This window comes from Nuphar pumila, chromosome 3 (assembly GCF_984573655.1).
Source record: "Nuphar pumila chromosome 3, dmNupPumi1.hap1.1, whole genome shotgun sequence".
NCBI lineage: Eukaryota > Viridiplantae > Streptophyta > Magnoliopsida > Nymphaeales > Nymphaeaceae > Nuphar > Nuphar pumila.
This window is the reverse complement of record NC_143251.1, coordinates 20,141,210-20,213,298: the sequence shown is the minus strand read 5'-3', so window position 1 is coordinate 20,213,298 and position 72,089 is coordinate 20,141,210. Positions and strand designations below refer to the sequence as shown.

Sequence of the window (72,089 nt, the reverse complement as noted above, 5' to 3'; positions counted from 1 at the left end):
ACCTAGCTTTTGGATGCGCTCATACTCGTAGCTCTTGCCTATAACGTGCATAATCCAACCCGTTTACGAGACCCGATCCATATTTCTTTTATGTCAACATTGGGAGCGCAATCATTGTGCCCTAATTTTATTGTGGGGCCCATCTCTTGCATTTTGTTCGTACAGCCACGAACACCTCCACACGTGGAAGAAGACGTTGGCGTTTGGTTACTGGTTGTACGCCACGTCATCAGCGTGCTGCTCGTTGAACGCAAAATTGGCAACTGGCCGATGGGACCTGCATGATGGCGATATGAATAATTACAGGAATTTCCTCAGAATGTTGGTCAAGGACAAATGTAAACTCCTCAAGAGAATGTTGGATCAACGTTTTCTCATGGATTTGTATTTAGGTCCAAATTAAGTCCCATCCATCTGTGACTATGTCAAGATATGGAACCAATTGTAGGCGAAAGCAGAGCAGCCCACATCCTTATTTATGTATAGGTTTATGTAGCTTTTTGGACCCCAATTGGATATTGAATAAGATCCAGACCTAGGTCACACAAGTCGTCTTTACCACATTAAGGGTAATTCCTGTCACTTTCTGTACCTCCTCTCTATAAAGGTGAGGTAGCAGGATTTTTTAGAAATTCATGTAAAGCCTTTTTTAATATAAGAAAATCTTTGTGAGATTTTTTACATAATTTGAAGTGGTTTGAGAGAAAGAAAGTAAATAATTTTAAATCCCACTTTATTCCAATTAATATCTCTAATGAGCAAAGTTAGCAAACAGCCCACCTTAATGGGATATTGGGTTGGAATGTTGGGGCTTTTCCTATTCTTTATCTTGGCCCCCCACTTTTCCATGGTCAACTTACTAGAGAGATGTTCAACCCAATCTTGTTAGTATCGGTATCGGTATCGGCCCTGAATCCAACGATTCAGGTGAGTGTGATTGATACCGATTCTCAATTGAATCATTCTAAATCAACTAAAAAATAAATTAAAAATTATTTTGTGTCAATCAGAACATGACACTTTTTAAAACCATTAGTATAATATTAAAAAGTTATTTTTAAGTATTTTTTACATTTTATTCTAAAATAGCTGATTTAGGTTAGTATCGTTTCGATTTTCTGTCGATAGAATTATGTATGGGACAACATTGGTTCAACCCTATGTCATCAGTATGGGTATCGGCCCTGAATCGTTTGGCCAACGATTCAGGTGAATTGGCGGATACCAAATCTCAAGTGAATTGTTCTGAATGGGCTAAAAATATTTTTAAAAAAAATGGGTCAATCAAAACATGACAGGTGTTAAAACTATTAAAATAATATTAAAAATTTAATTGTAAGCAATTTTTTACAATTATTAAAAAATAACTCATTCAGGTTAGTATCATATCGATTTTCTGCTAATATATAACATTGGTTCAACCCAATTTTGGAAAATTTTGACAAGACAATGTGAAAATCATAGTTGCTTTCTTATGCAGGTCTGATACGTCTCATAAAGTCTGATCTCTATTCTCTACTTCTTCATTGGCTATAGATTTTTAGATCCTTATGTCGATTCTCATAGAGGTTTATATCGTTTTGTTTAGTTTCTTATGAGATGACTGCACTACAAGAAAATACGTTGTTAGCGACGGACATTAGCGACGGAAAGATTCCGTCGCTAGTTAGCGACGGATTGGCGAGCGACAAATATTCGTCGCTATTATTACTGAATCTTATGAAAGTAGCGACGGAAGATAGTATGTCGCCTGGTCCGTCGCTAATTAGCGACGGATGTTGCGACAGATTGTTTTGTCGGTACGATCGCACCATTTACCGACGACGTTAGCGACGGAAACTAGTCTGTCGCTAAATAGCGACGGATGTGGCCACAAAATATAATCCGTCGCTATTTTCGCGAATTTGATTTTATGTTGGCTTAGCGACGGAATTAATCCGTCGCTAACTTTCGAATAACCCTAATCCCAACCAGCTTTTCCTTTTCTTCTTTCGCTGCTCCTGCGCCGGTCCCGCTCCCGCCATTCGCCGGTCCCACCGGTCCCACCGTTCGCCGCCCGAAGAAAGGTAACGCCCTCCCCCTCCCGTTTCCGGCAGGGGGTTAACCCCCGTTTTCACGCAGAGGGTTAACCCCCTGCCGTTTCTGGCAGGGGGTTAACCCCCTCCCGGTTCACACAGGGGGTTAACCCCCTGCCGTTTCCGGCAGGGGGTTAACCCCCGTTTCCGGCAGGGGGTTAACCCTCGTTTTCACGCAGGGGGTTAACCCCCGCAAGGGGTTAACCCCCTGCCGTTAACCCCCTTCCGGTTCACGCAGGGGGTTAACCCCCTCCCGGTTCACACGGGGTTAACCCCCTGTCGTTTCTTGCAGAGGGCTAACCCCCTGCATTTTTCGGCAGAGGACCCTTGCCCCTTGCCTTTCCGGTAGGGGGTCGACCCGGGCAGGGGGTCGACCCCGGGCAGGGGGTCGACCCCCTGTCGGAACAGCAGGGGAGTCGACCCCTTGTCAGAACAGTTTTTTTTCCGTGGTGACTTCATTTTAAAAAATTGTTTTTTTGTGCAGATTTCTCAACGGAACTCGCTTGTGCCCCGCCACCCGTGGTAAGTAAGTGACAAAAATAATGCAAATCGGGTAAATACCCGTGGTGAGTAAGTGAGGCAAGCGCATCACATGTTATTTAATTTATTGAATGTAACACTTTATTGTTCACACACTCACTTAGTTGTTGATATCTAGGACTACTTTGTTGGAGTTCGGAGATCATGTTGAGCATGATTTTAATGTATGAATATGGAAGTGTTCTTATTTTTGGAGTACAGAGTTCATGCTATGCATGGTAGTAGTTAGTGGGATATTGAAGTGTGTTTGCTGCAGGTACATGTTTGACATTTGTTTGATATGAATTATTTCGATGTATTGCAATGTTTGATGTGATTGTATCCATGCTTACATGTAGTTACTTTCAATTTGATTATGTCTTCCATGTGAAATTATATACTGAAAGCATGCTTCAAATGAATATATCGTGTCATGAATAGTTTGCACATGAAAATATTAAGTTATCAATGCATGCATCATAATTCTTGTGATTGTATGACATCATATATTGCATGATAAATTTGATATTTTCTTCATCATAGCATTCTGATGGTTCTCTTTTAACTGATTAGGATACTATTCGTAACATCATACGACAGAATGACTGCAAACCGTGAATGAATGTACCGTAGGATAGTGGACATTGAGTTATCGCATGAATATATGGATGGTGTCGACAGTTTTATTGAATTTGCAACGGCAAGTGTCAGTACGGTAGATCCCACAGGTCGGATTAGGTGTCCCTGCAAGATTTGTAAGAATAATCGATTTGTAGAACCTCATGGCGTTAGACATCACCTATACAGGAAGGGTTTTGTGAGTGATTATCAGAACTGGACGTTTCATGGAGAAGAATTTAGAAACGATTTTGATGCACGGGTGAATGTGGTGCACGATAATCCATATACGGATTTAATATTTGATGCTGCAGGAACAGAACTGGGTTCTGCTATGAGTTCTAGTGATGTAAGAACTGTCGTAGATGAAGAATCACCAAACGATGCAGCTAGTAGATTTTATGATTTACTTAGAGATGCTGATGAGCCACTTTGGAACGGTTGTAAGAGTCACACTATCTTGTCTGCAGTTCTTCAACTAATGAATTTGAAGTCCGAGTATAATTTGAGTCAATCATGTTTTGACCGTTTGTGCATGATTGTGAAGAGTATGTTGCCTAAAGATGAGAAATTGCCACAAAATTTCTATCGTGCGAAAGTTATGGTCAACGCTCTAGGTATGGGTTACAAAAAGATTGATGCTTGTCCAAATCACTGCATGTTGTATTTCAAGGAGCAGGAAAACGACATATCATGCCCGTCATGTGGGCATCCTCGGTTCAAGCCAAAGACAAGAGGCAATGGTAGCATGAGATCAAAGGAAGTTTCATACAAGTCGCTCTGCTACTTTCCTATCACTCCTAGATTGTAGCGATTGTATATGTCTTCAAAGACAGCTAAACACATGAGATGGCATGCAAATAAAGTTCGACACGATGAAAACAAGATCACGCATCCTGTTGACACTGAAGCTTGGAAGCACTTTGATCGTATTCATCAGAACTTCGCAATGGAAGTGCGAAATGTTAGACTCGGTCTATGTACAGTTGGATTTAATCCATTTGGGGGTAGATCAACTCCATACTCATGCTGGCCAGTATTTGTAACTCCATACAACCTTCCATCAAGCTTGTGTATGAAACGTCCAAATCTTTTCTTGTCTCTGTTAATCCCTGGTCCGACCTCACCTGGCCAAAATCTTGATGTATATCTAAGGCCATTGATTGATGAATTAAAAGTACTGTGGGATAACGGTGTTACCACGTATGATGCCCACAAAAAACAAAATTTCAACATGAAGGCCGTTGTTCTATGGACAATCAGTGACTTCCCTGCATATGGTATGTTATCTGGTTGGAGCACACATGGGAGGTTGGCTTGTCCGTACTGCATGGAGGATTTCAAAGCTTTTAGATTGAGGCATGGAAGGAAGCCTTGCTGGTTTGATTGTCATCGTCGATTTCTACCCAGCGATCATCCGTTCCGACGTCAAAAGAATGCATTTAAAGCAGGCACAACTGAAACGGAAGGTCTATCCTCAAGATTGTCTGGCATAGAGATTCTAAGAAGATTGCGATACTTTCCAGATGTATTAACAAATGCCCGCAGTCCTACACCCTTTCGTGGATTTGGGAAGGATCACAATTGGACGAAAAAATCTATTTTTTGGGAACTACCGTATTGGCCGACCCTATTGATACGACATAATTTGGATGTGATGCATATAGAGAAAAATGTGTTTGATAATGTGTTCAATACAATAATGAATATTAAAGGAAAAACGAAGGATAATCTGAAGGCCTGTATGGATTTAAAATTAATATGTAAAAGACCAGAATTGAAACTCAAAGAGTATAATGGCAAAGTACTGAAACCAAAGGTGAAGTACGTGCTCAGACCTGATCAAATAAAACATGTATGTCAATGGTTGAGACAACTGAGATTTTCAGATGGATATGTCTCTAACATTGCTCGGGCTGTGAAGATTGACGATGGACAGTTATATGGGTTGAAGAGCTATGATTGTCATATCTTTATGCAACGATTGATACCCCTAGCATTCCATGATATGTTAGACAAACCTATATGGGGGGTATTGTCTGAGTTGAGCGGATTTTTCAAAACATTGTGCGCACGGGAGGTCGTTATATCAGATGTAAAGAATCTCGAGGACTCTGTCATCACCACTGTTTGTCTGTTAGAAAATATATTTCCGCCAGCATTTTTCGATATTATGGAACATTTGATCATACATCTGCCATATGAACTAAGGGTTGGTGGCGCTGTGCAATATCAATGGATGTACCCATTTGAAAGGTATATGTTTTTTTATATTTGTCTCTTTAGTGACAGATATTTAAAATTTGAAATGTATATTCTTGTCAGATGCATGTTCGACCTAAAAAAAAAGGTTCGTAATAAAGCAAGAGTAGAAGGCTCTATTTGTGAGGCGTACACTTTAGAAGAGATTTCAAATTTCTCATCTATGTACTTCGAACCTCATATTCCAACACGTTACACATGCCTGCCCCGTAACGATGATGGAGAACAAGTAACTGTAGCTGACAAGCTGTCGATATTTCAACGACTTGGGCATGCATTTGGTAGTTGCCGATCAAGGCTATTGACAGATCGAGAGCAAGATGCAGCACACATCTATATTCTTTTTAATTGCTCAGCGATCGACCCATACATCGAGTAAGTATATGTATATACAACTCAATTATAAATCCTTTTATGTTCTATATGTGGATACATGGCTCGGTAATATAAGTATTTATGGTTTGCAGACGATTTGATCTGGAGTTGCAAAACGAAGTTTCACATCTCACTGATGCAGAAGTACAAAAAGAACGTGAAACTAAGTTTGTGGAGTAGTTGAAACAGTTTGTAAAGAAGCTAACATAAATTTTGTACTTATAAACAACACTAAGTTACTTAATTGATCGTGATCACAATCATTGTTTATGTTTGTGCGTAGGTTCGCAATGGTGATGTTAAAGATCAAGGAATATGTGATTTAGAAAATGGTCCGACCAAAGTTGTGCAATGCTACAACGGGTATATCGTAAATGGTTATTAATTCCATACAAAAAACTACGGTATAAACAAATCAATGATAAATAGTGGCGTGTGTGTCAAGGGTAGCAGCTACGGTGAAAATGAACATGATTACTATGGTGTTATAGAGGAAATAATGGAGTTGACTTACTTAGGCATGAATAACAGGGTTACGATATTCAAGTGTCATTGGTTTGATCCAACTGCAACAAGACTCGACAAAACTTCAGGCATTGTGGAGGTGAATCATAAATCCAGGTTTGGAACATATGAACCATTCATATTAGCCTCGTAGGCTCAACAAGTTTATTATACTTCATATCCGAGTATAAAAAAGTCAGATAGAAATGAATGGTGGGAAGTTTGCAAGGTGAAATCCAAACTATACCCCGAGTATGATCAGTTACAGGAAGATGAGTTAGCTGAAGACAGTGATTACTATCAATCAGATGATGTCTATGACTTCGCTTATGGTCATGATGTTGCGCATGATATGCATGTCATATCTCCATTGGCCGATGAAACATTCATAAAGGAATGTGATCCAAATGATGTACCAAGTGGATGGGCAAACAATGAAGAAGAAGAAGAAGAAGAAAGTCAAACTAGTGACGAGGAAGAATTCTCAAGCTAGTGAGCAAATTCTTATACTACAAACCTCTATTTAAATGCATTGTAATACTTGATGTGAGTTGTATTGCAATACTTGGTGTGAATGATCATAAATTTTATTTGAATGTATTGTAATACTTGATACGAATGATTCGAATGCATTGTAATACTTGATGTGAATGATTTCAATTATTTGAATGTATTATAATTTATGCAATTAACGAATGATTTGAATTAGTGCAATACTTGATGCCAATGATTTGAATTATTTGAATGCATTGCAATGCTTGATGTGAATGATTTGATTGCATTGTAATACTTGATGTGAATGATTTCAATTATCTGAATGTATTATAATTTATGCAATTAACGAATGATTTGAATTAGTGCAATACTTGATGCCAATAATTTGAATTATTTGAATGCATTGCAATGATTGATACGAATAATTTGAATGCATTATAATACTTGATGTGAATTATTTGAATTATCTGAATGTATTATAATTTATGCAATTAACGAATGATTTGAATTAGTGCAATACTTGATGCCAATGATTTGAATTATTTGAATGCATTGCAATGCTTGATGTGAATGACTTGATTGCATTGTAATACTTGATGTGAATTATTTGAATGTATTTTATAACATATGTTATTTGTTAGAATATGGTTCGTGGAGGTTATAGTGGTCGCTCATCCAGTAGTAGCCAGGCTAAGCCTTCATCTTCACGGGCTCCTGTGATAGGTATATCATATAACTAATTAGATGCTTGATTAGTTCAAATGCACATTCTGAGAATTTCTGATGTATTTTTTTACAGATGATGTTGCGCCTGTACACGACCCACCTACACCAGTTGATCACACAAGTCAACAGCCAACAAAGAAAACAGGGTCTTCTCAGGCAGGCACAAGAAGACTCATTCGAATAGTGTATATCGATAATCGACCGTAAGTATTTTGTTTTAAATTATTGCATATCTTTTAAATATTTTATATTGATATTTACTGTGTAACAATTCATGTGCAGCACGAGGTTTGAGCCACAAGAAGTAGTACGGGAGATTAAGAATTCACTTCTTCAACATCTACCAGGACCAGTTGCTCAATGGAAAGAGTACCCAAAGGAGGTGTTAGACAGATTGTGGCCCTCATTCATGGTATACAGTTGTTCCTTATAGTTAATGTGTTTCATATTTAATTTATTTAAGCAATGTCTACTAACTTTCTGAAAATATTTGTAGGCTTCGAATCGCTTCGCAACTACGGTGGAAGAAAATGATGCAAGGAAGGTGTGGCAGAAGGTGACTGCCAATCGATTTCCAGACATGCTGCACACTATGAAGACTGCAACAAAAAAAGCATCTGGCGTAGTAGATGATCCATTACTCTAGAAGGGCCATGGTCCTATTACTATCAGGAGAGATTACTGGGATGAAATGTGCGATAAGTGGGTGAGAGATGCATTTAAAAATCGCTCTACGAAGGCTTCACAAAATTGATCGAAGATGCCCGGAGCCCATCTACACACAGGTGGATCTAAGACATTTGGGAGCCACCTAAAGAAAATGGTAACTCATCAATATATAATATTAATTTTATAAGTATTGTTGCAAACTTGTGTACTAAATCTTTTATCATTTAACTTCGCAGGAATCAGAAAAAGGAGGCAGTGTACCATATAAGGATGTGTTTGTAGAAACACATAAATGGAAGACCACGGGAGTCTTCGTATCAGAGAAGGCGAGAACGACAACGGTATGTATTAATTCTATTAATAATCATTGCAATATATATATGCAAGTTATCATAATGTTATCATTAATTATTAATGAATACTTTAAACATTATTTTGTAGGAGGCATATGCGCAACAGATGGTAGAGCGATATGGCGAAGACGCTACTCAGCATCCATCATTTGATCCTACAGCATGGGTGACTACAGCAGGTGAACCAAAAAAAGGTCGCGTGTTCGGGTTTGGGAGTAATATGAACACTTCACCAGTTATTGGTTCTTCCAGTTACGGCTCACCGACTTCTTGCGCCGACATAAGCTCCAAGCAGCCGACTATTCTTTCTGGTGATGACGTACGCGAGATCATTAATGAATCACTGAATAACTACTTTCAATACACCGTCGCCCCCTTTCTCCGAAATGAGATCAAGGCCGCTGTTCAGGATAGGGGATCTTCGATTCCAGGTCCCTCTCAGGTATAATCACATATTCAGTTTTTTAACTGCCTTAGAGCACATATGAGCATGCTATATTCACATATTCAATTTTTTTACTGCCTTAACACACATATGAGCATGATAGAATCACACACATATATATATATATAACTTTTTGTCTGCCTTAGAGCACATATGAGCATGATAGAATCACATATAAAGTTTTTTTGACTGCATTATAACACATATGAGCATGCTATAATCACATATTCAGTTTTTTGACTGCCTAAGAACACATATGAGCATATTATAATCACATATTCAGTTTTTTGACTGCCTTAGCACACATATGAGCATGCTATAATAACATATAGAGTTTTTTTACTGCCTTAGAACGTATATGAACATGTTATATATAATTTATGACAGAATCACATATAAAATTTTTGGCTTTGCCTGCCTTAGAGCACATATGAGCATGCTATATCCACATATTCAATTTTTTTACTGCCTTAGCACACATACGAGCATGATCGAATCACATATATAGTTTTTTGCCTGCCTTAAAGCACATCTGAGCATGGTAGAATCACATATAGAGTTTTTTTAGATGCCTTAGAACACATATGAACATGCTATAATCACATATTCAATTTTTTGACTGCCTTAGAGCACATATGAGCATGATAGAATCACATATAGAGTTTTTTTATTGCCTTAGATCACACATGAGCACATGATAGAATCACATATAGTGTATAATTTATTTATTATATTTTGTTTATCAATACTGACTGTTCTTTTCTTGTGTAGGCTGCTAGCGATAATCAGGGTAGTGGAGCTAAAGGGACAGATAAAGACAATGAACAAGAAGACGCACAAAATCTTGGCGATGATTAGAGGACTGTGTTGAAGAAGTTCTATTTTTTTTATTTTTCCTAATTGTAATTGTTGAATTGTAAATAATTAAACTTCTTAATTTTAAGGTGGAACGATTAATTGTTGTAGATTCTTGTTATATGAATTTTTTTGTGTGGTTTGTTTTTTATTTACAGGAAATATAAATTGTACAGGAAATAGAAATTGTACAGTTCTCGGTAATTAATTTTTAAATAATTTTTTTTAAATTTTTTTTCGTGTTTGCGACGGATTAGCGACGGAACCATCCGTCGCTATTCATATTAATATAGCGACGGCATAGCGACGGAAGTAAATCCGTCGCCAAGCGGTGGTCGACGTTGAGTACCGGCGGATTGGCGACGGAATATAGCGCTCGTTATTCCGTCGCAATTAGCGACGGACCTGGCGACGGAATAATTCCGTCGCCAGTTAGCGTCGAAATATTCGCGACGTAAGCATACTGTCGCCTCGCTGTCGCTAATCCGTCGCTAACCATGTTAGCAACGGATTAGCGACGGAATGTGGTCGTCGCTAATCTACTGCTTTGTTGTAGTGCTGTGACACTCTATCCTGACATTTTTCTCTGTACTTCCTGGCTCATGCGCAGACCCAGCTTGGTAGGTAGGACGACATATAGTTTGTTTTAAATGTAAGGAGAAAGTGGATTTGAGGCACTGTATATCTTATGCATGCTTAGCACATCAAAATATCTTGACTAATAGAGTCGAACGACTCGATAATATGAGATGATGCCAAAGTCTTTGGCATATCACCATCCAACCCAATCAAGGATGGGTGCATCACCTTCTTGTGATGAGCACATGAGCAATTGAGGGTCGTAGAGCCAACTATGCATATGAATAAGTATCATGGACATTGGAGTGAGCATCGAGTTTTTGAGATGTACCAAACGATGAGCATATTATATTTTGAGACATGAGACACAATGAGCATATTATATTTTGAGACATGCGACCCTCCGAAGCACAAAGCATGCCCCATAGAGAATCGTCCTGCTGTGATAGAGATGGTCTTTTGACCTCTAACTAAAGTCAGTTACTAGTATGACATAGTGAAATTTCCTAATCAAGAGGAATCATCGTCGCTTGAGATGCACTCGTCGAGTCTCTCGTATGCCTCAAATGCTTATAGGGATTTTGCATACTTGTGAACACTCTCGTGCACTTTGATGTGCTACTCATGAGATATATGAGTTGCTCACTCTAGACCATACAATAGTGTACAAATGCAAGTCAAGAAGAAGGTTACCTATATAAGTGTTATAGACGCTGACTCTCAATAAGAGGAACCCTAATATCCATTGGGAACACAACACTTTTGTCCCCAATGGTGTTCCCGAACGTAGACTTCATATTTCACTAGAACGACCACATCATGATCTTACTCACATATGAATGTGATGGTGAGATTTCGATCTTGGCTTCGCAATTCTCAATGTGCATAGAGATATGTGAACACCAGCGTGACACCTCTGGATGAATAACTCATTTCTGTGTTCTGACTTTATGGATGTATTTTTTACATATGATTGTGCGAAAAAATACTCGATTGTAGACAATAAACTCTGCATGAAAGTCTTCTATTTAGAGACACGAAGTTGAGATAGGCCATGAGTGGCGTAGCACTCCTGGATCATAACATATGACCGTGGGTGGCGTAACACCCCAAATCATGATACATGACCATGGGTGACTAGAGATATTCACGAGACATGAAGCATCAAGTTGAGCAAATGTACTTGAGATTAGTCACACACACTAATGTTTGCCTATAAAGTTGCTAATGAGCAATGTTGTGTTGCCTTGTACCGCCACTGCATGCCATAAGTAAGGCATGAACTTTTCACTTAGCAACACATGTGTCACCATGGCCCTACCGCAATGCACACACGTGTGTCACTTTCCACTGATGATGAATAAAGTTCAGCACAACTCAGCACCACCTTCACCTTATAGGATGTAACTTAATTGGCCAACGTGGCATAGGCCTTCGTCAATTAGGAGACATTAATCAAGCCAACTTAGCCCATTGAGTACTTTTTTTTTTAAGGCAAGCTGGGGTTAGGCAGACCCCTACAAGTCATACAACTATACCATTGGGTTTTGAACCTGCAACATCCCAACACAAGGTGACCTGTACTAGCTGCTCCTAGCAGACAAGCAGAGCGCCTATTGGACTATTGCTAAATTGATGTAAAGGAGAGGTTCTCAATTCCCTCAGTTCTGTTATGGAAAACACAAAAAAATGAGGCCTTATTGTCCAATGCCTGAATTTTTTTTAAGGGCGTGCCTTTTATACGTAAGGCACATCCTTCCTTGCCTTGCCCTATAAAATGAACGGGCCCTAAACTTTTTTGCAGAGAATGGAATCCCTCAGCAATCATCAAGTTTTGCATCCGAATCTGACTAAATTCTGAATTATACATGTAAATGTCAAGTTTTAAATAAGTCGAATATGGATTCTGTTTTGGCTGATTCCATCCAACTTTGAATTCAAGTCCTGATCCAATTCTACTAGATTTGTCGGACTCAATAATTAATACCTAGATCCAACCCGACCATAAAGACATTTTATCCTTGGGTGATGATAAACCTTTAACATCGATGCAAGTCTTGACAAAATTTTAGCAAGACCAAGAACAAGTGCTCATTACGTACAAATCATGAAAGCAAAGACCAAGATCCAATTAGTCTCTCCTTAACACCTTACCCGGTGCAAACAAGCGATAGATGAGTTTAGTTTTCAATGTCACATGTGATTTCTACTTAATCCAATTAGTAGATGCATAAATAAAACATGCTTTGAATCCAAAATTTTCAATGACAAGAAAATGTATTTTTTATTTTACAGAGTTGGGTGCAATATGAAGTGTTGATTTTTTAGATTTCTTTTATGAATATATGTAAAACATCAAACTTTCTCTATTCTAATACATAGTTTCCACTACATACCCTATAAAGATCACATTTTATAGTGTATGTGATAAAACATTAAGTAAAACTGTCGGTTATGGGTTCACATCATACACCCTGTTAAGTGGGACTAACTACTAAAGCACACACGCGTGTGTATGTGTCAATATATTTGCTACAGTCAATTCTAAATACAATTGACTTAGCAAAGTGGCGGAACCTTTTTAATTTTTTTTTTCTCACATTCTAACACCATAGATGTGATCTACGTGTGAACTGACTTTTGGGTCATCAGAATCTAACCTGTATGTAGGCTTTTTGGAAGATCTAAAAATAGGGTTATGAGTGTTTCTATTTTTTTTTAACTCATAAAACATATTTTTTCTCAAAAAAAATATTATTCAATAGTCGATTCCTACTAAATCAACTTGCATTATGAGATTACAACAAGTGTAGTTACAATCAATTGTAGTAAATCCTCTCTTTCTCTTTCTCTTTCTCTTTCTCTCTCTCTCTTCATAGTAGTAGTGTAGTTACAATCAACTTCATCAACTTGCTTAGTCATGACCTTGAGAAACTTAATTGTCTTGCACTACAAGAAAATTGTTAATTAGCGACGGAAATTAGCGACAGATTTTTTCCGTCGCTACTTATCGACAGATTAGCTAGAGATAGAATCTGTCGCTAATTCACGACGGATTAGCGAGGAAACGACTTTTATCGCTAATCTGTCGCTACTTAGCGACGGATTAGCGACTGCATGTTTTTGTCGCTACTTTTTATTACAAGAACACCATTTTAGCGACGAATTTAGAGAGGGAACTCTGTCGTCGTTAATCCGTTGCTAATTAGCGACGGCGTAGCGGCAGAATATATTCCGTCGCTTTTTGGTATTTTGGTTTAGCGACGGCTTAGCGACGGAATGTTTCCGTCGCTAATCCGTCGCTAAATGTCGCGTAAATCCCTAATCCCATCCCTCTTTCTCTTTTCCCTGTTTCGCTGTATTGCTCCCTCCCGCCGCCCGTCGGCTCTCGCCACCGTCCGGCCGCCGCCGCTCGCCAGCCGCCGCTCCCCGTCCACCACTCGCCAGCCGGCGCTCGTCAGCTGTCGCTCCCCGTCAACCTCCCGCCACCGTCCGGCGACGCGCAGGTAATCTTCTTCTTCTTCTTCTTCTAAACGCAGGGGGTACGCCCCTTCCCTGCCGGAAACGCAGGGGGTTTAACCCCCTGCCGTGCTTTCCGGCAGGGGGGGTCGACCCCCTGCGTTTCCGGCAGGGGGGGTCGACCCCCTGCCGTAAAGGCACGGCAGGGGGTCAACCCCCCATGCCGGAACTGCCTTTTCGGCAGGGGGTTTAACCCCCTTCCCTGCCGGAAAGGCAGGGGGTTTAACCCCCTGCCGTGCTTTCCGACAGGGGGGGTCGACCCCCTGCGTTTCCGGCAGGGGGGGTCGACCCCCTGCGTTTAGCTGACTATGTGGCTTGTCAAAAAAAAAAAGTTTTCTGTAATTCAGGCTATGCGGCCTATGTGACTTGTCAAAAAAAAAACTGTAATGAAGCTATGCTGCCTATGTGACTTGTCAAAAAAATATATATGCAATGAAGCTATGCTGCCTATGTGACTTGTCAAAAAAAAATCTGTAATGAAGTTATGCTGCCTAAGTGACTTGTCAAAAAAAAAAGTTTTCTGTTTTTGAATGCCTATGCTGCCTATATGAATCGTTTCAAAAATAAAATCTGTAGTAGGAATAACATGCTGCCGATGTGTATTGCTTTTGAAAAAAATAATCTGTTATGAGATATATTATGCTGTCTATGTGAATTGGTTTCAAAAAAATCTGTTTTTTAATGCATATGCTGCCTATGTAAATCAGTTTGAAAAAAAAAATCTTTAGTAGGAATACTATGTTGCCTATGTGTTTGTTTGAAGAAAAAAAATTTGTTATGAGATACCTACGTTGCCTATGTGATCTGTTTTGAAAAGAATTTTTGTTATGGATACCTATGCTGCCCATGTGATCTCTTTTAAAAAAAAAAAAAAGTTATTATGTGATCCCTATGTTGTCCATGTGATTAGCTTGAAAAAAATTTTGTAATATGTGTATATAAGATGTCCATATGGTTTTAAGTGTAGTTTGCATATATGTTGTCCATATGGATTTTAAGTTGAATTTTTTTTTGTAATGTATATATACAAGTTGTCCATGTTGTTCAATTTGTTAGTTTGTTAATGTCTACTGGTAGTTAGTTTTACTTCAATTTGTTTTCTTGAAATCTGGTTAGTTAGAGTATTTCAATCTATTAGTCTTTTATAATTATATTTTTCTTAGATAGATTGGTATTTAATGTTCTCACAATCAGTTAGTTAGATTAGGGCTATTTGAATTCTTTATGATAGTGGTGGTTAAACGGAGTTCACATCTTTTCTAGTAAACTAATTGATTGATTTACTATTCCTTTGCTAAGTAGTTCAGATTAGAAATTGTCTATGACTTTATGTTAGTCGACTGGTTCAACATGTTATAGCTGGTTTGTTAAATTAGCATCTTCTAGTTAGATTTGGCTTAACATATATACTATTTTTCTTTTCTCTTCTTTCAATTAGTTAGAGTTGTTTTAATTTGTTTTAATTTGTTTTAATTTTTTTAGTTAGTGTTTCATCTTGTTTCATGATTAGTTAGTTTGTTACTTAATTTGTTTTGTTTTTGTGCAGATTTTTCAACGGAACCAACTCGTGCTCGGCCACCTGTGGTAAGTAAATGACAAAAACAATGCAAATCGGGTAAATACCCGTGGTGAGTAAGTGATGCAAACGTATCACATGTTATTTAATTTATTGAATGCAACACTTTATTGTTCACACACTCACTTAGTTGTTGATATCTAGGACTGCTTTGTTGGAGTTCGGAGATCATGCTGAGCATGATTTTAATGTAGAAATATGGAAGTGTTCTTATTTTTGGAGTACGGAGTCCATGCTAAGCATGGTAGTAGTTAGTGAGATATTGAAGTGTGTTTGCTGCAGGTACATGTTTGCCATTTATTTGATATGAATGATTATGATGTATTGCAATGTTTAATGTAATTGTATCCATGCTTGCATGTAGTTACTTTCAATTTGATTTTGACTTCCATGTGAAATTTTATAATAAAAGCATGCTTCAAATGATTGTATCGTGTCATTAATAGTTTGCACATGAAAATATTAAGTTATCAATGCATGCATCAAAAGTCTTGTTATTGTTTGACATAGTATATTGCATGATAAATTTGATATTTTCTTCATCGTAGCATTCTGATTGTTTTTTTCTTAATTCGTTAGGATACTATTCGTAACATCATACAACAGAATGACTGCAAACCGTGAATGGATGTACCGTAGGATAGTGGACAATGAGTTATCGCATGAATATATGGATGGTGTCGATAGTTTTATTGAATTTGCAACGGCGAGTGTCAGTACGGTAGATCCCACAGGTCGGATTAGGTGTCCCTGCAAGATTTGTAAGAATAATCGATTTGTAGAACCTCATGGCGTTAGACATCACCTATACAGGAAGGGTTTTGTGAGTAATTATCAGAACTGGACGTTTCATGGAGAAGTTAAAGATCAAGGAATATGTGATTTAGAAAATGGTCCGACCAAAGTTGTGCAATGCTACAACGGGTATATCGTAAATGGTTATCGATTCCATACAAAAGACTACGGTATAAACAAATCAACGATAAATAGTGGCGTGTGTGTCAAGGGTAGCAGCTACGGTGAAAATGAACATGATTACTATGGTGTTATAGAGGAAATAATGGAGTTGACTTACTTAGGCATGAATAACAGGGTTACGGTATTCAAGTGTCATTGGTTTGATCCAACTGCAACAAGACTCGACAAAGCTTCAGGCATTGTGGAGGTGAATCATAAATCCAGGTTTGGAACATATGAACCATTCATATTAGCCTCGCAAGCTCAACAAGTTTATTATACTTCATATCCGAGTATAAAAAAGTCAGATAGAAATGAATGGTGGGCAGTTTGCAAGGTGAAATCCAAACTATACCCCGAGTATGATCAGTTACAGGAAGATGAGTTAGCTGAAGACAGTGATTACTATCAATCAGATGATGTCTGTGACTTCGCTTATGGTCACGATGTTGCGCATGATATGCATGTCATATCTCCATTGGCTGATGAAACATTCATAGAGGAATGTGATCCAAATGATGTACCAAGTGGATGGGCAAACAATGAAGAAGAAGAAGAAGAAGAACAAGAAGAAGAAGAACAAGAAAGTCAAACTAGTGACGAGGAAGAATTCTCAAGCTAGTGAGCAAAATCTTATACTACAAACCTCTATTTAAATGCATTGTAATACTTGATGTGAGTTGTATTGCAATACTTGGTGTGAATGATTATAATTTTATTTGAATGTATTGTAATACTTGATACGAATGATTCGAATGCATTGTAATACTTGATGTGAATGATTTCAATTATCTGAATGTATTATAATTTATGCAATTAACGAATGATTTGAATTAGTGCAATACTTGATGTCAATGATTTGAATTATTTGAATGCATTGCAATGCTTGATGTGAATGACTTGAATGCATTGTAATACTTGATGTGAATTATTTGAATGTATTGTATGACATATGTTATTTGTTAGAATATGGTTCGTGGAGGTTATAGTGGTCGCTCATCCAGTAGTAGCCAGGCTCAACCTTCATCTTCACGGGCTCCTGTGATAGCTATATCATATAACTAATTAGATGCTTGATTAGTTCAAATGCACATTCTGAGAATTTCTAATGTATTTTTTTACAGATGATGTTGCACCTGTACACGACCCACCTACACCAGTTGATCACACAAGTCAACAGCCAACACAGGAAACAGAGTCTTCTCAGGCTGGCACAAGAAGACTCATTCGAATAGTGTATATCGATAATCGACCGTAAGTATTTTGTTTTAAATTATTGCATATCTTTTAAATATTTTATATTGATATTTACTGTGTAACAATTCATGTGCAGCACGAGGTTTGAGCCACAAGAAGTAGTACGGGAGATTAAGAATTCACTTCTTCAACATCTACCAGGACCAGTTGCTCAATGGAAAGAGTATCCAAAGGAGGTGTTAGACAGATTGTGGTCCTCATTCATGGTATACAGTTGTTCCTCATAGTTAATGTGTTTCATATTTAATTTATTTAAGCAATGTCTACTAACTTTCTGAAAATATTTGTAGGCTTCGAATCGCTTTGCAACTACGGTGGAAGAAAATGATGCAAGGAAGGTGTGGCAGAAGGTGGCTGTCAATCGATTTGCAGACATGCTGCACACTATGAAGACTGCAACAAAAAAAGCATCTGGCGTAGTAGATGATCCATTACTGTGGAAGGGCCATGGTTCTATTACTATCAGGAGAGATTACTGGGATGAAATGTGCGATAAGTGGGCGGGAGATGCATTTAAAAATCGCTCTGCGAAGGCTTCACAAAATCGATCGAAGATGCCCGAAGCCCATCTACACACAAGTGGATCTAAGACATTTGGGAGCCACCTAAAGAAAATGGTAACTCATCAATATATAATATTAATTTTATAAGTATTGTTGCAAACTTGTGTACTAAATCTTTTGTCATTTAACTTCGCAGGAAGCAGAAAAAGGAGGCAGTGTACCATATAAGGATGTGTTTGTAGAAACACATAAACGGAAGACCACGGGAGTCTTCGTTTCAGAGAAGGCGAGAACGACAACGGTATGTATTAATTCTATTAATAATCATTGCAATATATATGCAAGTTATCATAATGTTATCATTAATTATTAATGAATACCTTAAACATTATTTTGTAGGAGGCATATGAGCAACAGATGGTAGAGCGATATGGCGAAGACGCTACTCAGCATCCATCATTTGATCCTACAACATGGGTGACTGCAGCAGGTGAACCCAAAAAAGGTCGCGTGTTCGGGTTTGGGAGTAATATGAACACTTCACCAGTTATTGGTTCTTCCAGTTACGGCTCACCGACTTCTTGCGCCGACATAAGCTCCAAGCAGCCGACTATTCTTTCCGGTGATGATGTACGCGAGATCATTAATGAATCACTGAATAACTACTTCCAATACACCGTCGCCCCCTTTCTCCGAAATGAGATCAAGGCCGCTGTTCAGGATAGGGGATCTTCGATTCCAGGTCCCTCTCAGGTATAATCACATATATAGTTTTTTTGACTGTCTTAAAGCACATCTGAGCATGGTAGAATCACATATAGAGTTTTTCTAGATGCCTTAGAACACATATGAACATGCTATAATCACATATTCAATTTTTTTACTGCCTTAGCACACATATGAGCATGATAGAATCACATATAAAGTTGCTTTGCCTGCCTTAGAGCACATATGAGTATGCTATATTCACATATTCATTTTTTTTACTGCCTTAGCACACATACGAGCATGATCGAATCACATATATAGTTTTTTGCCTGCCTTAAAGCACATCTGAGCATGGTAGAATCACATATAGAGTTTTTTTATATGCCTTAGAACACATATGAACATGCTATAATCACATATTCAATTTTTTGACTGCCTTAACACACATATGAGCATGATAGAATCACATATATATATATATATATATATATATATATATATATATATATATATATATATAACTTTTTGTCTGTCTTAGAGCACATATGAGCATGATAGAATCACATATAAAGTTTTTTTGATTGCATTAGAACACATATGAGCATGCTATAATCACATATTCAGTTTTTTGACTGCCTAAGAACACATATGAGCATATTATAATCACATATTCTGTTTTTTGACTGCCTTAGCACACATATGAGCATGCTATAATAACATATAGAGTTTTTTAACTGCCTTAGAACACATATGAACATGTTATATATCATTTATGATAGAATCACATATAAAATTTTTGGCTTTGCCTGCCTTAGAGCACATATGAGCATGCTATATTCACATATTCAATTTTTTTACTGCCTTAGCACACATACGAGCATGATCGAATCACATATATAGTTTTTTGCATGCCTTAAAGCACATCTGAGTATGGTAGAATCACATATAGAGTTTTTTTATATGCCTTAGAACACATATGAACATGCTATAATCACATATTCAATTTTTTGACTGCCTTAGAGCACATATGAGCATGATAGAATCACATATAGAGTTTTTTTATTGCCTTAGATCACACATGAGCACATGATAGAATCACATATAGTGTGTAATTTATTTCATTATATTTTGTTTATCAATACTGACTGTTCTTTTCTTGTGTAGGCTGCTAGCGATAATCAGGGTAGTGGAGCTGAAGGGACAGATAAAGACAATGAACAAGAAGACGCACAAAATCTTGGCGATGATTAGAGGACTGTGTTGAAGAAGTTCTATTTTTTTTATTTTTCCTAATTGTAATTGTTGAATTATAAATAATTAAACTTCTTAATTTTAAGGTGGAATGATTAATTATTATAGATACTTGTTATATGAATTTTTTTGTGTGGTTTGTTTTTTATTTACAGGAAATATAAATTATACAGGAAATAGAAATTGTACAGTTCTCGGTACTTAATTTTTAAATAATTTTTTTTTTATTTTTTTTCGTTTTTTGCGATGGATTAGCGACGGATGATTCCGTCGCTATTCATATTAATCTAGCGACGGCTTAGCGACGGAACCATCCGTCGCTATTCATATTAATCTAGCGACGGAATTAAATCCGTCGCCAAGCCGTGATCGTCGTTTAGTACCGGCGGATTGGCGACGGAATATAGCGCTCGTTATTCCGTCGCAATTAGCGACGGAATTATTCCGTCGCCAGTTAGCGTCGAAATATTCGCGACGTAAGCATATTGTCGCCGCGTTGTCGCTAATCCGTCGCTAACATGGTTAGCGACGGAATGTGGTCGTCGCTAATCTACTGCTTTGTTGTAGTGTTGATGGGTCAAACTTTAAACTATAGCAATCGAAGGTTTCTTTATTGTTCGAGCTGCATCTCGACTATGTCTTCAAGAAGCCTTATCCAACTGCTCTTACTAGAGAAGTTACCCCACAGGAACCCTTTTCGCTGAAAGTGGGGGTTCTCTTGGATTTTGGGTTCCTTTATTGCGAGAAAAAAAAAGTGACCAATTTTTTTGGTCACGGTGGGGCCTGCAGAAACGCATGCCCGTCGATGCATTTTTACGAAAATGCCCTTTTCTGTGACACAAAAAAGGCCCCTTAAGGTGTGCATCCTTTACTGCAAGGCTGAAGTTAGGAGATCTAAACCTCAAAAGTTTTATCGATGGAGGCTTGTATTAAGGCCATCGGGCCGAGGACAATGATAACCGGGTTCTCTCTTGTCGGTGAGGCAAAAAAAAAATTATACACTTGCTTGAGAACCTTTAAAATTATGGATTTTAAGTCAAATCTTGATAGACCGATATCTAAATCCAAGTCTTTGTGGGGAACCGGTCCCAAGCCCGCACCCAACTAAGAATAAATAAAAGTCGCAACGTAGGTGGGGTTGAAGCTGGTTAGAGACTGGATGTTAGTGGAGTATAATGCAATGTTGTAATAATCGTATTGGATCCTGAATTGATTTTTAAAACGATTCAGAGATCAGCTGATTCAGATCCTGAAACGAATCGAGCATATCTGTAAAAATAATACAAGAATATTAAAAAAATTATTTGAAAAATTTACAAAAACTCGGCTCACCTATTTACAAATACACGCCCAAGTTTTGAAATGATACTTGAGAACAATGTTATAATGTTTCACTTGAAAAAATCAAAGAAAGTGAGTTGCTTTTCCACATTTCATAGCTGGCCTGCTTTCGTAGGCAACGCTTAAAATCCAACCTGTGTCACATATATCACCTATGTTTCAAGAATTACATGATTTTATTGCGGATGGTTTCAAAAGCCGATATGATACTGAAAAACTGTGATATTTTAAAAAATATAATATGTTTTGAATATATTGTGTTTTTGACACGATGATGCAAAGAAAACATTTTTGTGGCATATATTTTTCTTTGGAGATTTATATATTTTTTATATATCTCCTATATTTTTTATATATAACGATATTTTATTGAGACAAGCCAAAATATTTCATGTATCGCCAGAGTTTTTTCCCATTGAGATTTTCTAGAGAAAGAGGTTGGTATCGTTTGATCCCCCAACCTAGATTGGGTGGCCGTGGCAAGGATTCAATTGACACCACTCTCAGTTGCAATGGCCACTTTGGTCATTCTAAAGAGGGAAAAGCAGCATGGGATCTAACCATTCAAGGGCGTTTTCACTGGAAAAGGACAATTCATTGAGACCATAACCCAATAATTTTTATTTTCATGCATTTTTTTTATATAGAACTACCTTTTACCTGACATTTTATGTCAGGGAAAACTCTTTCCGAAATTCCTGTTAGAGACCTTGTTTTTACTTAAAATGGTCAAATAGGGGCTTCGAGTTTTTTTTTTTTAAATTACTACTAGGAACACTCACCAAGGCAAGAAAATCCTCAGGTGAGGCTGCCACAACCACTCTACTTTAGATAGCCCACCTTTGAAAGCTTCAAACACACCAGTGCACCAGTTGATCATCCAAGCACACTCACAATTACCCAGTTGACCAATATAATATAAAAACCTTGGTTTGTTTTATGGATTTATAACCTTCTGGCTAAAAAACATGATTGCCCTTGAAACACATAAAAATAACCTAACTACCTTTATTGAGTTCAATAAAAAAAAAAAAAGAGTGATGCAGATAAAGAAAAACAGTGAAGGGCATTTTGAGCATTTTAAGGTATGAACTCCGTTAGTTATGTGATTGAGTTTAACACTAAGGGTACTTTTGGATGTATTTTTGAAAAGTGAAAATATTGTTCAAAAGTGATTCACTTTTAAAATCTCATCAAAACTCGTGAGAAAGTGAGAGATTTATTTTCTAAATCTCACTTTTAGGTTCATATATATATAGTTAGCACATTCGTCAAGATCTTTGGTCTCCACCTCGACCCGATGAAAAAAATTGGATCACTTCTTATGGAATCATTGAGAATGATTTTGATCTAGTTCATGGCCTATTAGAAAGCGCTTTGGTGGGATACTCACGGACAGAATGCAGTCAGTTTGATAATGATCGAGTGACAATGCTTCTTCAGACTGAACCATAGAATCAGTTAGATATGATGCAAAAATAGATCTTGTTCTATCATTGATCAGAGATTTCTATATGAAAAATACAAATCAGGGTTGAAGAAGGGGAAAATGAAGGAACCCTCGACCTGCAACAGATAGAGGAGGATGAGGATTTATTCAATCACATAGTTTGAGATCCTAGACTATGGCGCCCGCCAACTCATTTTTTATCAGGCTTTTTTTGAGGTTTTGTGCTAAATTTTTTTTTTATGGTTAGCTGCTTTTAGAGTAGTGTTTAAATGAGATTCACTTTCTAAAGTATATTAAGAAATGAATCTTAATGAAACCAAACTTACCCTATGTTATAACAAACAGCTATTTGACCATTCTTATAAAAGGTTTAGTCTCTATGAGGAATTTCAGAAAAGTGGTACCTGACAATCTGGCAAGCAATATTGTGTATCAGGAATACCCTTTGTTTAATTTGGTCCCTCGAGGTTCGCAAGATATCATTGAAGAAGATTGCCACGTGCAACATTAGGCCTGGCTTAATGTAAACTGGATTGGATCCCGTAGGAACCAAATTCTTTAATGATGAAATCAGTCTAATTCGTTATTCGGATCAGACCCACAATACCTGAGCAGTATACGGATTCAGGTATGGATTATAAAATTTCATATCAGACTCGAATCTGACCCAATTTTGCATTAAAGGACAATTCATAAAGACCGTAACCCTATATTTCATGCACTTTGTTTAAATAAAACGTTAAACACCAATATTGTTACTGTGGTCTGTCAAGATTCACAAGATATTATTGAAGACGATTAATCACATGTGCAAGATACTCATGTACAATTAAGCCTGTGAAAGGGCTCCGACCCGAACGATACAGTAGGTCTCAAGTTCAATAACAACGAAATAGGTCCGATTAGCTATTCAGGTCAAGCAGGCCCTCTGATCAGAGTTTGAGTACCATATGGGTCCGAGTGCAATTTATGCAATTTCATAGCAGACCCGGGTTTAAGATCAATATTTTTTAATGTAAAAAGTATAATTTTTTTTTTAAGGTATGGTTTACATTTCCATATCCAGCCCCAAGTATGGTTTTGCATATGCTAGGTGTAATCAGACCTGGTACCATCACTTCAAACTCGGACATGGGTTTGGCACCCAACCAGACCCGTTCTACAACCAACCTGTTGACAGCCCTATATACAGCAGATAAGCCTAGGGGTGGCCGTGTTGAGTACCCAGCCCATATCGGGTCGAGTTTAATTAGGCTGAATTTTGCAGTCTAGGCCTGAATCAAGTGGGGCCGAGCTCAACCCGGTTAGATAATCAGGCCAGGCCCCACAGTGTATTTACACAAGCGGAGCCCGTTAACTGGGTCGGGCCTAAAAAGGCCTGATCCAAGCCCAACTTTAGCCTAAGTATGATTGAGACGGCAGGACTTGAGCCAAGACAATTGTCGCTTTATGCTTTATCGGGCCAGGCATCCCTAGATAAGTCCATCATTGTGACCGACCAAAGTTTGACATTCAAGATGTGGATGGTGATACTCAAAGTTCAAGCAGAAATATGATCTTCAAAAAGATGATACAATCAAAGACTAAGCTTTTTTAATGGCAGAATCTAAATTAATGGCCAATATGAAAATGTGGCACACCATTATTGCATGAGACGGGATTGTCCAACCAAATTCTACAACCGATAATAATTGAGAGTGTAACTTCTCTAATGATAGGGTTTTTCATCGATCAGACTTTTATCATTCATTTAGTAAGCGATATGTTTTGGATTATGAATTTTTGATGTTTAGATGTGTTTTTGAAAGCGCTGAAAATCAATGACTTATAAAGTTTTAAATGCATTGTGAGCCATCGATTTTTCATGTTTGGAAAAACATATCTAATGTCATAAAGTCAGTGCATATTACTTACTAAATAAATTATGAAGAACAAATATATGATGTCCGATGGATGAGATGCTCAAGCATTGAAGAAGAAGAGTTGTCTGATCGTTGTTGGTTGTAGATTTTGAACCTTTTCTACTGTTGTTGGTTGTAAATTTCGAACCTACCTTTGATTGTAGGCTTCCCTTATTTTAAGGCCAAATAATATAATTCACAATGGAGAATATATAGAGGTTCCAATTTACTTCTATTAATGATGTCATTAGATAATAATGGGAGCTAGGCCCACAAGGGCTCCATACACTTGGCTAGGTGGACCGGCTTAAGGGCGTTTAATCTAAAAATTTCAAGAATTCGATAGCCTGAGTGCATGTCCCTTAGATCAAAGCAGCTGGCTCCCTGCCGGGCGAGAAGTCCAGGCCATACGACATAGTGTGTTTCTCTTTTGGGCATCACCACCTGAACTGTTGTTTTTTTTCTTTTTTGGATAAAAATAAGCTTTGTGGAAGGTAGCAAGGGTGAAGATCGAGTCAGGTACTCGACAGGCTATCAGTTACCTGGTTTGTTATAACTCAGCTTAGGGCTGCATGTTGTAGCTCCAGTTTGAATAAACTCGGGCCGAAGCCGGAAGGATAGCATAATTAGGCCTGACCCATTTACAAAACAAATGAGCTCGACAGGCCTGGCCACATTAATTAGGTTGGGCCTAAAGGGCCCGACTTGAGCTCGACCTTAACCAGGACAGGCCAGGGTACGAGTCAGGCTCAGGCCTGTTGGGCCCTAATTGGGCTGGGCCAAGCCCGCCTGATGCCTGGGCTAACCGAACTGATTATGTGATTGGCCAAGTGGTTAGGTCAAATTGCAATCATTGTTTGTACTCAGGTCTCTGTGTTCGATTCTCACTAAGACTATACTCGTAAAAACTTGTTAGTTTGCGCTTGTGATTTGAATACGAAAATCACCACCGTAGACGCATAAAAATGTATTTCTGCACGCATACGTTTTAAAAGTCTTTCTATAAATATCTTACAAATATATACTACAAAACACATAATATCTTATAAATCGATATAATATCACATAATATATTACAAATCGATACAACAATTCAGCATAATATCTTACAAATCGACACTACAAAACACATAATATCTTACAAATCGATAAATATATCACAAAATATATTACAAATCGATACAAAAATTTAGCATAATAGTAAACAAATCAATATTAAAGAACAAAATAATATCTCACAAATCAGTAGTATGTTACTAAAACCACGATTTGAGATACAATGCATATACTGAGTGAATGGAGGATACCGGATGGGGTAGAGGCCCTTCCTCGCTTTTGTAAACAAGCATTCTTGTCAACAGGTCTTAGCGTCTTATAAATATGGATAAGTTTTCAACCATCAAAATGACAAGATCCAACTACAATAACAAAACAACGCTTTAATGACACTCAATACGACATACGTTCTTCAACGATATCACGATGACATGGAAAGATACTCCGGACGCCTTAATGGCACTAGTTGAAATGTTTGTGCATCATTGCTTTCTTCCATAATGCCTAACGACAATAGTCCATGTTCTTACCACCAGGGTGCTTCTGCGCTTGTGATTTGTTATAACCCACCAATATCCGAATCCCTCTGCCACATGGGGCTTAAGAGATTTCTGGTAGGGTTCCTAGTAGGTTCTTCATTACTAAAAAAAAGAAAAAAACCTTGGTGGTATCCCATGTGGTGATCTCCTGTCTTAGGACCAGAAATCTTGTGATCTCAAATCTTATGATTTTCAAATCTCTCGGTATTTGTTGAATGCTCGAGAGATCTATATATATATAGAGAGAGAGAGAGAGAGAGATGATGGCATCAGCACGGAGTCCATGTACTTTGTATCAGCCCAAGCGTAAATTAGGATTCTTGCTTAGTCAAGTCTGACCTTAGCTCAACTTGGCATCACCCATCCTTTATTATTTTTGGATCCATAAGTATGGATTCATGGATCTATGCGTCTATATAAATTAGTCTGCCAAAGTAGGCCCAATCAAGTTATATGGTCATGTCACCAGTATCCTCGACCTAGATACAGAAGCAGCCTGGGATGATCAGCTAACTAGTCTAGACTTGTACCCGATCCGATTAATGAAAGTTGAACCCAAATCCTTATCCTCCCATCCACAATTGAAGCACTATTGTTTTTAAACCTGTGTCACCAATATTGCCAATATATTGAAAACATTATCATGAACTGTTGTAATATTTTTAGAAGTCGAATATAATACAAAAGAATATAATATCTTCAAATATCATCTAATTTGAAAACATCATTTTTTATTCTGATATGCATATAATAAAAATAAATTTCTGGCACTTTTATATTATTTATAATTTATTTTTACAGATTACATATCTTTTATACATTTTCGTATTTTTAAATGTGTCATATGATGGGGATTTTTTCTTCTTATTAATAATAAATATATATTTATAAATTATTAAACTATTTTTTATTTTTATATATTCAGAATTTCAAAATAAAATTATGTGGTTCCGTGTCCTACTTTACATAAAACTTACAAAATTTCCCACTTTACATAAAACTTACCTAGGGTTTCCACAGATGATTCTCATCCAAGTTACGTGAGCTTGTATACGTTCATCATCAGCCGTAGTAGGTGACATTAAAAGAGGGAGAGGTAATTAGGTAATACTTTCCTTGTAGTATTCTACAAAGGAATAAGAAAAAAATAAAAGACCAAGATACTGAGGACAAAAAATAGAAGTTAGGTCGTATTAGAAATTGAAGTGCAGGAAGAGGGCCTCTGAGAAATAAAATAGGAAAAGAGTAAAAAAAAGAAAAAGAAAACCCATAATAGAAAGGGTTGCCTCTCTCTCTCTCTTCATCTGCCCTCCTCTCCTTCTCTTGGCAGCAGCAAGAGAGAGAGAGAGAAGAGAGAGAGACCTCCCTCTCTCACGTCTCTTCTTCATCCTTCCTTTCTTCCGTATCGCCGTTCCCTTGCGACAAATCGGCCGGAATCCGACTTATCGGAGTGGACGAAGAGCGGTATGCAGGCGGATCAGACGGTGCTCAGCTTGAGGCCTGGTGGTGGAGCCGGAACCCGCGGGCGTTTCTTTGCTCCTCGTTCCGATTCTGCCCTCGGAAACTCCGGCGCGGCGATCTCCTCGTCGTCGGCCTCCTCCGATCTGCCGTCGTTCCGCCCTCATGGAGGTTCCTCCGGCGTTGGCGGCGGCGGCTTCGCGTTCGCGTCGCTCAAGGTCGGTTTCGGTTCCTCCCCGGGGAGGAATCTTATCAGATCTAGGGCTCCCTTTTCGTTTTCCGCTTCTTCTTCCTCTGTTTTTTTCTGCTCAAAGATGCAATCGTTTCTGGATCGGTCTGTGGATGTGAACCGCAAATTATCTGCCTTTCTTTTCCGTTCTTTTGTTTGCTTCGTTGATCATCTCGTATGTGCGAAATAGATGTTTGCGAGGCCTTTTCTTCTTCGATATATATTTTTATTTTCTGTGATTTTCATTTACTTTCTTTGCTTATTTTGTTTTCTGATTGGTTGGATTGGAGTTTCGTAGTTGCGTTCGATAGATTTGTTTATTTTCTCTGAGTTTTTTTTATTATGTTTGATTTTGTGCAATCTAGACTTGTAATGTTTCTCCAAGGCGGCAAAAGGTTCGATTTTTGCTTGAACGGCGTGATGATGTTTTTTTTCTTGAAATTAGGTTGAATGTAAGATTAATAATGGTGAAAATTGGCTTCATTTAAGTGTTATTGTGGGTCTATTTTGCTTGCTATTTTGGTTTTTTGATTGGGAGTTTGGGGAAGATGATTGGTTAATATCAAAGCTCGCTCTAGTGGAGTTACTGCAAGAGAATTTGGTTTTGTTTTTTGTTTTTTGTTTTTGAACTAGTGCGTCGTCTATATGCTGTCGGAGTAACAAGTCTCCTCGTCTGCCAGCAAACCACTTGAATTCTCTGGTGTTCTGTTCTTTATTGTAATTCTTTGTATTTTTCATACTTTGTCATTCTTTTGTTGTTTTGGGTGAAGTTTGGGGCTTTCTATGGGTATTTGTGAAGTGTTATACATGTTTACTTTGATATTCACGTGGGTAGATTGGATCCAGCACCATCCTTCCCAAAAATTTGGCGTACGAGGACTACAAGAACCTATACCATTGCAATTCCTGATCATGATGCTAAAGTCTGGATGGATTGAAACCAAATTCATGGCAAAAGTCTACAATCTGTTATATTTACGGCCCGACTTTTTATTTGTTTATTTTGATGTTTGATTTTTCTTCTCCATTTACAATCATAATTTATTGTGTTTTGAGTTCCAGTGAGTTGTTTAAAATTATTATGCTAAAGTTTGATATCTTAGTCTCGGATAAGTTGCCTCAGCTATGGTGTGCTGTAAAACAGATTCTCTACAACCTGATGCGAGTTTTAACCTATTTCCTGCCTAGTTAAAATTGGTTAAATATGGCTTTTGCTTGGTCTTTGAATTCCATTGTGCTTTTGAACATGTCCCAGTAACATATTCCTTTTCAAAAATATTACGGACTTTTTGGATGCACATATTGGATAATATTTTCATCTTGTGTGGTTATTGTTTATTAACGCATTGATACACATCCATGAATATATTTGCTTAAGTTTTAAGGGGTTTTTTGTTTTCCAAACTTGTGTTGCTAATTAAGGCAAGCAACTTCTAAAACTCTATAATTTTTATTACTTCTCATTATGACCTTGTGCCATCTAAAGGATTTCATGTGTTTTAGGAATTTGATGGTTGGGCCTACTTCCTTTATCAAGAATTGCTGTAACTCATCATTAAACAGCCATACTGAAAGAACCTTTGTTCTTACCTTCAATGGCTATTTTAATAGAAGAGACTGTCATGCCATGGTTGATGGTGTCTTCTTTTCTGTTGATGCCACTTGTTGTTCATCTGCTTTTCCTGTTTTCCTCTTTTTATAACATATGCGTGTAATTTGAATCCATTTATGTTGGTGTTTATGGATTTTCCGAATTGCTAATCTTGATGAAAAAAGGACCTGTGCTGGTTGTTGCCCTCCCTTTCTCTTTGATGTCGATTTTATTTCTTATAATTTTGAGAATGTCTAATAATCTCATTTGTGTTATAGACTGGAGAAGCACGATTTGAGGGCCATGAGCGTCTTCGATATACACGAGATGTGTTATTGCAGTTCCGGGAGGTAATTTGCTATTTTCACAATGTTTCTCAGCTGGTATCTATAAGTTGTTGAAAATGTTCAACCATCCAGCCAAGTCCTGGTTGTTTTTCATTATCTGCTGTTACATTGGAACAATTTAGTTTTATTAATTTTTCCGTTGTGTCCTTTGAAGTTTATTTTTTCCTTTCTCAAATTCTAGTGTGTGAGTTAAATTCTTGACTTTTTTGAACATGCTTGATAAATCTAAAGCTTGACTGTTGCTTCTCTTTTTGTAGATTTCTTTGAGTTTTTATTGCTTCTTGGAGGAGATGGTAGTTTCAATTGCATAGGATAGTTCATACTTGGTTTAGTGTCCTGGCACTTATATTTCACTATTTCCCATTATTGGTCATAGGTTGTTCAACCTCCTGAAGATATTCTAAAGATCAAGCAAGAGATTGAATCTGAATTTTTTGGTGAAGAACAAAGTTGGGGTCGCGCCGATGCTAATGTAAGCTCAATCCTTTCTTCTTCAAGTGTTATTTTGTTTTTCTTTCTCTGATATATTTTTTCCTACTATCTACAGTTACCTTTTTTCACTAAGACTTCCATTGCTTATGGTTTTGCATTCATGTGATTAATATATTGGAGAAGCTGATGTTAAAAGTTCTATTAGTCTGCTCCTGGGTTGTTTTTGACAAGAATGCTTTTCCATTGCCTCATGCAGCCACAGAGTCAGCCGCAAAGTCGTTATTCTGAGCCCGATAATCGTGATTGGCGTGGTTGGTCTGCACAAATCCCTGCTTCTGGAGAAGAGAGATCCTGGGAGACAATTCGGGATAACAAGGAACACTTGAGCAGAAGGTCAGAATCTGATTCATACGCACCAAATTCAAGGCAACAAGAACCAAATTATTTTCAGTCGAACCGTGGAGATCAACTGAGCTCCCAGTTCTCTTCTAGAGTTCAAGTTTCCACGCAAGGGGTAAGCTCTCTCTCTCTCTCTCTCTCTCTTCCTCCTTTGTGTGTGTCTTGCGTGTGTATAAAGTCAGTAAATTGGTACACCTAAAAATGTTGTAATTTCATGATTTTGCCTTGGGTTTGCACAAGGTATTTGTGTGCTACTTAAAAAGTTCACTCAGCCTTTTATGAAAGATTCTCTTCTTTTGTAGGTTACAATTCAAAATGTGATTATGCTTACAAAATTCGCCATGGTGGTGGTGGTTAATATAAGCACAATTATGAAATATCAAATTTTATTAAGGGCAATGTAGGTTGCAGAACTAGTTAATGTTCACTGCAAAGGAAATTAACATCTGTCACATAACCCATGAGTAATCTTTGATGGTTTTATTCAAATAATTGGGATAACTTAATACCTGGCTATGCGGTGGTCAGTATTGTTTCGTATGCGAGCATGGTCTGATGTTGGAGTGTTTTGGTTCATGAGTAAATGCATATAGTTAATCTTGATCTCAGTTCTTAGGGGACTTAGATGCATGTGCTGGATAGTAAGATGCATAAGCAATTTGGATTTGAATTAAATTGGTAGATACTTCGACCAGGTTGTCTTTTTTGGTAAAATAACCATGGTACTCTTTTCTGTATTGATATGTTGAGAAAATGGTCTTTGGTATGCATAATCATTGTCGTAAGACTAGGTCCCTTGGTTCTCCATTCTCCAAACAAATATAGAAGACTGTCATTTCTAGAAGGTAGAGGGATCCCTATTGGTTATTAAGTTTACCAAATATATTTGAATAAAGGCAGTTCCAGCCAGCTAATGAGATAGAACTGATTTCTGGTAGTTAAGAATTTTAATCTATGCTTTTTGAGTTCTTCATGGCATGCATCCTAGTTTGCGAGACTCAAACATGCCGATTCTTCATTTTAATGACTTGCATGACCCATGACCGGTATGTATTGACGTGTATTTACTCACTTTTATATTTATTTGCAAGGTAATGTTCAATAGGAGCGGTATTTTGTGGAAATTTAACTCTAATAACAGGCACAGTTTAGCTCTCTTTGTGTACTTTCATGACCTGCAAATTTTTAATTTGGTTGGACCGAGTGTGAAAATAAGGCGCCATCCTTTAGTTTCCAGACTAGTTCAGTTAAGGCCTTCAAGATTGTTGGTCTAATGCAAAATTGATTTTGGTGTTACTTGCCATATATTTGGTTGTTTGGTCGACCAAGCTGGTAAATAAGAACTGTAAGAATATGAGTTCCTTCAAAGATGTTCACTAATTCACCAACAATGGACACTCAAAGAGTTCCACTAAAAATACCGAAATGAACACTCAAAAGAACCACAAAAAGGGTTCACACAAATACCCACTAAATGGGTTTAAGAACAAGAGAAAAAATAAACATTTGAGAAGGGGCATATAGATAGTCGTTGGGCTCTCTTTGTATTGACTAGTCAACACTTTGACTAGTTCAATACAAATAAAAATAAACTAAAAAACTAAAAACTAAAAACTAAAAAAACCTAGTTAATGTTATATATTAATATTTTTAACACTCTCTCCTCAAACTTGTGGTTGGATAATTGAAAGTTTGTCTAAGAGAAAATGAAATCTAGGAGCTGCGAAAGGTTTTGTGAAGAAATCTGCCAATTGATATTCTGAAGTAACATAAAGAAGATCAATAGTGCCGTGTAGAAATTCCTCTCGTACATAGTGACAACTCATCTCAATGTGTTTGGTTTGTTCGTGGAAGGTTCAGTTGCTGGCAATGTAAATGAAACTTTTGTTTTCACAACATAATTGTGATGCTCCTTTGCACTGAACACCCATGTCATCTATCAATTTCCTTAGCGAAACCACTTTCATAGTGGTTGTAGCCATGACTTTGTATTCTGCTTCAGTTGATGAGAGAGACTTTCTGTTGCTTCTTACACCTCCAAGAAATCAATGATTCACCTAAAAATACACAAAAAACTAATAGTTAAGTGTCTGTTATTTGGATCTCCTCTTTAGTCAACATTATTATAAGCAATTAAATCTAAGGAGGAAGAAGCGGACAAGAAAAATCTTAAAAAAATAAAAGTTTTAATATATCTAATAATGCACAAAATAACTCCCATATGAACAGTGGTAGTAGCATACTGAAATTGGCTTGCTGTGTGAACTGCATGTGCAATGTCAGGTCTCGTAATTGAGAAATATGATAGTGCCCCGACAAGTTGTTTGTAAGGTGTTGAATTTTCAAGTGCTTCTCCATCGTCAATCTTCATTTTGACATTGACAACTTCGGGACTGTCGACGTTATCATTTGAGATATCAAACCTGTCAATAATATCTAAAGCAAACTTAGATTATGTCTAACATATAACTTCTAGAAGATTAAGCTACTTCTATACCAAGTTTTTTTTAAAACTTAAATAAGTCATTTTAAAAGTATTTTGAGGAGCCTTTTAATGTTTTCAACTCCCTATTTATTACTTTCAGTGATAATCATATCATCCACGTAGAGGAGAAGAATAATAATACTTATATCAGAAATCTTTATAAACAAAGTTATGTCAGTCAGACAAGATTGAAAACCAAATTCAAGCATAACTTGATAAACTTGTCGTACCAAACCTTTGGGTTTTGTTTAAGATCATACATGGCTTTATCTAAAGAAAGAGTTTTTTCTTTAGGAATAACAATCTTAACAAACAAAGTTATGTCAGTCAGACAAGATTGAAAACCAAATTCAACTGTAACTTGACTAAACTTGTCTTTACCAAACCATTGGTGCTTGTTTAAGACCATACAAGACTTTATCTAAACGAAGAGCTTTTTCTTTAGGAATAACAATGCCAGGTGATGGTTTCATATAAACTTCTTCAGGCAAGCTTCCATTGAGAAACACATTTTTGATATCTATTTGATATATAGGCCATTTTTTTATAGAGGCAAGAGCTATTGAGGTCCTAAATGTGGTTATTCTAGCAACTGGAGCAAATGTTTCCTCATAGTCTATTCCATACTCTTGTGAATATCTCTTGACAACTAATATGACTTTGTACCTTTCAAGAGTTTCGTTACTCTTGGTTTTAACTTTATACACCCATCAACAACCTATAGGCTTCTTTCCTGGTGGAATGTCTTGAATAGTCCAAGTATTCACCTTTTCTAAGGCATTCAATTCCACTCTCATAGCTTCTACTCAGTAAGTTTCTTTGCTCAAGCATAGTTGGAAGGTTTTATGTATGAATGTATTAATACAATGTAGGCTTGATACTTAGGTGAAAAAGACTCATAGGATACAAAAATTTTAGGAATTTTTGGCACTCTAGATGACCTTCTTGTTTGTATCTCTTCCTTTTTTTTCATTACTGGTATATTTTTCGAGAGCACATGGATGTTCTAAATTACCACGCCTAGAATATTGAATACAATCTTTATCTTTATGGGATGGTTCTTTACTTATCACATCATTTTTAACTTCTTGGTCTTCATCAATATCACACTCACCAATCTTTGGAATTAAATCCAACATAAAAGAATACTCATTTATTTCTTTAGTTTTTTCAGTTTCAAAAAAAGTTTTCTTTTCCAAAAAAGATATATTCCTTGACACATATAACCTTTTTGATTATTTATATATCTTAGAAAAACACAAGGAATAGAACGAGGAGAGAGTTTGTCATTTTTGTCAGTAAAAATGAAACACCTGCCTCTAAAAACCCTTAACCTAGAGTAATCTATGATTTGTTTGAAAAGTTTTTCAATATAAGATGCGTTTTTTAAGAAAGAGGATGACAGTCTGTTAATTAGATAAACTGCAGTTAACGTGCCTTCAACCCAAAAAACTTTAGTACTTGATTTATAATAAGTAAAGTCTTTGTTGTTTCTATAATATGCCTATGCTTCATTTTAGCTAAACTATTTTGTAAAGGTGTATAAGGACATGATTTTTGATGTGTGATACTGTATAGGTTTAGGTAATCTTTAATTTCTTTTGATAAAAGCTCTCTCCATGAATCAGTGCGAAAGATGAAAATATCATTCTTAAATTGATTTTTGATTAGATTATAAAATATCTAGAAGTGTGAGAAAACTTCAGACTTATATTTAAGAAAATAAATCCAAGTGTGTCGTAAAATTATCTACAAAAATTACACAATACATAAAACTACCATTTGACATAACAGGTGCAGGTTACACATCCGAATGTATTAACTCAAGTAGTCGAGAAGAAACAAATGTTCTTTCTTGAAATGGTAATCTCTTTATTTTACCAAGAATACAATTTTCACATGTAAAATTACAAAAAAATTTCATCTTTGGAAAAATGGATCTTGGATATACTAGGATGGCCAAGTCTTTTATGCCATAGATCCAAATTCACTTTCTGAACATTACAACAAAATGTATTCTCTTATATTTTCAAAAAATCTATGTAGTATAAGCCTCTTTCTCTATGGCATTTCTAAATCAGCTTCCCTGATTGGAAATCCTGCACTCGTCAACCTCGAGAGGAGAAGGAAACATTACATCTATGGTCAGATAATTGAGAAACAGATAAAAGATTTAAGTTAAGTTTACGAATATATCTAATTTGTGGAATACAAAATCTTTTTGAGTTTTGAGAGATGTTTTCAAAATTTTATATTCCTTTTATCTCAAGAGATGTTCTATCGGCGGTGAAAACATTTGATCCACTTGAATTATGACATTCGGATACCATATCACTATTTGGTGTCATATGAAAAGAGGTACCTGGGTCAAGAATGCAAAGAGATTTACCAAGATCGAAAACGCCGAAGGAAGAAACCGTGGCTCCAGTAGATGAAGATACTCCTTTGAGTAGAGGTTGAAGAGCCTCCACTAATTGCGTTAAGGACATGTTTCCTATGGATGGTTGGAGGTTCAACCGAGGATAACTTTCTTTTCATAGTGTTTCTTCAATTTAGGATAATATGTTTTTACATGTCTCGGTTCATGACAATATTTGAAAATAACTTTCTTTCTTTCATACTCATTGCCCCTTCCATAGTGTGGAGGTTTGAAGGTACGAACATAGTTTCCCGATCTAGATACGGCTAAAACTGAGTTATTCTTTCGAACAATGCTACTTTGGTTGAAGACGAGCAACTCTTTCCATAATTCGAACAAACTATTATAATATACTCTAATGCTTTTATCTTCTCTAACCATATTTCGTACCTTATCTTTTAAGTTGCACACATGTGCAATATCTTTAAGAGAGGACATTCTCTTAAGATAATCCCATGCATTTGTGATCATCGCAAAAATTTTCCTCTTTGTATTCCTTCTCTCTTTTCCTTTCCAACCTCTATTTCCTCCTTTTTGAAGGGAGAAAATAAAAGACAGAAAAGAAGAGAGAAGAGAAAAGAAAAGAAAGAAGAATGAGAGAGGAAATATTCTGCGAAGGTCTTACTTGACCTTAATTTTTGAAAAGATTTTAAAAGATTACTCGCCTCCATTTTTGAAATATTTGCGGGAAAATTGAGAGATGAGGCTCGCTCGTCGGTACGAGGTTCGACCGTTCCTGGCGCCTTTACCAGGGGTAATCAAACCAAGAATCGAATTTATGCCTTTTCGCTTTGCCTAAATATTATCTAAGAGTTTATTCTAAAAAAATGCAGAAAGAATCATGCTTGTGTAAATGCAACAAATGTATGCTCTTTTTGAAAAATGATTTGGAAATCTCAAGTGGTTCTCAGATGAATAGAGTGAAGAAATGTTTTCTAACTTAGAACTTGAGATAGTTCTTGGAATGATGTTTGAAGTTCTAAGTTTTTGAAATAATCAGAGTTGGGAAGATAAATCTCGATTCGAAAAGAATGAAGAGAAAGAGGAAAAGAAATGAAGTTTTTAGAGTCAGAAATGAATTTTGAATTTGAATTTTGAACAGAAATGGAATTTAAAATGGAATTGAATTTTGGATTTAAAGTTTTGAAATCAGGATAGGATTTGGATTTGAGAAATCCAAATGGAGTTTTGAAAATAGAATGGGGTTTAAGAGGTCCAAATATGAAAAAATGGAATTGGACTTGAAATCTGGAAATCAAGATAGATTTGGATTTGAAATCTGGAATTGGGAATGGAATTGGACTTGAGATCTGGGATCCAAGATGGAATTTGAATACAAAGTCTGAATCCTATATGGAATTGGATCCGAAGTCTGGGATCCAAGATGAGATTGAATTCTAGAATCTTAAATGGAATTTGATCCGAAGTCTGAGATTCAAGATTGAGTTGGATTTTGAAAATCTGGATCCAAAGTGGGATTGAGTTCTATATTTAGAATTGAATTTTGAAAGTCTAAATGGGACTTTTGAAGATGGACCTGGGTTTTTGAAAAAACCCAGATTGAATTTAAAAATTTAGGAAACATCGAATTTTGAGATTCATAATCAATCTCAAAGCTTTGATTTTGAATTAAGCACCAAGACTCAATCTTCAGGTGAAACTTTGAAGATGAAGAATAAGTTTGATTTTTGAAGTTTAAAAATGAGAATGAAAATGAATTTTGAACTTTCAAAGTTTGAATTGAGCTTTGAAATTGGATTTTGAGATGTTGATCTGAATTTTGAAAATTGGTTGAAAATTGAATTTTGAATATAGAAATTAATTTGAAGATGATATTTGAATTTATAAGAGTTGAAAAATTGATTTGAGAAGTGAAGAAGATATTTGAAGGAAATCACTTGGATTTTGAAAAAGAATTGAAAATATGATAAAATTCTATTCTAAATGATGAAATGAATGAAAAAGGATTTGAAATCTGGTTTTTGAAAAGTATATTTTATTCTTTAGGCGAGTTAAAATAAGATTAAAGATATAATACATCCCTAACTATGGTCATTGAATGTATTATATAGTAATCATATTTAAATTCAAGTGAAGAATAAATCACATTTTTGTGCCTTTATAGAGTTTAAAATGAAATTAACTCTCAATATATCCTGACTATGGCCATTGATATATATCTTGAGTTAATTTTAAATTAAACTCTAATAAAGGAAGAAAATATTTGAAATTATGATGATTTTTGAAAAGAGATCCAGTGTGGATCCAGTGTTATTCCATAAAAGATGAAAATCCCAAGTTTTGTTCACATTATGATTATGGCCATTGACGTGAATTATCAACTTAGGATTTAATTACCTTCTATTAGAATGGTGCAGGTGCCATTCGTGTTCCCATCATATGGAATTTTTGAAAAATAAAATGAAAATAATATGAAAACAAGTAGTTCTAGAAAAATATATGCTCATACATTCTAATCTAGGACTGAAATGTAAAGAATTCTCATTAGATCTAGCTATTACAATTTATTAAATTGAAATTAAAACGATAAAGTCCTAGTCCGAGAGAACAACTTTCATATGTCTCTGCAAAAACAGGGTTATTATACAAAAAAATGCCAAATGTGAGAGCAAATGGAGAACATATATGACCCCACCCATATTGATAAAGAAATACCCGTGGATTAGCCTAAGTGGAATGCAAGTGCTTTACAAGGAAATGCATGTAATTTTAAAGGGATACAATGTATATGCCTCAAGAGGTGTGCTTAGGCCTAGCACTAAATGCACATAAACTGACATGATATAAAGGGGAGTTGTACTGCTATAAACTATATCTTAGGTGATTTCTACATACCACCAAAAGATTGGTGGGGTATAGATTGATTTATGAAAACGTGACAAAAGAATGAAATATAAATTACACACAATGATACAAATTCGAGTCATGATACAAAGCCAAAGAATGCAAATGTTGGTTGAGAAAGGCTCAATTGGATCCTATGACAAGTATTTACATGATGTTTTTAACGAAACTAACATTTTCCCAGCAAATTGAAAGAAACTTTATATTAGAGAAAATAAAACTTTACAGCTACCCCTAAATGGAAAGCTAAGCAAACTATATATATATATATATATATATATATATATATATATATATAAAGGCTGAAAAAGGGAGCTGTGCACAGGAGAAATGCAGGAAATGTATGTCAGCTAGGTGCTGGTGTGTGTAGGTGGACAATATGTAGTGAAGTGATGAGGTGTATACAGGGGAAGGTAGTTATGAAGTGAGGATGCAAGTGAAAACAGTGCTGTGGTAGAGATGCTACATATGGCTGATGAAGAAATGAAGCTGGGAGTGCAAATGCCACCAAAAATAAATGCAAAGGAGATTTTTTGTGAATTCATAGCAACCATGGGGTGCATTATGATAACATGCTATGAACGTGGGAGATCACAACAGTACGTAAGCTGCTTTGAACATTTACTGTAATATGAGGTCACAACAGTGTATTGGACTGCTGTGAAATGCTCACTGTGATATACTATGAACGCATGCAAGGTCACATCAATACATTGGACTGTTGTGAAATTCACATAAAACTACAACAATTTAGCAGTGTACTATAGGTGGTGTAGGAACAATATGCAAATGATACTGTAAGTGCAGTGTGGGGCTGTGATGAATGCAACAAGTGGCATGCTGGAAGCATGGAGGTGCGAGACAGGAGGGGCAGTGGTGTTGGGTGATACATATGTACTGTGCATTGGTGAAGTGCAGGGGTTGGTGTGCTATAATGATAACAAGTGATGAAAGGTGATGGCACTATGTATGGGATGCTTGTGGGGGTGCTGTAGGTAAGGTGAGGATGTGAAGATGTAGTGAGATGGTGCAAGGGTGAGTGCAATACACAAGTGCAGCAGTGAGGTGAGGAAGTGTGACAGTGGAAATGCAAGTGGTGTGCTGCAGATGGTGTGTTGATGTGTACAGTGAAGACTTCAGCAGCGTTTAAGCATTGCTAAAGGTGTAAAATGTGGTGGCAGCAGTAGTGCTGGTTACTGTTATAAGTACTAAAGTGAAAACCACAACAATCATTTTTTGTAACCTGTGAAGGTTACAGCAACTAAAATAAAAATAAATAAATATGTATATATATATATATGTATATATATATATATGTGTGTGTGTGTGTGTGTGTGTGTGTGTGTGTGATGAAGCTGTAAGTGGGGATTGTAGCAGATGGCTTGTGGCAATATGAACCGTGAGATGCGGATTCTTCTCTAAAAAAAATGCTTTTACAACATATACAACACAGTGCACAACATTCATTGTTATGAATCGACTTTGGATATTCACTGTTCAGGATCAATTTCAACTTTTCACAGTTAATTCTATATCCCCATCTCTTGCTTATTGTGAAATCAACACTTCACCCTGTAAGGGAACCATGCAAATCACCGTGAACCTGATTAGCAGAAAAGAATTTCAACTGATGAATGCAACTTCCTCTGCACATGGTCGATAGTCCTTTAATATAAATCCTACAAAAGATGGAGTTCTATTGAAGGCTACCAAAACAGTAACATTTACCAGGAATATCCAGGAAGATTAAAAAAAAACATTAAAAGCACGTAACAAAGTCATACCAACTTGGATATCTCAGACAATTTGAATTCAACCCATCAGACTCCTACGTTTCACAAGCTTCGTGTAAATATCAAAACCCAACTGGAATTATCATCTTTATGAAGAAGTTTCAACTTTTTACAGAAAGAACTTTCTATCTTTGCCGTTAACCCCCTCCCAGTGCAAGATGATTTCAATTATTTGGGACACAGTCCGACTGTCAAACTAATTGGAATTCAATCCAACATAAAACGAATTTTCAACAACGTTAACTGTTAAAAAAAAATCTCACTGATTTAGATAGGCCATGACCTGCTTTTTTTTCATGGTCTAAACCAGGGAAGCAAGACAATGCACTCATCTAATAAGCACGGAATAATATCAACTTGAAGAGAAAGAAAGAAAAAAAAATTGATCGCGTGATTACCAAATGATATGAATACGCAGTGATCGACACAATTTGATGATTCTCAGCATATTATGATGTAGCAAACCAGGCCATGGAGACCAAAGTATTCGATGAAATAAACACAAGCAGTGAATATCTGATGATATTGATATTCTGAACAAGGAACAAGGGAAGTTGCAGGTCCAAAATGTAACGATGCAGTGAGAATGAAATGAAACAACAATGGATCTGATGTAAATGCGATGATGCTAAACAAAGATATCACTAATGAAATGATGAAGAAAGCAAATAAGAGGGTTGATGCTGAATTAAGGCAATGAAACAGAAAAAGAAAAAAAAATGAATCACTGCTGGAGGTGAAAAATATAAATCGTAAGAAGAGGGAAAGAAATAAAATCAAAATCAAACTGATAAATACACGTTAATCTGAAATAATAATGATAAAAAAAATTGTAGGAACAGGATCGTTTCGTTGATATTGCACGGTGTAAATCGACATTGCTAAGTGCAAATCGAGTTTACAAAGGGTGCGTTAATGGGGCTCAAAACAAGAAAAATCAAATATCTCAATGAGAAAAAAAAAGAACTCAGAGAAAACCAAAGGGGATAGGTACTTTACCTGCGGCTATAGGGGGGGGATCGATCTTTTTCTGCTAGAGGAAATCAGGAGAAGAAGAAGGGGGGTGAAGATGATGCTTCTTCCAGATTAGCTTGCTACAGGGGTTGAGGCTTTCTTTAATCCAGCAAATGGGAGAAACTTGGGTCGTTGTTAGTGAGATCAGAGCTCTCTCGGTCGATGATGAACATCAAGAGAGGGAATGAGAAGCAGGAGAAGAAGATCGACGAAGAGGGATATACAGAAGAGAGAGAAGGATGCGCATGGAGGGGTAGGAGATGGATATCGTAAAGGAGAAGAGACGTGGAGTGGTGAAAGACGGATGGTTTGAGGGTTCCTCTGCGTATCCCTTTTAAAGAGGAGGAGGAAGGATCTGGAGGATGGGTTAGTTGGAGATGAGCGGAGGAGGAAGAAGGTGCGATGGAGGGAAAGAGGAAGAGAGTTCGAGAGCAGGAGGGGGCCGTTACAAATTTTCCCAATTTCCAAAAAGGGGCTCCTCAAAAAGAATTTTTCATAAAATGTTTTTTCAAATGAGGTTTTTAGCAAAACAAGTTTCAAAAAGGGTTTGAACTGCATATTTTCTGATTTTTTGAATTTTTTGTTGTTTTCTTTTTGCATTTTCTACATTTTTTGGTGTTTTTAAGATAAAACTCTGAAACTTACGAGAAGACAAAAGGATTTTTGGAATATTTTGTAAAATTTGAAAGTATTTACAAAAGAAGGGTTTTTCGAGAGTTTTAACGTTGTTCTTTGGAAAATCCTTCAGAAAATGGGTTAGAAATGAAAATTGAGTCTGGATTTCAACGAATCCGAGAAATGAATGGAAATTTCATAAAAAATTGACTTGATTATTCAAAGATGGACCCAAGGGCAAAAATGGAAATTTTTAGAATTTTTTGGAAAATTTGGGGTGTTCACAACATTGTTTGCATGTTCTATTTAGCAAAACGTGAACACTTCTTGATGTCGACGCTACTAATAAGCCAAGACATAATCTTGGCATGTCCCATTCTCCATTCCTTCAACTTTTTCTCATAAGTGGTTATTGCCTTATTTTTCTCAACCTTCGTAAGAGGTACTTCTTACTCACCTTTTACTTTAGTAAGGATTAGTTTAGGTTTCGGATTGGTCACATCCACTAATCCCCACAACCCTTTTCTCCATATAAAATGCTTCATAATTAAAGCCCATGTTACATTGTTAGAGTCGTTGAGCTTAATGTGTTTTATGGTGATATTATCATTGTCATTTATTTTTTACAAGGGTGAAAAAAAGAAGAAAAAATAGAGAAAGAGAAGATAAAAGAATAAGAGCAACGGTGAAAGTCACAAGCACTTTACCACCACACAAATTTCACCAATCACGAACACTTCGAATAGAAAATATAGGAACTTTTAAATTTGGAGTGGCATGCTTCCCAATGTTCCAAACACAATTTGAGCTTGATCACCATGCTCTAATATCATGTAAGAATATGAGTTCCTTCAAAGATGTTCACTAAATCACCAACAATTCACACTGAAAGAGTTCCACTAAAAATACCGAAATGAACACTCAAAAGAACCACAAAAAGGGTTCACACACAAATACCTACTATATGGGTTTAAGAACAAGAAAAAAACAATAAGTTTATTGATTGTAATCCACACAAGAATCATACATTTAGTGGGGGCAATGCCCATATTTATACACATTTGAAAAGGGGCATATAGAGAGTTGTTGGGAGTCCAACGACTCTCTTTGTATTGACTAGTTCAGTACAAACCAAAAATAAACTAAAAAACTAAAAAGTAAAAAAACCTAGTTACATGTTATATATTGATATTTTTAACAAGAACATGTTTTGATTGTTATACGCGTTTAGCATTCTATCATTTGTTTAAAATAGTGGGAATATTGTTTTATGGATGTGCATCAAGAGTGAACAAAGTGTGCATATTATATGTTTATGCTTCATTGTGGAGAAAAGGAAAGAAAAAATTTATGCAAGCCATGTTTCACTATTAGAAGCTCATATTCCTTGGTGTTTGTTTGAGACCGAGCCAGTAAACCTCATTGATAAGCATGGATGCATATCAGAGGTGTATGCCTCTTCATTAAATTAAATTCTAATTAATTTATGTTTAAAACATTTATTAAGTGACATTCTTCCTACAATTCAAAGATGTGCCTTCTAAATCCTGAGGATGGCAAATAAAACAAAGAAAAAAAAAACTCATAGCTCAATTGGCAAGAACCTGGTAAGTTTCTGAGACATTATTTTTCAGACAAAGACCATATGTGACCTCATGGAGAGGTTATTCTCAATTCATTCTATTTACTTTTCTGAATTTTTCATCTAAAGAGAACATATTGTTTCATCTTTTCAATCTTTTAAAGATTTAACAATATTTTCAGTTTATTTTTAGATTTTTTTGATGCTATTTCTAATAATGCCAAATGCTACTATTAATTTAATTGTATTCCATTGTTATTTGTTAATATTTTCCTGTTTTTTCTCTTTGGTTTAATCCAATACTTTATTGATGTTCAAGACAGATTTTAGTCATATATTTTATGTGCATAATTTTCTTTAGTTTTATGCTGTAGTCCACAAAAGGTTTCCTTTTTCAGTCTTAGGTTTTAATTTGGGAAAAATGTCCCTTTTGTAAGATTAGAAATAAAATTTTGGGATAATAATTTGCGATGTTGGTTGGATGTTTATGAATTTTAATAGTTTAATTAGATTACTATACTAATCAATTACTTGAGCAGTTCAATTGGGAGTATAAACTAAGTTATTTATGCCCATCCTATTTTCTATCTCTATCTATTGGAGGGTAACCTTTTGACTTGTCCCTTTGGATGCCAATATTCCGATTGCTTGGTCTGGCCCTTTGGGTAGTTCTCTTTCTCTATCTCCAATTGTAGTCACGAGCTTGACAGAAGAACTCGCCTAATATCTGTTGTGAGCAATGACCACACCTCTTTATGTTGTCTCTTTACCTGCTGTTATAATTGGAGACTCTCTCTCTCTCTCTCTCATGTGTGTGCATTTTGCCAAAACTACATGTCTAGTCCTTTTGACATTATCTAGGAATCCAGAGCGACACTTCATCTCAGATTGCCAATCGGGGAAGTGGGAGCGGGAAGCGATGCACTTACAAAATTTTGGGAAGCGGGAAGCATGTGACGACTTAGAAACAAACCAGAAATTGTCTCTGAAGTGACCTAGGAAGCTCAAGGGAAGAGAAAAAAAGAAAGCGAGGGGGAAGCACACTTCCCATTTAGGGGAAGCGAGCTTTCCATTGAATGGGAAGCACACTTCCCATTTAATGGTGGTGCTTCCGAGCGCGTTTCGGAAGCACCACGTTTCGTGCTTCCGAAACGCGCTTCAGGGATGCACGCTTCCCCGAAGCCTATGGCGCTCCCGGTGACCCTACTTTATCTAGGGATATGACATGACCAGAGGTTGGATTATTAACACATACAAAGTCTTGGGTTATTATCTAAGCAAATTATTAGTGCAACTTATAAGTTAAAACATCACATATTAATGCTTAACCTAAAAACATATAGAACTGTGAATATATACGGGTTAGAATACCAGTTAGCTGGGGTTCTATGATTATAGTTGTGCACATGAGCACAATCGAATGCAAATAAAAATAAGTACACATGACTTTATTGTGGAATATTACATGATTTCTTCCCAGTGTGGGAGTTTGGAGTTCAACATGCATGATTTGGAAGGTTTTCGAGCTTTCACATTATCCAAATTGCTGAGTGTTTTTCAATTGATAGGTAGTGGCTGGAAAAGAGCTGACTCTATTGCTCTATTTTTTCTTTTTTCTGAAACAGTTATTTCATTAGAGGTTTGCTTATTTTTCATTTTTGTTTAACTGTTCTTTCATATATTGTTAAAAGCTCCTTTTGAAATATTCTCCCTATTTGCAGTCTTTTATGTTGATGTTTCCTTCTTTTTTATTTGATAGAGCGTGATCCACTGGACTGCACATCCCCTAATCAAAATGCACAACATTCACATGTATTTGTCACTCATTTGAAGTTCCAATGTTTACGTGCATACACATACTTATTTGTTTTATAGTTTTAATAGGATCAATATTAATCTAACTTTTTAGCTTTTGTAAAGCAGAAACACACCTGCAGGCACATCAATGGAGTGTTTATTATCTACATTCTATTTTTCAGATCAAATGCTAATTCTTTCAGCTGACACAGTATGCATGTTTATCTGTAGGTGGGACATGCCCCTGCTCTTATCAAGGCTGAAGTTCCTTGGTCTGCCCAGAGAGGAAGTCTCTCAGAGAAAGCGCGTGTTCTGAAGACAGTAAAAGGGTAAAAGTTAACTGCGAATATTGTTTTTCTAGAGCCTATGGTAGATTAGCGTCATATATAAGAATTATGATGATGAAAATGGAATTTTCTTTGTTTTATTTGTTCATGGAACTACTTTCATGTTGATTTTCCTTGAGATGTAACATTCTTGCTATTGTAATTACGTTTATTTACTCTTTTAGTTTTTTATATTGGTTTTACATTGAAAATCTTGATTACTTTATCAATGCACAATTTCACAAATAAGTTTTTTTTATGAAAGTTGATTGTTGGATTGGATAGTTGTACATCATAACAATCTGTTGATTGTGATGCTTGATGTAATAGTTTGGTGACTCATAAAATCTGTCACAGGGATATGCTATCCAATTCACTCCCAAGTCATGTCCTCTTACATGCTATGCTATCCATAATGAAAAATTACACAAAAGATGGCATGTCACATGTTCTTGTGACAGCATAAAATTGATTTTATTGTAAACTATGTCACCCGCACCCGCACCTGCACCCGCACCCGCACCAGGGCGGGTGCGACACTTGGACACAGCTTCCTTTGTGTTAGGTGAAGTCAACCACAGTGAGGTCCATTTCTATCCAAAAGTAGATTCAGTCAGTTAACCCTAATCAAGTCCATTTTTATCTATCTATCTATCTATATACATAAATGCACACAAATACACGTAGTGTTAACTTAAAACTGTTAAAAATTATATATATATATATATATCCTCCCCGCACCCAAGTTTTTTTAAAGCGCAACATTGCAGCATCTGCACTCATACCTGCACCTATGTGACATAGATTGTAAATTATATAATACTAGATATTTGGTACATCACTACATGTTACCTAATGTTTATGTATATGCTAACATTTTCATGCCATAAATGCCATTGTATACATTTTTTTTATTTGTATAATATATTTATATCATCTTCATATATATAATAAAACTTAGCAACACCTGACCGAGTCACTGGGTTGACCAGACCGAGTCCTGAGTCAAGACCAAGCAAGTCGAGTCGTGAGTCGCTGGGTTTTTCAAACTATGTTTGTCAGACCACCTCAGAATAACTGGAATAACTCTTTACCAGCTGTTTAAATTTGTCTAAATGGACATCAACAACTGTGGAAGTAGGGGTGGCAATCGTGTTGGGTTGGCGGATCGACCCGATGGGTTGACGGGTCAGCATACCTCAACCCGAACCCGACCCGTTTATTAAACGGGTCGGCTGTGGCAAACACGAACCCGGCCCGTTTAATAAACGGGTAACCCAACACGACCCGCCAACCCATTTAATAAATGGGTTGGGTCGGGTAAACGGGTTCTCAGGTTGGCGGGTTGACGGGTCGGCGGGTTGGGTTGGCGGGTTGACGGGTTGGCAGACGGGGTGGCGGGTTGACCCACCCGCCTAACCCGTTTATTAAATGGGTCAGGCGGGTTGGCATACCCCTAACACGAACTCGACCCGTTTAATAAACAGGTTAGGCGGGTTGACCCGTTTATTAAACGGGTTCGTTTTTTCCAAACCCGAACCCGCCTAAGAGGCGGGTTGGCGGGTTGTGTCAGGTTTTGCCACCCCTACGTGGAAGTAATTCTGTCTGTCACAATGAATAATTTAAAAGTTTTATTCTCCTGATTTTGTGGTTAAAACTGTTTTTTTAGGTAATTTGGCAATTGAAATCTCTGAAATTTTATATTATGCTGGTCCTTATCTATGGCACATTATGTAACACGAACTCTTCTAACAGGGCACCACACCCGCGTCGCACTTGCACCTATGTGGGTGTGATATTTGGACACAGCTTCCTTTGTGTCGGGTGAAGTTAACCACACTGAGGTCTATTTCTGTTCAAAAGTAGATTAAGTTAATCCTAACCAAGTTTATATATATATATATATACACACACACACACACCTCCGCAATAGTGTCGTGTTATTTTTTATTGATGAGAAATAACAATTGTAGATTGTTAATTTGATTTATGCATGATGAATTGATGATATGATAATTGTTTTTATTTCATTAGTGTTAACTTAAGACTGTTAATATATATATATATATATATATATGGAGAGAGAAAAGGGTAGGTGCCTGACACTTTTTGTGCCTACTGCTTGCTTACCGAGCTTGGATAAGAGTTTTCAAGTTATTTTTAAAAAATCTAACCCTACATATGTGTTCTGCATGATCGATTTACTAGGAAATCACACTTGGATCATGGTTTTTAGGAAAAAAATGATTTTTAAGCATTAAATGTTTTTTAAAAGTGTAGACCATTGATTTTTAAATCTTATAAAACCTAACTTGGTGTTGGAATCGGACAATCCAAAAGTCGATTCCCACAAAATCAAGCATGTAGATCACATCTGTATGATCAGGTTCTAGAAAAAATGGAAACAATCTTTCCAAAGCTCGGTAGGCACGCAGTAGGCACAAAAAAGCATCAGACACCTACCCTTTACTCTATATATATAATTATATATACCCTCCCTCACCCTTGCACCCATGTTTTTTTAAAGTGCCGCATCACCGCATCTGCACCCGCACCTATGTGACATAGATGTCACACTGTTATGTCCCTTTGGTTTGCATCATGTATTTTCTTATGTGCCGCTCTTAATAAAAAAAGTCCATGAGAAAAGATTCACCCCGTGTCCTATACTCTTCTACTTAATGTAGCCCTTTCTCCAGGCTAGGTGGTGTCTGGATATGTGTTATCCTAAAATTGATGTACTGCTGCTGCATTCTTCCGCAGAATTGTGTCCTTTAAGGGAAGTTCTAATTCTTGGGGTACCGTTTTGCTGTTTGATCCTTTTGGTCACCTGAACCTATGACTGGAAATAGTAATCAATACCTGACAGCGTTTAAAAATAGTGCTTTGATTTTCCACTTCGTCATTCACTTTTAATTTCTCCAAGGGTAGTCATTGTTCATTGTTTTCTTTCTGAGCTTGCAATATCCATGTTTCTGTTGCCAAACGCACGTTAGGTTTTAGTTGAAAGAAATAAAAGTACATAAGCTTATGCAAACATTTTGCCTAGTAAATTTTATTACTATATGGTTGGTCTTGTGACTATTTAAACCATAAAACAAGTATGATGTTTTATAGGGTTATGTTAGAAAGAAAGAGAAGTGTTTGCTTGATGAGTTTTCTGTGCTTGTAATTGAATCCTCGCTGAACCTTTGTTTACCTGTGATTGATTAGTTTCCTGAATAGTTGCCGAGCTATTAAGCTTGGTGCAAAAGACATACTATCGCTCTACTGTTTCAGCATAAAACTGATGTATTCTTATATTGTATGTGTTTGAGGACAAAAAAGGTTCTAAGCTGTCATGATCCCTAGCTATTTTCTTGTGTTCACTAAGGTTGGCTTTTCTACTGTCAGGATACTGAACAAGCTGACACCTGAAAAATTCGATATTCTTAAAGGCCAACTTATTGATTCTGGGATCACATCAGCTGATATTCTGAAGGTTTCATAGATGTTATAGACATTTTCTTACCCAAATTTGTTGCACTTTGTATGTTAATTTACAAAATTTTATTCTTGTTTTTTCCACACAGGGTGTCATCTCGCTGATATTTGAGAAGGCAGTGTTTGAGCCTACCTTTTGCCCTATGTATGCTTTGTTATGTTCTAATCTAAATACGACGCTTCCACCCTTTCCTTCTGACGAACCTGATGGCAAAGAAATCACGTTTAAGGGGGTCCTTCTGAATAACTGTCAGGAGGCATTTGAAAGTTCTGACAAACTAAGGGCTGAAATCAGGCAGATGACAGCACCAGAACAAGAACTGGAACGCAAGGATAAGGAGAGAATCGTGAAGCTTCGAACTCTTGGGAACATCCGACTTATCGGTGAACTCTTGAAGCATAAGATGGTGCCTGAGAAAATTGTTCATCACATTGTTCAGGTCTGTGGAGAATTCACCTGCATACCCTATCTTTGATTAAATTGTTAGTCGTAGTGTGTTGAATGCCCTTGTAAGGACCAAAACTCTTCATGAGCAGGAACTATTGGGACATGATGCAAAATCCTGTCCGGACGATGAGAATGTTGAGGCCATCTGCCAATTCTTTAACACCATCGGCAAGCAGCTTGATGAAAGCCCCAAATCTCGCCGGATTAACGATATGTACTTCGGTCGACTGAAAGTGCTTTACAAGAATCCTCACTTAGCTCCAAGATTGAGGTTTATGGTGCGTAATGTTCTTGATCTCAGAGCCAATAATTGGGTCCCTAGGCGTGAAGAGGTAAGCTCCAAAATTTTGTCCTTTAAGGTGGTGGTCTATCGGTTTTAGCTTATTATTGGCCTTTGGCAGCTTTTCCTTTTGCTATGGCTTTGCTTGGCAAATTTTAAATGTGGCAATTGTGTCCACAGGTGAAAGCCAAAACTATCAGTGAAATCCATTCAGAAGCAGAAAAGAACCTTGGCTTGCGACCTGGAGCAGCTAGCCGTGCCACAGGTGCTCCGGGGGGAACTAGCCCTGTTGGTTTTCCCATCAATCGACCAGGGGCTGGTGGTATGATGCCTGGGATGCCTGGAGCCAGGAAGATGCCTGGAATGCCTGGCATTGACAATGACAACTGGGAGATTCCTCGTAGCCGCTCTATGCCAAAGGTGGACCCTCTGTCAATGCAGCCAGGTGGTCTCACAGGCAGCCGTGTCCCACCACCAGTTGTTGGGAAGCAAGCGCCTCTGAACTCAAGGTTACTGCCACAAGGCAGTGGTGGTCTTATAGCCGGGAGGACAAGTGCCCTCTTGCAGGGCAGTGGTCCTATAACTGCACCACAAAATCAATATCCAGGCCCTGCCAAGCCCTTTAGTACGCCTGGGTTTTCAAAACAATTGGAGCCTGTTGTTTTTCAATCGTCTGATAAGCCCCTGTCTATCTCGAGATTGAACCCTGCTGATTTGAAGAGAAAGACAATCAATTTGTTGGAGGAATTCTTTAGCATTCGTGATCTTAATGAAGCACTTCAGTGTGTAGAGGAGCTGAAGAGTCCTGAGTATCTTCCAGAATTTGTTAAAGAAGCAATTGCCCTGGCATTCGAGAAGAGCCCACCTTGTGTGGAACCTATCTCAAAGCTCCTGGAGTTCCTGTTTGTGAAGAAGGCATTGACTGTTAGAGATGTTGGGGCTGGGTTCTTGCAGTATGGGGCAATGTTGGATGATATTGCCATAGACGCACCTAAAGCTCCTAGCAATTTTGGTGAGGTGATGGGAAGGCTTATTTTAGCTGGAGTGCTGGATTTCAAACTTGTTCAAGAAACCCTTCAGAAAATCGAGGACACATTCTATCGGAAATTAGTGTTTGATGCTGCCATGAAAAACATCAAGTCAAATGCAGAGGGGCAGGGCATTCTCGGGGCGCAAGCGGTAGACGTCGAAGCATGTGAGCACCTTCTGTCTTGAACTATTGGTGGTTAAATATGCAGGGTAAGAGTTGGTTAGTTTCACTGCAGTATCTTCGCTCTTCTGCAACCTGTGTAACTTAGATAAGTGTGTTCGGTTTTGTTTCTATTTCTTTTTTATCTTTTATTTGAGGCAGCAAGTTGTGTTACAATTATGATTAAGCTTAGCTGTGAGAACAGTTAATTTTATGAGTTGTATATTTCTCGAGATCACAATGCACGTTCATCAATTCAGAAAGAAGAAAAATGCTCCGGATTTTCCCCTTGAGCTAATTTTGGCAGTGCTCGGGTTGAACTTGAGTTTAATATGATTGTTGTGTTATTTCCTGTTTACAACTTTTGTGTTCTTTGTTTGTGTTGGTTATGTGGTACTTGTTTTGAGCTGTTATTGAATGTCTTTTTTTTGCATGAAAGTTTCATCGTTATTCGTTTGCCTTGCCCTGTGTTTCTTTATCTTTCTCAGCTATCTGCGATTGTTGATCTCAATCATAGAAGAATCACAAGCTACACAAATGTTAAAAGATGTAGCCTGTGATACTGAAATCTCAACTGTGAAAGTCAAGGCCTTTTAACCTGTGAAAGTTTGTCACATTCCTCAGGAAAAAAAAAACCTGTGAAAGGTGCTCACAAGTTGTGAACCTGTGACCAACAGTCATAGGCTGACGAATCAAAACTGCGACCAAAACAAGCGGGCCTATTTAGATGCTTTGCTTTTCTACGGTTATGATTGGGAACATTACCTTTGTAATTATGACCTACAATAAGTACTTAGGTTGGTTGAGATATCCGTGGTTTTTCTGCTTCATGCGTGTTCTGTTTTCAGTATATGATCCTTTTTCATCCTAAAGCCATAGTTCATCCGAAACAGGCAGTAAAGCGTGAAATGTTATAGGAAGCATCGTGGAATCGTGTGGAAAGTTCAAAGAAATATGCAGGAGATCACATGAAAGCAAGAATAGATGCTAGTGGGAAGAAGCATGGGTTTTGTTTGGTTGAAAATACCATGTATTAATGTAAAAAAAATAGGAAGGGAAGAGAGCAAATATGAAGCCATTGAGAAGCAAACCAGAGGCAATTTGGAAGCACGTTTTTCATTAAAACTATAAGTGCATTTCTCAATCCTCTGGGTGCTTTTGATATCTGTTTGTGCGAAAAGAAACTTTTTTTTTTTTTACTGATAACAAAGGAACCCTCACCGATAACCGGGTCACTTATTTGGCCTGCCTGGGTGTGAGGGGAAACTTTGGGTTGAGGACACGACCACCCAGCCTTACGTGCCCCAACAACTGTGGTAAAGCAACAGCAGCCCCATGCGATAGAAGGATTTGATCCTGGGCATTCGGCTTCACACAAGACCTCGTCTTTTATACCAAACAGCTTGAACTGACCACCCATTGTATCTTACAGACTGGGACCCACTGCAAAGCCCTAGAGTCGCATGCAAAGCTGCTAGGTCTTTACCTACTTACTATTGCAAAGTTTGGCATTGGCTTTCCAAATCATTCGACAAATATAGAGCTCCAATTGTGTTTTTAAACAAATGGGTTTTCTGGTGATTGAAATCTAATATGAACTAAACCAAGTATGTCAATCGTATCTGAATTTAGTATCATTGTTGGATTTTGTTCAATCATTACAGTTCTTGAGCCAGACAACCATGTGTAGTTGAATCCGTAAATTGCTATATTCATGTTTAGTTGAAGCAAATGATGAACAACGTCAGTATCCCAATCTGATGATTAAGCAACCCGGGCTACTTTTGGTGTCATGTCAGCCCAACCAATTCTACATCCACGCCACCCTCCCTCACTGGCCAAATTCTAGCTCGATTTCCTAATCCAGCCTACTGTGCCCACTACCACTGTAGGGAACTAGAGCAGCAGAGAGAAAGAAGTGGATGAATTTGACAAGTTAAACGGCTTGCATCAAGGGAGTTTACACTCTTGAATGTCTGTATTTTTCTTTTTTGCAGTTAGGCTCTATTTATAACCACCCTTTGGGTTGCCGTTTCAGCCTTGGCAACCCATGCGTCAAAGAGAGTGGGCCCACTAACAATTTAATGCATGAATTCCAATGGTTGAAGTCTCATGGCCATCGTATACTAGGCCGGTCTTCAGGCAAGGTTGAAGTTGGGTGTACTTCCTAACCCAGCCTACGCCACCCTTGCTACTCATCTCATATCCGAACTCATAAACACTGGTGGGAGTTAAGGATTTCATGAAATACCCATCAACTACCGGCTTCCAAACAGAGCCATTAGTGCACATGTATACGCATATACATTTGTTAATGATGACATGAGGTAAAATGCCTTTTTCCCCTCATTGTTGGTTTGTTTTTCACGAAACTAACCTTACAAATGTGATCTACAAGTTTTACTTATTGAGAATAGGCTCTTGAATCGTCCAATTACGAAGGCAGGTTTTATAAGGCTTCAAAAGCTGACGGCTTATATATAGTGTGTGATACTTATTTGGGTCTTAAAATCATATTTTTTTATTATCAAAAAACATGATCCAAAAGATGAATCCCAATATTTTAAACATGCTGAATCCATCCATGAGGTCAGATGGGATCAAGACAACTCACACATGAAGATCTAAAGGCATTTATATGTTATGGTGCCATTACCAAATGTTTTCTCATATATATATATATATATATATGAGAAAATATTTGTTATTAACGAAGGTAAGAAACTAATGAGCTAGAAATCATAGGTGCAAGTTGTATCAATTCGATCTAACCACATAGATATGTTCAGCATAGTTTGTTTGCTAAGGATCAAGCACTTGATCATGCTTTTCTAATGTAAAAAAGTGATTTTTTGAGATATGAAATCTTGGCACATTGTGGGCTGTTGATTCTTGAATCTCTTTAAAAACCTATTTACTTGTCATAATCACATGATTCAAAACCAGTTTCCTACTAAACAAACCATGTATCTGTAACATTTTATCTAAATTTTTTTTTTGAAGAGTTTTTTTTTTAAATTTATAACCCGAAGAAACTGCCGCTGACATGAAGACCTGGTCGTGCTAGCTCAGCCTGCCATACTTATGGTCATCGTGCCGGCAGCATAAAACTCTGAGGCTAGGACCCCCTTCCCCTGGGGCCTATGCTAAGCATTGGCTTGCGCAGAGAGGCAACACCCATGAGAATCGAGCCTTGACTGCCTGTCTAGCAGCCGAGGCCCCACCCCGCTTGGGCAAATAAAAAGTGGTTTCTACTAATCATTATTTTCTTACATTCATTAGTAGCCAATATTTACCATATATATATATATATATATATATATATATATATATATATATATATATAGAGAGAGAGAGAGAGAGAGAGAGAGAGAGAGAGAGAGAGAGAGAGAGAGAGAGAGAAATTTAATTGTCCATGGGAATAATGTTTTCAGCTGCCAAGTATGGGGATGGATGAGTTGGGAGGGTGGGCTAGCCCACATCAAGTCCACTGAAGCGGTTTTTATGCAAGCATGCGTTCGGTGATGGGCCTACATCAAGTCATCACACAAACTTAGCCAAACCATCTACTTTCTCTTTCATAAAATGGGCTCTCTTCCAGCCAAAGCTTCTTATCCCTTCTTCCCCTAAACAGCTGCTTAATGACACCCAACCAACCCATGCCATTTACGAAGATACCCCTTAATACCAACTGCCAATGGGATCCGTTTTGGTTGGACCTCTTATCCTGACCCAACAGGCCAACACCTTATCTGCCTGTCATATTTGGATAATCCAATCATATTCAGATTTTTTTTTGTCAGATCTATATTCAGATCCAGGCCAAATATTATACATTTGTACTTTTTGTGTGTACAAAAATTATTTCTAGCCACCCATGAGGGCTCCGCTCATATGGTCTGATATTATTCAGATCTGAACCTGGATTTGGAATACTGAGCCTGCCCCTCATCACCCAGTGGTCAGTGGTTGGTATGGTACTTGGTAAGACAAACCCCATCTTACCCAGGTTCCATTCCCCTTGGATTATACCGGTGGCTTGCCTAGTTGGTCTCATTTGTAGGTTAGGGTTCTCAGCCAAGGTTTACTATATAGGAAGCGAACCTATTAGGCCACCCCTTTTCCTGAGCTGAGGGATGATAACGGGTTGGATGTAACTCAATATCCAACCCGAATCTGAATCCAATTAGTCTGATTCGATAATCAAATCTGGATCCGATTAAAAATCCTATTCAATTCGGTGTTGAGTTTTGCATTGAAACCGAAATCTGAATCTAATTAAAATCTGAATCCGATTAAGTGTAAATATCGGGTTTTAAGCTAGTCGGATCTGGATTCAGTTTTATCCTTTTCCATCCAACTCCGAATCCAAATCTGAAATTGATTAGGTCAGATTCGGTAATGCCTAGATCCGACCTGTTGACATCCCTACTGATGAGCATGTTCTTCAATTAAAACAAAAAAAAACTTACAGTCCGTGTGGCCTACAAATAAACATATATAAGGGTGGACATTGGGTCATTCAACCCGATGCCTGTTAGGGCATGACAAACCCAACCTCAACCCTAATCAGCTAAAAACATGAACAAGGGAAGCAAACGGTCTGGATCCGGAACAGCTAAATACATGGGAGGGTCGGAACAGCCAAAATTTGCAAAAATTTCATCCTGGATCTGATCCATTTACATCCCTAACCTGAACCAACCCTTATCAGACTCAACTTGGGTCTCTCATTGAGCTAGGGTTGGGTTGGATCATCCCAGTCCCTTTTGAACCCAGTTGCTCTTCGTGTAGTGATGTCAACACTTACCAGCTATCAGGCCAAATAAATGCTTTTAGTCAGATTTAGTTAAGAAAAGTAGTACCAATTAACAATTGGATCTGGATCTGGTTTTCGGTTTTACATCCAAAACTGAATTTGTGTCCAAACCAAATGGGATGGATACCTGAATCCGACTATACATAAATACCTATCTGATTAACTTTTGCATGTTAGTTGGATCCGGATTCAGTACTACCCTTTCCCACCCAAATGAAAATCCCATTAGCCAGGATCTGACTAGGTTGGATTCAGTAAATCCTATATCTGAACCAAATCCGATGGGTTAGGAACATTTGAGATGCTCTTTGGTATCTGTCTGGATGTAAATCGTTATTGGGCTTGGGGCTGCATTGACAGCTCAAATCCGACCCATCCGAGCTGATGTCCATCCTAACCTACATGATTCACTCAACCCTGCCAAGACCCATCATGACACATACATAACCAGCAAGCCATAGTAAGGGTGCAAGTCGATCAGATAAGGATCATACTAAATCTAAAATCTAAATCTGAATCCAAATCCAAAATACATGAAATGGATCTCATTCGGATTCCAGAAGCCAATGTTATCCAATGAAATAGAGTTGACCCGGAGACCCGAAACATATATGGTATTTACTGAATCCAGCAAAAATGGCAAAAAAACAAGCCTTTTGCATATATTTTGAAATTGGATTGGATTTTATCAGAATCTAATCATGCTTCGCTATAGAACACTGATAAAAATCCGATCCCCATATGAAAATAATCCGATTAAGCAAATCCAGATCTGTTTCAAATGCACATTCAGATCTTATTTGTAGTGATCTGTACCTAAGAAAATAATGTGTCTGATTTGGATAGGATATCTGACCAAACCCGAACCGTTTGTACCCCTACAAATCACGGAACATGGGTCCAAGACCAACAACCAAGGAACAAAATTGTCATTTGCTTTAAAAGAGAGGGTATCTTCGTAATTCTAGCTATTCAAACCCCACAATGTAGTTAGGTCTACGTGAGTCCGGTTGTTGTGAGATCGCTTGAGTCTACGGCAATGGCGACCACACAACAAACAGAAAACGAAAGCAAAATTTCAATCCCACCACTGGAAGGAAGAGCTTTCATATGTATATATAGGGCAGTCAGGACCTCTCCAATGCCTGCAGGCGACAATTCTCCGATCTCCGGTGGCGGCAACGGCGAAGACAACCGGAGAAAATGGAGGCGAGCGCCGGATTGGTTGCTGGGTCTCACAACAGGAACGAGTTGGTGGTCATCCATGGCCATGAAGAGGTAAGACACAATCTCTCAGCCCTTCAAAATTGGTTTTCATGAGACAGAGGATGCACCAAACATGGATTCTGGTTGCAACAAATGGATTCGGGTTGGATACTAAAATGATCCAGGTCCAATTGGCCGGTTGGTTGACGTGTACCAGATCAGACTAGGGGTGCAAATAGATCAGGTTTGGTCGGACCTCGATCCAAATATGACACCTAATTCTTGGATGTGAATCTCTTAAAAGTGATATCTGGATTTTGGCGACACCCAATCGGACTTTTCAGATTTGGGTTAAGATTACGATTTTCTATTGTGTTTATGTACGGGTCCAGATCAGATCCAATATGCACGTACTTTTACATTTAACTTTGGATCTGATTCATTGTTTAGAATTCAGATCTAGATTCTGTTGCATCCCCACAGATCACTGATTAGATAATGGGTTGGAATGGGTATGGGATTTTCAAAAAACATTTAAAAAAAGATTCGAACCGGCAAAGGCTGGAAATAGTCAGGTTCGGATCTGATATCCTATTTTTCAGGATAAATGGGTACATCCAAACATACCTCGTGATATTTTGGTGCTGGAAATCAATGGAATAGAAGGGGGTCCATTAAGTTTTGGAACTGACGCCAGAAACCCATTGATATCTTTAGATTTTGGATTCCGGATCCATTGATTAGTTCATTTATAAGATTTCTTCCTCTTAATTGCTTTCCTGGATGTCCCAAACCAGCCAAATTCCATTTTGATTTCTCGCTAGGGATGTCGATAAGATCGGATTGGGTACTTAGTGAATAGGACCTATTTAAGCAAGTGAATGGATTACGTAATAATCTGAAAACAAACAAATCCAATTAGACAAAATATTTATACATATATCAAGTTCCAACCCCATAAGGGCTAAATCAATTGGATTTGGATCTGGTAAATTATGTGAAACTCCAAATCCAACTCCTCATTCACTAATGTTAGGTCAGTTACCTGTTTACATTCTGGACCTGTTTGGATGTGCCAAGAGGTTGTGATCTAGTTGACAAATTTTCATGATTTTTACATCTTAGGCTATATATGTTTGGGAGCCTTGCAATAGGATGGAAACACAGTTTTGATTGTGTTGCTAACATATCATTTTACCAATGTGTGATGTTGAGAGATGGAGTTGTCAAAAACATCTTCTTCTTGTGAAAGATGTTGAAATGTGGTGTTGGACCTACCAACATCAAGTCCCAACACATTGTTTCAGCAACAAACAGCAAGAGAGCACGAGAGCATAGCGGATACTACAACACAACCTCTGATTCAACACTCCCAAATATAGCCTTAATTATGTTCATGATCTGGACCTTCTGTTGCAGCCCAAACCACTGAGGTCTATAAATGGCCACCTCTGCGGGATCTGTGGCGACGACATCGGGACGACCGCCGACGGCGAGCTGTTCGTTGCATGCAATGAGTGTGGTTTCCCGGTGTGCCGTCCATGCTATGAATACGAGAGGAGGGAAGGCACCCAGCACTGCCCACAGTGCAAAACCAGATACAAGCGACTCAAGGGTATTTCTGTCATTTTGTATTTTGAATTTATTTATTTAATTATTACATCTTAATTATTCGCTGAGTTCTTGATCATATCCATCTTCGCCACAGTAATTCATGCATGTCATATATAGTCACAGATATCATTTTCATCCGGGCAAGCTGGGGTGAGGTTAGGGATGAATGTGGGTCTGCTGATCCAGGATGGAGGTTTTGCAATTTTTTACTCTTTCGGTTCCGACGGGATCCGACCCTTCGATATATTTGGTGGAGTCAGTTCTAAGTGAACCCGTCAATCCAAAATTCCGATCAAGGACTGGATCAAACCCGTTTTCTTTTTTTTTTTGGAAGTCTTCTACTCAACCTGAAAGACAAAAGAGAAAGAGTGCCTAGATCATAAGCAGACCCGTTTCGGCCACAGTATAGCTTGGAGCTGGATCTTGATCCAACCTCCCAGACAGAGTGTAACATAGATGGAGTTGTGCAGGTAGCCCGAGGGTGGAAGGAGACGAGGATGAAGAGGACGTGGACGATATCGAGCAGGAGTTCAATCTGGAGGACAACCCGAGGACCATGCGCCAGCACCAGGCGGAGGCCATTCTTCACGCCAAGATGCGTTATGGCCGAGGCCTTGAGGAAGACGACCACTCGCTCCCCACCAACGCCCGTTTCCCCGACACCCCCATCATCGGCCGATCACGTCCGGTGAATAACAAATCCCTTTTCCTTCTCACTCACTCTCCAGAACTTGCAGATTCAGTAATCGCCCCCCAGTACTTTACAAAGAATTCGGACCACACAAAAAGCACAGAAAATCGATGCATATGTGCAGCAATTTCTCGTGCTTTTGCATTTTATACAGATAATCACTGCATGCACATGCGTGGTGATTTTCTGCGTTTGGATTTTACGCAGAAAGTAGATACGCACATCAGTGATTTTCTGTGATCCGAGTACTTCAAAAAATTTTAAAATTAGGAAACGAAGACACAGTTTTTATTGTTTAGTTAATTAAAAATGGTTTTTTATTAGTATGTGATTATTTATTATTCATGGGCGAATGAAATGGTGCAAAAGTTCTTAAAAATTCTGCGTCGCATCTTTGCTTCTTCTTTGCATGTGCATGTACTGGGTTGGTTACCTAATCTTGGAGCAATATAATTAAGCTCTAAAACAATTTCCCTGCATAGGTGAGTGGAGAATTCCCGCTGCAGAATCATGTGGATCAAAATGGACCAACTGCTACTTCCAGCCACAAACGTGTTCATCCGTATCCGCTTTCAGAATCTGGTGAGTTCTCTTCTCAAATATGATGCTTTAGGCTCTCTCTCTTTTTTTTTTTGAGGAATGACAATCGCCCAAGAAACTTGGATCATGCTTTGATACCGAAGATTTTGATGTGGAGAAGGAAGTGGGAGATACAATTGGGATTTCGGTAGAGACAATGAAGGACAAGGGTGGAAAGACCGGATGGATGAGTTCAAATTCAAACAAGCATTGCTGGGGCCAGATCCAGATGATATCGATCCGGATATGCCATTGTATGCTCTCAACCTTTGTTTTCATCTGCAGGGGCTGCTAAGTCCCATAAAAACATGACCAAGCTTTGTGAATTTATTCCTGGTTCATGAACTCGGTCACATTTAGTATGACACCCATAAAAGAGCAGAGTAGGAACATTGGACTACATGAATCGGCTCTGTAAACTAGCCAAGTGAGAGATTTCGTAACTTCATTAATCAGTCTCCAGGAAAACATGTCATGGTCATGTTTTCTTGTTTCTTCTCATAATTTCCAGTTTGTGAACGATTGGACATAGTTTGATTTTCTTTTCTTTTCTTTTTTTGATAGGCAAGCTGGGGTTAGGCAGACCCCTGCCAGAACATTAATCAAAAAATAATTTACAAAGATCTTCCTTAGAGGAAGCTAATCCAAAGAATACAAAACAATTCTCAAGAGATAACCCCAGAAAAAAATCCAAGACCCAAACCTAATATTATTGTTTTACAATGAACTAACCTTGATTTTCATTTACATCTCCATATCTAAGATCAAGAGATCCATGAACCATTTTGGGTTTCCCCTTTAAATTCTTTACCATTTTAACTTTTCTTAAGCAACCTACTTTTTTAATTAGGGGTGGGAGATAAGAAACCTTTCTTCAACATTTGCATTATTATTGACTATTTGGAAAGAAATATTAGTTTCATGATCTTTCACAAACTTACCATCGAGTTACCTGTATTTTACCAATGTCACAGATATCATTCTTTGGAAATAGATATCGTGATAACTTGAGATTTCTTATTTTTTTAAGAAAAGCTTGGGGAAATGGCATATATAAAATAGCATACAAAAATAAAAATTAAATTATAAAGGTATAAAACTATTACAAAATTTAGCTCTATCCATCAGGATTAAAACACGATGTTTTTAACATAAGTGCTATTCTGAAAATATCAAAACCTTTTGAGGAGGTTTCCACCTTTTTAAATGCAGTGATAAAATCATGATAATTTCAAAATATTGCCAGAATTTGCGGCATAGGTATTAACTTTTTTGAAGAAAGAGAGCAATGACACCAATATCGGCGATATTTTGAAAATATCACCAGAAATGTCGATGTTAAAGGTAATATCTTGCAATATTTTCAAAATATCATGATATTTTTTGGAAAACTCTCTTCTTTTTTAAAGTTTGCATTTCCTATTTTTTTGTTTTTTTTTTATATTTTAAAACCTTTAAAACATGTTTTTTTATATTTTCAGAAGAAAAATAGTGCAAAACTTGTTATTTTCTTAGCTTTTTTGTTGTTATTTATATTTTTTTGATTTTTTAAACTCCCAAGATATTCTCGAGATTATCAACTTTTGAAAATCTCTCCAAGAAATACCTTCGCCAAGAAATTACCTTTAACGATACAGGTGACTATGAAAGTGAGACAAGGTATTAACTAACACGAGCTTTGCACAAGCTCTAGCTCTAGCTCAAGTCAAGAAGTTGCTAATGCAATGCAGAATGGATGAGGCAAGGCAGCCCCTGTCAAGGAAGGTACCAATAGCATCAAGCAAGATCAACCCATACAGGATGGTGATTGTCCTCCGGCTCGTCGTCCTTGCCTTCTTCTTGCGCTACAGAATCCTAAACCCGGCGCGCGATGCCATCGGCCTCTGGCTTACCTCCGTCATCTGCGAGATCTGGTTTGCCGTCTCATGGATCCTCGATCAATTCCCCAAGTGGCTCCCTATCGATCGTGAGACATATCTTGATCGTCTCTCTCTCAGGTAATGATCAACTTTTGATTGACGATGGTGGATTAGAAAAACCTTATGCATGTTGACGTGATATTCTTACTAAATGAACTAGACAAATTAAGTGTCATTTTAGGTGCTTCTATTCTGATACAGAATTACCGTAACTTATGTTGGTGCACACTTGATTTACTTAGATCTAACATTCAAAAGTAAAATCGTATCTTTGGATCATGTTTAGCATGTTCTGGTTTATTATTTTCATGTGTTGAAGTCAGCTTGAACAGGAAGGTTTATACCATTTTTAAACTACCTTGTCTTCATGAATTGTAAATTTTTTACCACCTAGAAAGTTGAATATTGTGGTGTATTAAACATGATAAAACCTCTTAATGTATTAACTAAATAATGTTTAGGACAACTGTATGATTAAATCCAAAATTCAGTGGCCATATGCATACAAACAAGAGTGTATACCACTGTATGGTTAGATGTGTCAGTTTCCATAATTGTAAACGTCTTCTCGTTTAGAGTCCCACCTTTTGCTTGATATTCCAGAAAGAACCCCATGGTTTCCAGAAAGATATTTCAGAACCCAAATTTTCATTAAAACTCTTAAATAGAGACCTTAGTTGGATTAACTCAAGTTAACTGTGAGTCATGCATAATAAATTATTCAACTGCTGTTATGCCGGCATATATAGGACTAGGCTTGTAGGGAAAACACATTTAATTTCAACCCAAATGTTCAATTTAAATGATTTTTAACCACCAAATTAACCAACAATTAATAATCTATACCAAATGCAGCAATTCCATGGAATTAACTTTTCCAATTGAAACAAATTAACCAAACAGGTATATAAGTTCAATTTAATCACTGGTAATCTTATTATATTTGCAACTTAAATGACTGTTTTGCCCTCCAAACAAATTGGCAGGTACGAAAGAGAAGGCGAGCCTTCCATGCTGTCTGCTGTGGACATATTTGTGAGCACGGTGGATCCGCTGAAGGAGCCTCCCCTGGTTACTGCAAACACCTTGCTCTCGATCCTAGCCGTTGACTACCCAGTGGAGAAGATCTCATGTTACGTGTCTGACGATGGTGCGTCCATGCTGACATTCGAGTCCATGTCAGAGACAGCCGAGCTCGCGAGGAAATGGGTGCCCTTCTGCAAGAAGTTTGCCATTGAACCGAGGGCACCGGAAACGTACTTCTCCCTTAAGATCGACTATCTCAAGGACAAGGTTCAGCCCAACTTTGTCAAAGAACGGCGAGCGATGAAGGTCAGTTTTGTCATCTTCTTATAGGCATTTTTTTTCTTTTTATCCCCAAAGGGGTCTTCATAGGAATCGAGATCTGGTGCAATGTGATTGCACACTTTAAATGTGCTGCTGCACTTGATCACCGACCATCAGATGTTGGACCTTACGACTGACAGACTGTATCCAAAAGATGGTGGGTGGTCACACAAAAAAAAAAGTTCAGTTCGACTCATCCCCTATCTCATCCATCATCATCTTCATACTCTTAATTTTTAAATCTTATGATGCAAGTTGTTTTGATCAAATCTGCCCTATAGATGAATTCAGTATGGTCTATTTATTTGGAATGGACCCTTGAATCATATTTTTTGACAAAAAAATATGATTTTGTAAATCACAAAATTTTGTGTTTTGTCAACAGTTGACTTTTTTTAATCACCAAAAAATTCTACACATTAGATTTTGGTGATTTGAACTTCAATATTCACTAAATGAATACTGTAGATCACATCTTTGAAATCAGATTTAATCAAAAGAATTTGCATCAATGAAATCCCAAGAAGGGTTATGGAGATAGGGATGATATAGGGGATGAGTGAAAAGGATTCCTACAAAAAAAGTGTACACAATCCCATCGCACCTGATCCTCCTTCCTTTTCATAGTGTCACATAGCTTAAGAATCAAGTGACAACCACCTTGATTGGGGGTGGGGTAGATCCAGTGATTGGACTGAGTACCTTACACGTTTCCAGTTTCTGCCCGGTGCGTGTCTGCTTGTGATTGGACTGAGCTGGATATGCATTCTATTGATTGTACAGAAAAGACAGATAGGTCACCGGTGGTTAAGCCAAGAATCGGGTGGGCACAAAAGGCATAGTAAAAATTTTAAAATTATTACTAATAAATTATACTAACAATATGTTTTAAAAAAATAATTATTATAAAACAGTCATTAATACAGTCATGCTTAATGCTAATTAAAAATAAAAATAGCACAAAAAACCTTAAAACCTTAATTAAATGTTCATGAAATCTGAAAAAAATCTAAAAACAATATCCTCAATCATAAAAAAAATTATAGATCTATGCTAATTGAAATTTTTCTCACTTCCGTAGAAAATTTTCAAAACTTTAAAAGGGGTGATTGCTTAATGCTAATGAAAAGAAAAATAGCGCAAAAAACATTAAACCCTAATTAAATGTTCATGAAATCATAAAAAAAAATCATGGATCTATGCTATATTGAAAATTTTTCCACGTCAGTTGAAAATTTTCAAAACTTTAGGAGCGGCTTGAGCCCCTCCTCGGCCCCTGGATCCTCCCTTGTAGCTCACCTTGAACGCCTTGGTCCGTTGGGTATAGACGACACCTTGGGCAACTCTCAAAATATCATATTTCCTAGTCCATACATATTCGTACCCATGTCACGTATGTGTGAAGTTTCTTGTTTGGATTTCACAATTTCACGATCTCCTCGGCTGCAGAGAGAATACGAAGAGTTCAAGGTGCGGATTAACGCGCTGGTAGCCAAGGCGGTGAAGATGCCAGAGGAAGGTTGGGTGATGCAGGATGGGATACCATGGCCAGGCAACAACACCAAGGACCACCCCGGCATGATTCAGGTGTTTCTCGGCCACAGCGGCGGCCATGACACAGAAGGCAACCAACTCCCGCGCTTGGTCTATGTCTCCCGAGAGAAGAGGCCTAGCTACCAGCACCACAAGAAGGCTGGTGCAATGAACGCTCTGGTACTGTTATGTCACCATACTCACTCTTCTGCCATTCCCTTCTTACTCTCTCCTTAAGTCCTATGCAGGGCACATCAAGCCACATCATATTGTATATAACCAATTCGTCAGTTATATTCAATGCCTCACGCATGTCTTACTTGATTGACATGACTCACTTTCACGGATCCTAAGTGATGTGCACAGTTCTCTAAAGATTTGAGGTGGAGAGTGATCATAAATTTTGATTGGTTGTATACAATATCACTTTATCTGCTAGATCTGGAGTTGAGATCAAAGGAGCGGCTAAGTACAACATTGCATGGGGCTCACAGCTACATATTGTGATTGCCTGTGTCAAATAGCCATGGCACTTAGCCGATCCCTGCTCGATCTACTCTCCTCTGAGTCCTATGATGTTTTTCATGTTAACTTGACAAACAATGCAGATCCGGGTCTCAGCCATACTAACGAACGCACCATTCATGTTGAACCTGGACTGCGACCACTACATTAACAACAGCAAGGCCATCCGTGAGGCCATGTGCTTCTTGATGGATCCACAGGTTGGCAGGAAGGTCTGTTATGTCCAGTTCCCTCAGAGGTTTGATGGCATCGACAAGCACGACCGATATGCTAATCGCAACACCGTCTTCTTCGACGTAAGATTAATTAAACTGCTTTACTAGTAGCTTGCAGTTCAAATGATTTACATGACGAATCCGGTGGTAGTTGGGCATTGCTCCCTTTCTTAAAACTGGCTAGACTAAAAGGAGAGAAAATAAAAAGCTAGATAGGAAGGCTATTTTCAAGTATTAATCGCGCTTAGCTAGCTAGTGAGTTTTACAAATCCAAGGTTGAATGCTGTTAGCTAATTTTAAGAAGGGAGCGTTCTTGTAACATTATTGTACATTGATGGCTTAACAAGTGCTTTGTTTCATGAAAAATTACAGATCAACATGAAAGGCTTGGATGGGATTCAGGGTCCGGTTTATGTTGGTACTGGCTGTGTGTTCCGGAGACAAGCACTATATGGGTATGAACCTCCTAAGGGTCCTAAACGCCCAAAAATGGTCAGTTGTGGTTGTTGTCCGTGTTTTGGTCTCCGGAAGAGGGACCGTGATCAATTCAAGAGGAGAAGATCTGAGCCAGATCTTAGACAGGATGGATCTGATGAACTAGGTAGTCAAGGTAATTGATACCAAATGCATGCATTGAATCCAAATTCTGTTCCAGTCATGTGTTGATCAATTGTTTTTTTTTAACTAATAAGCATGAGGCTAAGAGTCATAGCAAAAATTGAACTGGTATTTCTTAATTACCCATTAAGCTTAACCTGATTTTTTCTTCATTTCGACATAGGATTCAACGACGACGACAGGGTGATAATGATGTCACAGATGAACTTTGAGGAGAAATTCGGGCAATCTGAAGCGTTGATCACGTCTACGTTGATGGAAGAAGGAGGTGTTCCCCCTTCAGCCAGTCCTGCTGCTCTGCTCAAAGAAGCTATTCATGTCATTAGTTGTGGTTATGAAGACAAGACTGAATGGGGCACTGAGGTTAATCTTTTTCACATTGCTTTTACCTTATTTTGTTTCTGAACTAGCTGATCAATTAATGAAGCCATTTGTTAAGTAGCTTTTGCAACTTAGAGAAGCATATTTGGCAAAAGAAAGGAAAAATATATTCTAGACTAACGACACATTAAGTGCGTGTTTGATTGCCCTGGAGATCTCATGATTTTGTATTTCGAGGTCGGATCCTACTAAGATACCAGCAATTGATCCTACATGAAGTTCATAATAGGTGCAACAAGGCATCATTCATTTATATAAACCATAAACCCATTGACATGAAACCTTGCATACTTGCAATAATCCTACATTCATGAGCCAAATTGGATGCTTTTGCAGCTAGGATGGATATATGGTTCGATCACAGAGGACATTCTAACAGGCTTCAAGATGCATTGCCGCGGGTGGAGGTCAGTATACTGCATGCCGAAGCCCCCGGCTTTCGTAGGGTCTGCACCAATCAACCTGTCGGACCGACTCAACCAAGTTCTGCGCTGGGCTCTAGGCTCAGTAGAGATCTTCTTTAGTAGGCACAGCCCACTGGTGTATGGGTACAAAAGGGGGCATCTGAAGTGGCTCGAACGCTTTGCCTACATCAACACTACCATCTACCCCTTCACCTCCTTGCCACTTCTGGCATACTGCACGCTCCCGGCAGTCTGTTTGCTCACTGGAAAGTTCATCATGCCCACGGTAAATAACTTTTTTTTACCACGAGTTCAACTTGAAGATCAGTTTCTTCTTGTTATTGTCATTGACAAATCTTGGTTTCGCAAAATAAAAAAAAACAGAAAAAAAGACGTTGATTGTGGACTACAAAGTGGTCAAGTTTATTTGTGCATAGCGGCAAATTTTTTTTTTAGACGAGAGGAACCCTCACCGAAAACCGGGTCACTTAATGGGAAACATGGATCAATCCTAGCCATTCAATGATTCTGCCGGATGGCTAGGATTGAATGTATGATGAAACCCATCCTATTTCAAATGATGGGATCCGTGTTCCTCCCTATTAGGTAATGGTTGGCATGAAGATGGATCAGGTGATGAGCCTTATCACCCCTTCGTGATAAAACCATCATTATACCCAATTCCTTGACCTTGGGTCTGATAGCTGGGATGAGAGTTTATGCGTTTTCTGGGAACCTCTGTTTGGGAGCTGTAGTTGAGAGCGGTGATGGGGGGATTCACCAAATCCTAAGCATCACTTTTGCAAATGGACTTCCCCCAACTACAAGTTCCCAACAGAATCGGTAATGCTTACGACTTCTCTTCTATGCCGAATGCAGATCAGTACATTTGCTAGCCTCTTCTTCATCATGCTCTTCATCTCCATCTTCGCGACGGGCATTCTAGAGCTCAGGTGGAGTGGTGTGACCATTGAAGAATGGTGGAGGAACGAGCAGTTCTGGGTGATTGGTGGCGTGTCTGCTCACCTGTTCGCGGTGGTGCAAGGCCTGCTCAAAGTGCTAGCCGGGATCGACACCAACTTCACTGTTACATCGAAAGCTTCCGACGACCAAGAGTTTGGAGAGCTCTACGCCATCAAATGGACGACTCTCCTCATCCCACCAACCACTCTCCTCATCATCAACTTGATTGGTGTTGTTGCTGGCGTCTCTGATGCCATCAACAATGGCTATCAATCTTGGGGGCCCCTGTTTGGGAAGCTGTTCTTTGCCTTTTGGGTGATTGTCCATCTCTACCCTTTCCTCAAGGGTCTTATGGGCAAGCAGAACCGGACACCCACCATCGTGGTGATATGGTCTGTGCTCTTGGCTTCTATTTTCTCACTGTTGTGGGTTCGGATTGATCCATTTGTGTTGAAGGCCAAGGGTCCTGATTTGAAGCAATGTGGCATCAACTGCTGAGTTTGCATAATGTGTCTCTGAAACCGCCCCCACCCCAGAAAAAAAAAAGAGAAGAAAAAAACTCTTGAGTTTGAATCTTGTAACAATTTTGGAGTGAATGCTTTTGTTGCAGTGTATATAGTTCTATGTTTCCACTAGCAGCAAGTCACCAACGGGGGCTCCGCTTGTCTGGTAGGAGCAGCTAGTGCACGTCACCTTGTGTTGGGACGTTGCAAGTTTAAAACTTGTATAACTGGTAGGGGTCTGCCTAACCCCAGCTTGCCTTTCAAAAAAAAAAAAAAAAAGTGCTGCAAGTCAGTGTCAAGAGATGTAAGGTTTTATAAACCCATGGTATTCCTGAGTGCTCTTTTGTAAGTTTCAATGAATAACAACAAAGACAATTCTTTTCAGAGGTGGTCCACGTAAGGTATGGTGGTCATGGGACTCCACATAAGTTTTTTTTTTGCTTCGAAGAGGGTTCCTCGTCATAAAAAAACAACAGAAGACTCTTCTTGTTTTAGTTTTAAATACTTTTGTGAAAAAGATAAGAGAAAATAACACAGGATGGAAGGAATTTTTAGGAGTGTAAGTCAGCCCAAACATGCACACTTTGCTGTTCAAAACATAGTTTGGCTTAGTAGATCATGTGCTCAAAACTTAGTTTGGATTGACTTGACACAAGTGGCTGCCAAACAAAGAAACTCGAGCTCAACATGGTTGGTTGAGTCAGAAAAAGGTTGCAATCTTTTTCTTTTATCTTTTTCATTTTTTCCTTTGAATGTTACTTGGTAGGAATTGTGAGCTCATTACAGTCTATTGCAGGGATATTTCACACCTTTCTTGAACCACTATGGGTGATAAGGTTTTCCCGAATTAAAATCTTCATTGTAACAAAGCTCCTAAGCACCCTCTATGGATGTAAGGAAAACCTTACCATAAGTATCATGCAATACGATATAATTTTCCTTGCGTTAGTTGTCATCTAATAATTGAGCTTAGAATTCAAATCTAAGCTCAGAAAATTCGGCGAACCGCATTTGCGCATTACAGCATCACCTGACCTAGAAAAAGCAATGAGCATGTCAAAATTAAGCACCATTTGGTGGCTGCAGTAAAAAATCAACAACTCATATTGCACTCAAATTGGATGAGGTAAAACTCGTATTTTCTCATCAAATTTATTCATTCCAAAGCATGGTTTTTAGTAAATGGACATTCATGATACATTTACAGATTTGGATTAAGCAAAAAAAAATATGTTTTTAGAGGTGTTTTGGATGTTAACATAAAACCGTTTAGGAGCTTAGGTGCTTGTTCATGTTATGTTTACATTAATTTTAAATCTAATTGTCCTTGATAATTCTTCACACTACAAGAAAACTGTTAATTAGCGACGGAAAGCAAATTTACGACAGATTAGCTAGAGAAAACTTTTTTCATGAATCTGTCGCTAAGTAGCGACAGATTAGCGATGAAAGTTGTTTCATTGCTAATCTGTCGCTAATTAGCGACGGATTAACAACAACAATTTTTTCGTCGCTAATTCTTAATATAAGAAAACATTTTAACGAGGGAATTTTTCCGTTGCTAATTAGCGACGGATTAGCGACGGAAAAATTCCCCCGCTAATTTTTGATTTAAACCGAGCGCGAAATTTTCCCTCTCTCCCCGTTCGAAATTTAAATCGACCGCGCTCGATTTAAACCGACTTCGATGATGCAGAGTGATCGTTGTGCAAGTCAAATCATGGTGGGCGGCGATGATGCAGAGTGATTGCTGGAGGACGGCGACGCCGGTTCACGGAGGAAGACGACGCCGGTTCACGGAGGACGGCGATGTGGGTTCACGGAGGATGACGACGCCGGTTCACGAAGGTCGTCGACGCTAGAGAGCATGCCGATTCACGGAGGACGGCGACGCCGGAGAGCATGCCGGTTCACGGAGGACGGCGACGCCGGTTCACGAAGGATGGTGACGCCGGTTCACGGAGGACGGCGATGCCGGTTCACGGAGGATGACGACGCCGGTTCACGGAGGACGGTGATGTCGGAGAGCACTGGTTCACGGAGGACGGCGACGTCGGTTCATGGAGGACAACGACGCTGGTTCACGGAGAACGGCGACGCCGGAGAGCACCAGTTCACGGAGGATGATACAAGTCCGGCAACGAGGCAGAGCGATCGTTCTGTGCAATGCCTGTCGGGCGCGGTATAAGTCCGGCTTATTGCTACCGGAATACCGCCCGATAGGGATCAATTTTTTTATTTATTTTTTTTAAATTTAGTGACATTAGCGATGGATAATGTCCGTCGCTAAGTTGTTGCAAATTAGCGACGGAATTAACGACAGATAAGTTTTTTCGTTAATTCGCGAGCAAAAATTCGCGATGGCCTCTATCCATTGCTAAACAGTTTAGCGACGGATAAGCGATGGATAGAGGCCGTCGCTAATCCACGATTTTCTTGTAGTGATCATTATGCTTGTAATATTTTAAATAATTTAAGCATTAAACAACACTATCCAATTTGTGTATAAAATTGGTAGGTGAAATATTAAAAGCTTTTAAACATATTGAAACTGTTTTTGTGCTTGTTAGTTTTGATATTAAAAGTGATAGATGTACTAATTAAAACAATATAAAGCTTTATTTTAACATTACGCTAATAAACCAAGATAGTGCAAATTCTCAGTTAGTTAAAAAAATCCTTCTTTGTATACATGACTTTGAACATAAAATAATATTAAAGAAATATGACAACATATGTACATAATGAATAAAACTGAATGTGCCAAATATATAATATTACAAGCAATCCCATATTAAATAACACAATATTTATTCCCTTGTTTGGCATCTAGTGTTTGTAATAATAAAAATTATTTCATTATTTTATTTATGTTTATGTAAAAACTTTCTTATGCTATTTTCAGCATATGATTTCTAACATTTTTGCACCTTATTTATTTTTTATTTTTATAGTATTTATAATCATTATTTATTAAAAAATCTAGCACTTTTTTTATTATTGTATTTTTTCAAATTTTCAATTTTTTATTCCTTGCTATAAGTTCTTTTAATGTATTATATTTGTAATGTTACTATTTCTTAAATTTCTTATCTTGATAACATTTTTCACTATTATAAAAATATTATATTATTTAAGATATAAAAGATGATTAGGGTGCTCATTTTTAAATTTTAGATTGGTAAATGAAAAATGAAAAAAATGTCAAAACCTATAAGAAACTATAATTTTAAGCAATTTTTCTTATTAATATTGTAAGTACATAGAAAACATGGAAAGAAAAGAGAAATTTTAAAAAATATTAGAAATTGTATACACATAATGTTTTTATTTGTTTATTAATTTAATTTATCATTATTGATTTATGTACCTTATAATTTTATTTTGTTTATATCAAGTTGGTGAATAACTATTAAAAATAATCATTATAAAAATCTAAAATATATAAAAATATTATATATGTTAGAAATTTCTTATTTCATTTTAC

General features: G+C 37.7%; 2 protein-coding genes across 2 annotated transcripts; both read left to right on the top strand.

The window, feature by feature from the left end:
* The first annotated feature begins 27,841 nt into the window (after window positions 1–27,841).
* LOC149842209 (eukaryotic translation initiation factor-like) lies at window positions 27,842–51,559 on the top strand. Its single transcript, XM_089998996.1, has 9 exons — window positions 27,842–28,209; window positions 30,090–30,161; window positions 30,535–30,630; window positions 30,847–31,104; window positions 45,791–45,888; window positions 49,279–49,366; window positions 49,458–49,808; window positions 49,906–50,148; window positions 50,277–51,559. The coding sequence occupies exons 1-9, from the start codon at window positions 28,000–28,002 to the stop codon at window positions 51,309–51,311; spliced, it is 2,451 nt and encodes an 816-aa protein (XP_089855122.1). The 5' UTR covers window positions 27,842–27,999; the 3' UTR covers window positions 51,312–51,559.
* A 5,748-nt stretch (window positions 51,560–57,307) lies between these two features.
* Window positions 57,308–68,656, top strand: IRX3 (Cellulose synthase family protein). The gene is made up of 13 exons (XM_090000612.1): window positions 57,308–57,382; window positions 58,730–58,925; window positions 59,395–59,612; window positions 60,098–60,197; window positions 60,316–60,448; window positions 61,925–62,191; window positions 63,100–63,445; window positions 64,910–65,173; window positions 65,602–65,814; window positions 66,106–66,334; window positions 66,515–66,714; window positions 67,069–67,422; window positions 68,016–68,656. Exons 1-13 carry the CDS (start codon window positions 57,308–57,310, stop codon window positions 68,595–68,597), a joined length of 3,177 nt encoding a protein of 1,058 aa, XP_089856738.1. The 3' UTR covers window positions 68,598–68,656.
* The last annotated feature ends 3,433 nt before the right edge of the window (window positions 68,657–72,089 follow it).

Excerpts from the sequence above, each read along its gene's own strand:
- IRX3 (XM_090000612.1), top strand. The coding sequence starts at position 57,308 with ATGGAGGCGAGCGCCGGATTGGTTGCTGGGTCTCACAACAGGAACGAG. Across the intron at positions 58,926-59,394 it reads CAGATACAAGCGACTCAAGG|GTAGCCCGAGGGTGGAAGGA; the intron begins GTATTTCTGTCA and ends GGAGTTGTGCAG. Across the intron at positions 60,449-61,924 it reads ATCGATCCGGATATGCCATT|AATGGATGAGGCAAGGCAGC; the intron begins GTATGCTCTCAA and ends AATGCAATGCAG.
- LOC149842209 (XM_089998996.1), top strand. The coding sequence starts at position 28,000 with ATGCAGGCGGATCAGACGGTGCTCAGCTTGAGGCCTGGTGGTGGAGCC. Across the intron at positions 31,105-45,790 it reads TTCAAGTTTCCACGCAAGGG|GTGGGACATGCCCCTGCTCT; the intron begins GTAAGCTCTCTC and ends GTTTATCTGTAG. Across the intron at positions 49,809-49,905 it reads TTGTTCATCACATTGTTCAG|GAACTATTGGGACATGATGC; the intron begins GTCTGTGGAGAA and ends CTTCATGAGCAG.